We start from the raw sequence: 72,089 nt of genomic DNA, 5'->3' as shown, positions 1-72,089 counted from the left end.
TGAGTTCAGCCACGTCTCTTGAGCGCTCAGATTTCAGTTCTCTGTTTTTCTGATGTTTCCATTGGTTTCCAGGAGATGGTGTTGGTACATGACAAATTTATTCAATCCTTTTCCTATTGGCGTTTTTTTATGTTTGATTCCTTTCAAGGATTTCATTTCATTATTAGCCCATACTATCAATTGGGATTTCCCGTTAAGCAATTTCTCTTAGTATTCCAAGAGGAGGGGAGGGATAGCATAGTGGTCTGAGCATTGGCTGCTAAACCCAGGGTTGTGAATTCAATCCTTGAGGGGGCCACCTGGGGAAAAATCAGTACTTGGGCCTGCTAGTGAAGGCAGGGGGCTGGACTCAACTCAATGACCTTTCAGGATCCCTTCCAGTTCTATGAGATAGGTATATCTCCATTTATTATTTATCCTGGTTTATATCTTTCAACATTCATTCTTCTTTGTGACGGACAATTCCTATTAGCCCTGGAGTGCAACAAATGTTTATAATGAAAATTAACAAAATCTCTTCTTTTCTAAATTTGGAGGACTTACTCAATACATTCTTTGATTGTACATAAGCATTTCACATTATTTAGGATTTACATAGAACAAGAGACAGTTTCCCCATAGATAAGGCTATAGATCTGACTCATATGGCAAAGAAATGGGCAGCTTCTAATTTGGGGTGAAAGAAGATTATCTATGCTATATTTAATTTACAAGGAAAACATTGTTTAGTTTGAGGTGAAAACTTGTGGCTTGGATTTCTTGGAATACCAGGTAGCTTGCTGAATTTGCCCTTCAATCTTACAGCCAGTTATTTATATTTTGCTTAGCCTTCTCTACCAGTATCTTGATCTACCCACAATGTGCAGTGGGTCCCTTTGCATAGGAGACCAGGGGGTGACTTTTGCTTGGTAACTTCGTGTTCTTTTTAGCTAGGTTGGGAGAGAGAAGGAGATTTAATCCATAAACAAATTATAAGAGGTTCTTGCTTAGGTGATTAACAACACTCTAATTTAGCCGTTTTAGTTTCTGTTCTTGGGGAGAGAAACACCTGACTTTGGCTGATCTGTGGGTCCTTAGACAAAGTGCATTGTGTGATGTGAACCATTTTCTTATTGTCTTTACTTCTTAAAGTAAATACATGGGTCCTATTTTGGGATAAACAGAGGTGGAAACTTTTTTTATTTTTGAGGGCCAGAAGGAATCAGTAGTTATTAATCATTCAAGGTATATCTGTTCTATATATCCCTTACACAATATACTGACCAGACTTTTGAAAATTCTAGGCATGCAGTTGGATAGTTGCCATGACTTCACACACAAATGACCAGAACTAGCCACTTATTCACACAATTGCCCAATTTTGTTTGTATAGTAACTGCACATCAACGTTAGACTTCATTTATTTGTCTGAACTCTTAGTGATACTGATCATATATTTAGTATAAAACAGGAGTCCATGCATGAGATCCTTAGCTGCTCTGAATCACCTTGCTGCTTTACACCAGCTGAAGCTGTAAATCAGTGTCTCTGGCAGCAGAGGAGCCCCTTTCACATTATACTGCCCGCTAGGAAGCTAGAAAGATGTGCTGAAGAGAAAGTGACCCAAATCCCTACTTCTAACAGTTGAAGGATCTGTACAAGTCTTTGAATGTATCATCACTGCACCAGTTTTGGATTTGACTAGGAAACTCCCTTTCACGCAAGAAATTATAATCACTTAATATAGGCTGCCAGATGGAGACATCACAGAGCACTTGCTAGAAAGCCACAAGGGGAAAGATCCATACAGACAGCAGCTGGTGAGAAGCAGCTGTAAAATCACCTCTCCAGAAGGGCAAAGAAAACTCAGCTCTCTGCCTGCATCACCAATCCTTGATTAGTATCAGTGTATCAAGACTCCACATTGATCAGTAGTATTTATTATATTTTATTAATTGGCTGCTGATAATATACAAGATGTTCCATTTGGAACTTGGAGACATTCTCAGTCCTAAGCTGGAGGCTAGCAACAAAGTCCTTCAATCTTTTCTTTACTTTACGTTGTTTTTTTTTTAGGTTGTGTGGACATATTCTGTGTTTGGAAAGGAACTAGGATATTTTGGATGTCACCATCCTCTAAATAATATATAAGATAATATATCAGAGACAGTCATGAGATGATTTCTGCCATCCCATAGTTTTTTAAAATTAGGTTAAGATGGGTTATTCATTTTATAGAAGGCCATACAAAAAACCAATTCATGGCATATAGAGGGAAATGTAGGAATGTCTGTTGACTTCTGTGGTGCCAGGATTTCATTCACAGTCTTTGCCCCAGTGACTCTGAAACTAGCAGACAAAAATATTATAGGCAGAGAGCACTGTGGAGTGTGTATACTGAAGGTTGCCTAATCAAAAAGAACCTGTTGCCAGTTGGTTATAACTTTATCAAACTTTCACTGTTTAGGTTGAAATTTACCTGATTTGGTTTCTGCAAATCATGAATGGCGGCATCCGCTTCATCTAGTAGTTAGAACAGGAGACTTCTTGTCAGGAATTTGGGGTTCTTTCTCCAAGTCAGTGTATGTCTTTTCCCCTTTCTGTGCTTCTTCCCTGTTTGTAAAATACTTTTGTAAATTAGAGGTTGTGGGGAGACAGGGAATCCTTTCTTTAATTCAAAAATTTCCAGTTATTTTTTTTTTACCAACTCTACAATCAGTTGAAAAATGGGGGTGAGGAGTCACTAAATTTTTCAAACTTTCTTAATTCTTTTAATATTGAAATTTCAAATTTCTTCAAAGTTCAATTTTTTTTGTCCAGCTCTACTTGAAATATTTTGAAGATATACAGTATATACAGTAAAACTTTGTTACTCAGAAGCCATTTATGGTGAAGTTGGTTAGAGTGAAACTCCATTTCTAGCAATTTAAGTAGAATGAATGTCCTGAACTGTGAGAAAATACCAATTCCAGTTCCAGTGAAACTTTCACTTAGAGTAAAGCTGCTTTGTGAAAATAGTGACTTTGCCTAAGGAAGGATTCCACTATATATATATGTATATAGTAGATTAATTCCTGCCCAAGATCTGTGTTGATACATTGCCAGCAGTGTTGAACAAAGGATATCAGTCACTATGATCCAAGAATAGCAGCTGGGTGAATGCCGAGAAGCCTGACTTCTCTAGGCGAGGCAGATATGGTTCAAATGCAGGAAAAATTAGCTAACTAGTCTCTACCCGTCCTGGACCTGGGAGTCCAAGGCCTGATACCTGAGAATGGGAAGCATTAGTTTACCAATACAGAACAGCAAACTGGAAATGGATAGACAGACAGATAAGTAGACATAGGATATACCAGTCTGGACAACTTCTGCAGATCATAGGTGTCTGAGAGATCATAATTTGTGAATTGTTCTACTGAAACATAAGGAAAACTATAGCTTTTTCTCAAGAATAATTTTGCACCACTGTATTTTTGTCAAAACAAACTCTTACAAGCCCCTTTTATTATGCATGATGCAGTCAAAAAGCTGACATAAAATCAAATTCTTTCCATGCCTTAAACTAATTACTGTGCCCTTTTCATTCTCAGTATTGCCCTGTCATGAAATTCTTTAGCTAAATATTCTGAAAGGCATAAAATGCCACAGCTGACCCAAACAAGCTGTGAAATGACTAATGGCTTCAGCTTTAATCATCTACCTCTGAAGTAATAGTACTGTATGCATTTCTGTGAAACGTTTGGCCCATCATGCATATCCAGAACAGGCAATTAAAAAAGTTTCACTACCACCATTTGATTGGAAATGTCTTTGAATGACTTCTTGTTTGGGAGGTTCCCATTGTGAAGTATTTGGTATATCTTTTACTAGCTCAAGTTCCAATATTTATTTTAACCAGGTTAAAAACAATGGCAGACGCAAATGAAATGCAATTAAATGGAAGCATTTAAATGAGTAAACCCAGCACCCTGACAAAAGTATGAGTTGCTCAGAAGGTGCCTTTTATTGTCTGGGAAAGGAAACGTCTGTTATGTGCTGAAGCTGGACTAGCAAAATCTCACCTTCCAGTTTTTCCTTACACTAATTAGAAAGAAGCGGGATGCTGGTCGGGCTTCTGCTGCTCACAGAAACTCATTTACAAACCTTTGTAATGTGGTAAGCTTTTTTTTTAAGGCAAGTTCAAGCAGCAGCTTCCTTTAAAGGCCTGTCTGAGTAGCAGTAAGCTGGCAAACAACAAACTTGATGTCTGCTTATCTGAACCGAAGGGGTTCTCCTCGTTAGCTCCTGTGCTTTCTGCTTGTCTTGTTGCCTGTCTGATTCTAGACATTTGACTGTCTCATTGCCTGCCTGTCTCTAGACATACAGAACACATCCTGCTGTCTCATTACCTGCATGCTGGGATCACAGTTTGAAGACTTAGGGCCTGATTGGAAGGCCACTGAAGTCCGTGACTTTCTATTGATTCCAGAGAGCTATAGTTCAGGTTGAAATTAACATAGGATGCTCTTCATAAAAACATGCATTTGGATAATCTAGGATTTTTTTCCTTTCAATGCATGAAGCTGGGTGTGGTTTCTATCTGTGGCTCATGAAAGAAAATGACAGATTTAGGTGCACTAGCTTAGGGGTGGGGTGGAGGGGAAGGATAGATTTATGTTAGAATTGCGGCATAATGGTTTTGATGAACTTTAGATGCTTTGCTGCGACGCCTATGGCTAGGGAGTGTACTTTGCTGAACTACGAACCATCAGCAAATTTAGTGTCTCCATTCTCAGAATTAACAGAAGGCTCCACCTCCCTCCAAGAAAGCAGTGCTCGTGGGAATGAAAGAATTAGGCCAAACCCTTCCAAAATGGAGGGTCTTCAAGGAATATCGGAGCCCAAGTCAATGGAAAATTTCCCTTGAGTTATGACTGAAGGGCTAGGCCCTTCGATTGTACAATCTGTTTTGAGAATCCTGCATTAAAAATTAATCACTTGTGGAAGCACTGCCTTTTAGAAGTAGCTCTTCAGGGACTTTTGATCCTAGCATATCTCTAAATCATTTCAAGTGAGTACTATAAAACCTTCTGATATTAGTTTGGCTCCTCTTCAGACATGCATCTATAACTTAGTGGTAGCAAAATTAAATTCTTAGGGATGGAAAATAAATAAAACAATTAATCGCATTTTGCTCTGTAAGAGAGATCTATTCCTATCTACTGCTACTGTCCAAGTTTTTGCTAGAATATAGCAAAAATTAAGTTCATTGTCAGGCCTTACATAAACCAAAAATGAATAGCAAGTGCTGGTAAAAGTGAGTGGAGAAATCTGCTTTGTAGCCTTTTATTCTCACTTTGCACTGATGTAAATGTCTTCACAATGTGCCAGAGAGAAGAAAATCTGGCCCAATAAACTTTCCACTTCTACAGAAACTCCCACCTGGGGAATCTCAAAGTACTTTAAACAAGTGTTCATGGATTAGCCTCTCAACACTCGTGTGAGGAAGTTGAAGGCTAAAGACACAAAGGTGTTGCAGTGCTTCTGGGTGCCCTGCCACCTTGTGGAATTCGCAACCTTGAATTAGGCCCCCTGAGAATGAGATTCACAAACACCGGCACACTTAGTGAGAAGGTGACTAAACTAACCAATAGAAAATGCCAAGGAGAGATATGGCCTAAACCTTGCCCCTCAAAGGGACTTAAGCACCTAATTACAGGCTGGAGATAGGTGCCCATCTCCACTTGGGATTCACAGCCATGAACCCTCTTCTAGAGTTAGGTGCCTAAGCCAGTTTTTTAAGAACAACTGAGGAGATGGTAGAGGTGCCAGTTCCCCCTCTGATAACTTTCAGCGCACTGACCCAGGCTTCAGGAGACCTGATGTGGAACAGAGATTTGAACTTGAACTCCCTGGTGAGCTCCCCAACCACTGGGCTTTAAAGTCATTCTCACTCTCTGTGGCCAAATGATTGTTTAAGCAGTTATACACAATGGGACAGCTTCAACAGTAGAGGTGGAGACAGCTGCTCCAGAATAGCCCAGTGGTGAGGGCAATATGGTGGAGCCAAGTTCTAATCCGTCACCTGCTCTGTCATCTTTTGTACTAGTTTAGGCATGCTCTGAGCATGCCTACTAGATCAGACCTGCAGGCAAGATAGGCAAGGACACTGTGAGAATCCTGCTGGGGCATAGGTATGAATTAGATGCTGGGTGGTGTCAGGACTGAAGCAGTTGTGTGCATGCCCAGGAGCCAAAATTTAGGCACCTCAGGGACTTTAATGGTGGAAACTTAGGCATACAGAGTCTTCAGGCACCTACAGAGTTAGGTGGCAGCTGGCTGAGGGATAGGGATGGGGATTTGAATGCTAGTGGTGCATAAATGTTGGACTTACACATCTAAAGTGCAGTTAGGCACTAATGTCCCCTTGTGAATCTTGTCCTCAGTGTGTATAATCACCCTCGATTTATAGACTGGGAAATGGAGGCACAGAGAGGGGGAAGTGGTTTGTTCGAGGTCACACAGTCAGAGTGACGGAGCAGGGACGAGAACTCAGATGTATTGACTCCTAGTCCAGTACTTTTAACTGCTAGTAAATGCTCATTCTTTGACCTGTGCAGTTTAATTACTGGTAAGCATGATACATTAGTGATAGTGCTCCAGAAAACTGTCTCTCTTACTGTTTGGGAAATACCACTTCCCCATTGATGGTTGCTTTAGCACAACATGATGTAGCTGTGCTGGGATGCAGGACATCCATCTAGTCCAGTCAACACAGGTTAGTGTAAATTCTGGACATTCTGAACAAAGGCCTCTTTCACCTCAGCATGTGCAATGGGGTGGGACAGAAAGTCTAGTGCATGCTTCATATGGCTCAAGCAAAGCCAAATCCTAAGCACTCCTTGCTGTAGCAGTGTCTTGAGATGTGAGGCAGACTACTCAGTGGAAGAGTCTGCTCAGTGGAAAAGACATTGTCATTGTTCATATTGCAGCATAACTGACAGGCTAACTTCACTCATCATTTGCAAATATTTTTATACAAATCATTGTGCAAGTACATTTCTGCTTGGACTTCTTTCTTTGTATGTGTTTACTTTAATTCTTGCTAATCGTCTTGTCATTATTTTGCCAGAAAGGCAAAATCCCTCCCCCCAGATGCACCTCTGATTAGTGTATTGGTGATTTATATTTGTGCATGGTATGGAAAGGGGCTAACATGCTCGTATCACCGTTCTTCATTAATTACCAGCACTTTGAAATATTGAGATTGAAACTGATCCTTTTTCTGCAAGCTTCTCTTCTCTCAGATGTATTTAAATCCATTAAGATGACGTTGTGGTAATAAACCTTAGTGTATTTGTGTGGAGCTGGCTATATAACAAATTGAATGAAGCATATAACAAAATTAGACGGAAATGGAGTGGGATATAAATCAGAATATATCATTTAATAAAAACTGTCACTAAGGGGAGATAAAATATTTTGAACTGAATATAGTGGGGCAGATGGAACAGTGAGCAAAGAAGATGGAGTAAAGTTTAACTGTAGAGTTTACCTCCATTGTTGCTAGGTGTTTTAACTAAAGAAAATTAAAACACAAAACCATCAGTCTAAATATTGGTTCTATACATGGGAATGCTACTACTTTAAGGCCTGCACCCATTCAAGTTATTGGAAAGACTTCCTTTGACTTTAGTGGACTTTGGATCAGGCCCCAAGTACAGTAATTCCTCACTTAACATTGTAGTTATGTTCCTGAAAAATGTGACTTTGTGCCAAATGATGTTAAGTGAATTCAATTTTCCCATAAGAATTAATGTAAATTTGGGGGGGGGTTAGGTTCCAGGGAATTTTTTTGCCAGATAAAAGACATATATACATATACAGTGTAAGTTTTAAACAAACAGTTTAATATTGTACACAGCAATGAATGATTGTGAAGCTTGGTTGAGGTGGTAGAGTCAGAGGGTGGGATATTTCCAGGGAATGCTTTGCTGCTAAATGATGAACTAGCACTCGGCTGAGCCCTCAAGGGTTAATACGCTGTTGTTAATGTAGCCTCACACTCTACAAGGCAGCATGGACTGAGGCAGGAGGGAGGAAACACAATAGATGCAGGACAGTAGCTGCAAACACTTCCTGGAAAAACTGAACATGATGATGAGCTCACACTATCCAGCTGGAGCACACCACTCCCTCCTCCTGACAGCACATACATGGCTGCACAGGTGCTGACTTTCCATAGCGCTGGGGGGTGAGTGCATGAGTGAGAGAGAGATGTGCATTGCCCCTTTAAGTACACTTACCCGACTTCAAGTACATTGCCCTTTTAAGCAGATCAGCTAGTTTAGACAGGAATGGACAGCTTCCAGTAAGCTCCCTCCATTCTGTCCTGGAGCCCTGTCCCCCTCCTCTGCTTTGTGAAGAGGGGGTACGGAGAAGGGGGCAGGAACAGGGGGACATCATGATATCAGCACCCTCTCCCCAGCTCCACCAGCAAGCAGGAAGCTCCTGGGAGCAGCTCCAAGACAGAGGGCAGGGCAGGAGCAGCACAGCAGTGGGGGGAGGGCCGCCTGAACTGCTACTGGACAGCTGCCAAGCCACATACCTTACAGGGAATTTAAGGGAGCTGATTGAGGAGGCCCCCTCTGGTTCTAATCCCCACAAGGAGGGGCTGCTCTTGCAGAGAATCCTGCAAACAGTGGACAAAGCAGCAGCTGCCAAACAACGTTATAAAGGAGCACTGCACAACTTTAAACGAGCTTGTTCCCTAATAGATCAGCAACGAAACAACGTTAACAGGGACAATGTTAAGTGAGGAGTTACTGTATATCAGTGTTTACTACTTAGTGTTCAAGGTGATACCGTTAACAAGGGCTTGCACTAACAGGGCCAGGTTTCAAACAGGTGTGTAAAACAGTATGGGTCTATTGAAATCAACAGAATGGAACTATTCCTATTTATACCATTTGCCCCATAAAGTGCAGGTATAGATTTTATGAGATTCTGACCCATTCAAGTGGAAGCTGATCAGAGGCCAAGCTAAAACTCCACCCTGCAGTGTTCCAATATAGTTTCCCTAGATGAAGCTCCTTCATTGATTTTAGCTTCCTTGACAAGGTATAGCATGAGACCACCTCTTAAACTGGTGCAAAGTATATAGAAATGCTCCTGAGGGAAGCCAGGATATCCTTTTTCTTATAAAGCTGTAGGGTCACAGCTCTCTATAGAAGCTGTTAAAGTACACTTTATTACTGCCTAGAGTATCTATTATTGCTGTCTAGAGTCACTGCTTCACTATTGGTTATCACTCTCTTGGCTATGTTAGATGACAAGTTTTATTATGTTAATTATATGATACAAACAAGAAAAAAGTTGGGGGCGGGGGATGAGAGCAGAACAGAGGAAATATTCTTCAGATCTGAGTGATTTAGTTCCCTTAGCCTGTCAAACTTTGCAGCTTGTCTGACTTGTAAAGCAAAGAGATTTACAAGATTTCTGTCCCTTTAGAGCTACAAAAGCAATTGTGCAAAATCTTATCTTCAGTCATCATTTTATGGGCTTCTTGAGTAAGGAAGAAAATAGCAGGCAACTGAAATGGTAAACATTAAGAAATACTTACTCTTTAACAATCTCATTAATTCAGAGGATCTTGCAGACTATTGCATGATATTGTCTCCATTTTCTATGAGTATTAGAAGTATTCAGTTACAGAAAGTTTAATGTAGTAATTTTATGTTTAGCTGTGATAGTGCCTGCCATTCAAAAGACCTCAAAGCACCTTACAAATGAGAAACTGATCAACAGGAGTTACACACATGCACATACACTCCTGCTTCCACCCTCTAGAATGGAACACAACAGCCATGCAGCAGTACAAAGTGGCATCCACAATTGTTTTGGAAAGGGTATAAAGGAAGACCATATTCAATGGAAGTTTTGGGGGAAACTCAAAGGAAAAGGAATGTAATTACCAGGCCCTGAAATTTGGCATAATATTGTGCCCTTTCCTCTCTAACTTAGACCAGTAATAATACATTGCATATCTCATAGAACTTTCAAGTGCACTTAACATAAGGTGCTAACTACATAAACTTGTCTGGACTAATTGCATGTGACTAACTGGGAAGGAAATGCATAAGAAAAAAGTGAACTGTTGCTTCTTTTACAGATTATGTTTAAAACTTCCCCTATGATACAGCTGAATTGAAATTATTAAGAAGCCTTCCGATGCATTCATCTGAAAATGTCACACAAAGGGGCAACTGTGCCTGGCAATTACGGGAGAATTTTATACTTGTAATAATATTTCAGAGTGGTGGAAGGGCATGGTACACCTGATAGCCTTTAATTTTCCACAGTTGAGTCTCTCTTTCTTCCCTCTTGACATCAGCTGAATATCTAATATTCTTTACCAAACATTAAATCAAATAAGATCCTTTAATCAGATAAATCTTAAATGGTGACTTTGGGCTTGTGAGTCTTTTCTTCTGGTGACACTGATCACTGACAGGAGCTAAACTGAACCAAGTCCGCTCATGGTGCAGAAGAATTCTCTTCGTTTCTGATTTCTGCCCCTGAAATGTTCCAGGATGAAATAACGTTTTCATTCCCTGTGATTATGAATTCCATGTAGGATGCTTTCATCACAATGCAAAAGAAAACAGATGTGTTTACATTGTCTCCATGGAGACACAAAGGCCTAGACTACATTCACACTAGCATCATGGAGAAGATTTCCCCTCCTTTGTCTTCCAGAAATGGGGACCTGCATGAAGACTATTGAAAGCAAACTAGACAGAATTCTCTAGGGACTGCAGGGGTTTTGCCTGTGTCTTTTCAGCAAAGGATGCTTTGTATGAACCTTGAGTGGAGATGCTTGAATGCTGTGACAGATGTTTGTTGATCCACTGGGAAAGCTTGAAGAATTTAAGATACTAACTTTTATTACACTTGATAAGAAATGGTGAGTAGGTAATTCATCACAAATCCTTTATTCAACAAATTTATCAGAATGCTGTTTCCACAAATGTAGTGCTTATTTGAATTTATTCAGTGTATATTTTCTGAAATTTTCACTCAGTGATTAATGGGGAAGATTCTGCATTCAAACTATGTCTCTCAGTTATTTTCAGATAAGTTAGAATGTATTGGTCTGTTCCCTGATTGGAGGAGTACACTTACACTTCCAGTGCAGTACAAATAATTCCAATTGCAAATTAAAATATGATTTCAATGAATATTCATGCATGTGACTTTGAAAATATTTTTCTAGTAATAGTTTTTAGTCTGCCTTCAGTAAAGGATCACATTGAATCTTGCCAGGTTACCATGATAATTCTCTAAGCAACTGTTAAAGTGTGTACTGATATTATGACTTATCTGGCGGAACTCAGAAATGAAATATTTTGGGGCTGATTGTAACTAACCCAGAAAGAACCTTTCTCCCCTTTTGTGCCCTATATATAGAAACCAGTCAGATATGCATTCCTTTTATTCACTTGAGTGGTAAGAAGATGTAGGCTGCTCTGTATTTCCAGTGGGCCAGTGCCATAAAGTCACAAGTGAGCCCCTGATTTGATCAAATATCACTCTAAACTAGAGCAGGCCTGAAAACAAGATTTTGTGAAAAATGTCAGAGTTTCTATGTTTTTTTGTTCTGAATTGGGGAAAAAGCAAGACTTTTCAAAACTTTTAACAGAGAGAGAACCCCACCTGGAGCAGGCCCTGCTCTGAATCAGGCAGCTGGGACTTGAATATTGGATTCCCACATCCCAGGTGACTTCTGAGGTGGGTTTCAGTGTCTGGTTGACCAGAAATTCCATCCTGGACTTGAGAAAACTTCCTGATGAAAGTTTCATTGAAGTGATATATTTTCGCAAAAAGTTTCGGTTTTGATTGATTGGCGTTTTGCAACAAAAGAAATTCATCAAATTCTCAACCAGCTCTTCTTAAAATTTAACACGTGCACATACATAGGTGTGCGCACTAGTCCAGTGATTTAACTTGTAAAATGTTTCCACTTAAATACAAGAACCAAATATAAACAGGCACAGATGCTAACATTAATCTTATTTAGATACCACATACATATTATCAGCCTGTACTTGGATTCACATTAAGGACAATGTTCCCTATTTAAATAAATAACTGAATAAATTAAAATGGAATGTTAAAGTTTTATCAACATGAAAGAGACATTTACTTTGACTGTAGTCATTACCTTTTCAAATTAGCTTTCTGTGAAACTTTGTACACTGTTTCTGTACCTTTTTGTTTTCGATGTTCATGGAAAGTAAGTCTTGTGAATACATGTGCTACTGTGGGGGTGGCCAAACCATGGCTCGCAAACCACATGTGTCTCTCTTACCCTTAACTGCAGCTTGTGGAGCCTCCCACAACCCCCCAATTCTCCACCTACCAGAGTGGTGGGGGGGGTTGGGACCTCTGCCTTACAGTGGGGCGGTGGGGATGGGGCTTTTGTCCAGCAGGGTAGGGGGGTCTCAGGGCTCCAGCACCACCAGGCGCACCTTCCAGGGCTTGAGACTTAAGCAGGAGTGGGGCCCAGCGGACGTCTCCCACAGGGCTGAAGTCTCACGCTCCAGCGGGTGTGCCCCAGCTCTTGAACTTCTGAAGATTGTCATGTGTGGTTCGGAAGGTCAATAAGTTTGGCCACTCTTGGGCTACTATGTTCAGATTGGAAGCAGTCACGCAGCAATCATAAAACATCAGTTTCTCTTCTCCTGTTGATGAAAAATTCAGTTGTCCAACTAGGAAGCAGAAATCAAACTGTCTGACTTAGGTGACCAGTCACACACTGTGAATAGGGAACAGCAAATGGCTGAAGACCTAGGTTGAACAAACAGTTTGCAAGGAACCCATAGATGGAAACATGTTCAACATAAAGTGTGTTAGAACAATTTCAAATAACAAACATTGTACAAAAATCACTCTATTCATGGCTAATTTGATGACAGGAAAAAGGTTAAATTTATAAAATTATTGTTACCCCTTTTGACCCAAGTGTTTAGCCAATATTTGGGGTCTTGCAGATTGTTTTCATTGGGAGGAGAAATGGGTAATAGTCATTTTTTTGAGGTAATCCTGCTTGTTTACAAGGAATGTACACAAAGTCATCCTGTTTCCTTGAACACAGGAGGAGTCAAACTACAGGGGACAGTTTATTTGCTCAGTATTCCAAGCCTGTCTCCCTCAGCTTTCTCTCAGAGTCACAGCACAAGTGCTTCTCTGGCTGACCTTGGATTTCTACTTCCTTTTTTGTCTGCTTCTGTGGCATTTGTGACACTCTCTCTCCCCCTCTCTCTGCCTGGCATGTGGCCTGTGATTTAGGTGATTAATCTTATTCCATATTATTATTATGGCCCAGTTCTGCCACCTTACTGAAATTGCGCTTACTGACGATGAGTAAGTTTTGTGGAATTGAGCCTTAAGCTTTTTTGTGCTGTATAATGTTGCCAGACAAACTGTATTTCCAATGGCATTTTCTCTGTGTCTCACACTAGTAGAAGGCTTAAACAGAAGCTTTAAAAACCCTTCCTTACTGTCTTAAAAAATGAGCCTGCATTGAGCTGCTGGGGAATCTTCAGAAAACTGTTCCAATACTATTTCATCCCTTTGGAGTTACAGTTTCAAATGTTATACGTAAAACAGTGGGAGACTTATTGAAAAACCTGCTAGAAAATGACCTTGAGATGATAGAAAGGCTTCAGAATCATGGCCTTCCTTTTCTGAGGGCCCTTCATTTCAGTTCTGATTACTGGTAGTTCCAAACCAGACAAGGCAAACTTCAGAATAAAACTAACCCTTCTGCTTTTCTGGAACGTGAGTGGGAAGATTAACTATTGTTACTACATAACAGAAACTGCTGACCAGCTGATTTGTATTGGCCATGGGCATTGGTTTCCAAGGAAAACAGGAAAGAAAGACATAAGAAGGGACTACATTCCATTCAATGGTTTGAGTGAAATCTTCAAATACAACTTATGCATGCCAAGGGAAGGGAAAGGGACTGTATAAAACTTGGAAAATACGCACACCATGATTCATCAGTTGTGCACGGGGAAAAGCAGAATTTAAATGAAGTACCCAGAGCTGATTAGCCAAGACAAAACAAACTGAGATCAATCATGAAAACTGCCGGGTATTAGACATTAGTGAACATCTCTCCTAGATGTGAGAGTGAGGCCACTGTGTTTATGCTATCAACAAGAGGACAATGGGAGCCCAGGAGACTCCTCTGCCTCCTTGCAATGGATCTTGCTGACAAGGTCACCGAAGGCCCTTCAGGCAACACATCAAAGCCCTTCTGTACATCCTAACTGCCTATGGCACAGAGGGCCCAATTTATTTTTTGTTTTTCAAACACCCAGAAAGTTGCTGGGTGCCTCACAAAACAGATAAAGGCACTGAGTCTACATCTGATCTCACTTACACCTTTGTAAATCAAGACTAGCTCCAGTGAAGTCAGTGGCGTTAGAAGGGTGTAAATATTCATGTAAGAGCAAAGTGGATCAGGCCCATGGTCCCTGCCCTAATGAGCATACAGTCCAAATTCAACATGACTCAAGTGAGAGTCACAAATAGGAGGAGGAGGAAAAGGGGAAGAGGAGGAAGGTGACAATAAGGAGGAGGAAGGTGACTCAGTAAGGCATGGATAGTCTATAACTGTGTCTTGTTGCCTTCCCTCCCTGCCGCAACTCACAGCCTTAATAACGACATTATTAATCCGACATCACTGCTGTGAGGCTGGTAAGTAGCAGTCTCATTTAAAAGAAGAGGGAATGGAGGCAGATAGGTTACATGTCTTGACTAAGGCTACCAAGGCAGACAGTGTCAGAACCAGTTCTTCTCATTCCGATGGTTTAATTCCGGCTTCTGCTTCCTGGCTGACTTAGCTGAGAGCAAATGGGAGACCAGTCCTGATTCGGTGTTGAGAGAAGAAGCCAAGAGCTGAGGTTTAACAAGAGAACCAACTGTTTGCTTTAGTGCAGTGATTTGTGGATTGAGGACACTAACAGGGGTTCTCAAACTTGCATAATGCAGAGTACTTCATAGTAGTGAGTGTCTCACATGCATGATCATGTAAACAGCCCTGTGGTTATTATGGCGGGTGTGGACATGGAGAAGTCATGGTGTGTTGTCTTTAATGTGACAACTGCTTTATCCTTGGGAAAATAAGTCAATCACATGATCTTCTTTTACTCTTCATGTATTGTGAGCTCCTACTCCTATCTGGTCTCTCCCCTGCATATACTTCCTGACTGGCTGCCTCGATTCATTCTCCCTTAGAAGATTCTTCCCTCCTACTGCAGGTTGGCAGCTCCAGCTGGTGTCTAATAGTACCAGTTCTACAACTGGCTTCAGTCTCTGAGGGCAGCTTTTGGTGGTTTCTTTTCCTCTGACTTTTATGTAGCAGTAGCAACTAGACTGGCACCTCTTCCTTCTTTCCAGCTGATTTCACAGGCCTCTAGGAGCTCCTATAGAAATATGAAGGAGGAGTCAGCACCATGTGACAGGTTAGCTCCCTGTAGACCACAGTTTGGGGACTGCTGTTACAGAAGTTTCTTGGGGCTGTATAGAATAAGTAAATAATGGAAGTGAGGGAATCCTGAGCCAGCATCATCCTGACAAGCCACAGGCTACATCCTTAGGCATCAGTGAACAGTGCACCCCTGAAGATGATGACAGGGCCAGGAAAGGCAACGATACAGCCCTTGCTGACACTTTAAAATCACTGTGAGCCTAGTTGCTGTGCAGATCACACATACTCTCTCTTTGCACTGGAAAATCAATAGAGATTCCAGATAATCAAAATGCTATTGGCATCCAGAGAGCTGCTCTAAATTATCTGACACTTACTCCATATGGAGAACTCTATTTACAGTAGAGAGCAAAGCTAGGGAAAGAAATGAAAAGAGAACATCAGAATGCACAGTCAAGTCCTGTCTCTCACATGATGCATCCTAGATATTAAACCCATTGCTGGGGGAATTTGTTTTGTTTTGTTTTTGTTTTCTCCTATGCATATCACTGACATATATATGAAGACAGACCCAGTAAGCTTGGATTCAAATGCCATTGAAATTGCTTTGTGAAATAAATGACAGAGTTCACCTTTTGTGATCTCATCTGTTATATGAATGGGCAGGCATATGCAATGGGACTTGCTGCAGCTTTAGAGGGATAAACTATAGGTATCAAGCAGTGAAGTGACCACTTCCAGAAAGAAGGACTGTGATAGAATAATAATGGAGCTGTTTATTAAAGCAGTGCAGAGGTGACTGGAATTCTTTGGTGTGCCAGCACTGCCATGTCATTGGAATATGTCAGCTTGTGTGTGCGGTTGTATGTCTCTGCTGGATGAAGTGTGTCAGGCCTGTGCATGTGTTTATACATCCCCTGTTATGTCTGAGCTAATTGAGATGTTTTTAATCTCACTGGGTTTTTACTGAGCCAAGAGGTCACATGTTCTATTCATCATGGCCCCTTGTGTGTCACATTCTGTGCTCCACCATGCAGTTAACTGCCAGCTCTGATTCTGCACGTATGCTGTGGCAGATAGTTACCACATGGTAGGAAAGTGATTCTAGCAGAGTGGCAAGGTTAGAAGAGATGAAGCCCTGAGTGAGGATTTGAAATGGACATTTCCAGGCACTCATTCTTGAGCTTTTGTTTAGACCAGCAATAGTTTTTGAACCAGTTGAGAATATTCAAGTGTGCACAGTGTTCAAAGTGTGCAATGCTCAAGTGCTCTTGCTCTTGAGTGGGTGTGCAAATGCTCATTTTGCATATATAACTCAAGCACATCATTTTGAAAGCTTAGTCCAAATTATTTTCCAACAAATAAGGCTGGGCTCAGAGGTCACAGTATAGTGGGACTTCAAGACTGAAATGGGACAAGAACTTTCTTTATTAAGTGACTCCAGTACAATGAGCATGGCTGGATTAAGGCTAAATGGGACCAAAATCCATCACAATTTTGGGACTCCTCAGTCATCCCCAGCAGATCCCCAGGTCAGAAGGAACATTGCTACATATTGTCTCTTAACCCAGAGAGGCTCTTTGACTTTCTTCTGACCCTATGAAGTTTAACTCATATTGGATAGGAGTGGTGCTTGGTCTACATTCTCTCCATGGGGGTGGCTTGCTCTCTGGCCAGCTGCCGTCAAACTGCGGATGACTTGCAATTGGGAGTCTTTCCTCTCTGATCCTCGGGTGTCACTGGTGTGTTTGTCCTCCTCAGTGCTGTCCACTCAGCTTTCAGCCAGCTCACACTTCCTCAGCTTCTTTAAGGTAGTAGGCCCAATTCTGATCCCACATGAATATAATTAATTGGCTTTGAAGTAGTTACACCTGGCCTACACCCTTGTAGGTGAGATCAGAGTGAGGCTGGGTGTGGTCACCATGCTGACTCAGTCACATGCTAGTTACCCAGCTACCACAACCTGTTCCTGTCATCCTTTTGCAAAAATGGCATGGGATGACATTGTCAGGTCAAAGGAAAGACCTGCATCTGGGGTGCTATGCTTGTTCCCAGTACCCTTGCTCCTCTGCTCTCGTAGCAATTAGCAGTGAAGATGCTCTGTCTTGCCTTTCCCTCAGGTAAAAAGTGGTGTAGATTAGGATTGGTGTAGTTCTTTTCTTTCCATAACCCGTCGGGTTCTAATTATGGTTTCCTAGCAACAGGCATCCAGCCAATTAGCAGCTATCAACTGTGGCATGCCAACTCTGGTTTCTCTTCTTTTCTGCTCTGACTCATTACCAAACGTTGTGCCTGGCTTGGGCGTTAGACCCTCTGAACTCTGAGCCAGGATTCCAAAGATCTGTTAATCCTCCCCTGAAGTGGAACAGAATCCTTAAATTAGTCAGAGATGATGGAAAATCTGAGTATCCTGGAGAAAGAATGGGACTTTGTCTGGATTATGCTTGGGTGCTCCTGCCGCTTGATCATAGCAGTTTCAGAGGGGCCCTGACATAGGGAAAGAAAACTCAGTTTTGACTCTAGCAAGTATTTGCAGATTTACTTTTTGAAGTTCTTTGTTGGCTCAGAAACTCACTTCACATTTTAAAAAGATTTTTAAAATAATTTGTAAATACACTTCTACCCCAGTATAAGCTGTTCTCAGAAGCCAAAAAAATCTTACCGCATTATAGGTGAAACCACGTTATATCGAACTTGCTTTGATCTGCCAGAGTGCATACAGCCCCTCGTCCCCCCCCGGAACACTGCTTTACCGCATTATATCTGAATTCGTGTTATATCGGGTCGCGTTATATCAGGGTAGAGGTGTATTGTTTATTTTCCATAAAAATGACAGGGCCAATGCTCACCTCCTTCCTGCCAAAAGAGGGCAGCAAAATCAAGGGTAACTAGAGTGGAAAAAATGCAGAAGCAAAGGGGGAGAAGACACACTGCTGTATGGTGCCATTTGCTTCCAGGCTTGCAATGACCATGCTGTCCTATCTCTGTGAGTCACAAGAAGAGGTTTAAAGCAGTGGAAAGTAGAGAACTGAATTGATTAGGACCTTAGGCTGGGGCTCTGGAGACCTAGGTTCCATTCATTGCTCTGCCACAGGCCTCCTCTGTGACTTGGGGCAAGCCATTTAATCTCTCAGTTCCTCCTCTGTAAAATGTTGATAATAACACTTCCTACCTCAGAGGGGTGCTGTGAGGATCAATATGTTAAGGAATGAGGCACTCCTATAGTAATAGGGGTTATGTTCATAGATTATAAAGCCAGAAGGGGCAATTGTGATTTTTCTGGTTTGACCTCCTTCAATATATAAGTATAAATATATATATACAGGTGGGAAGAGAGAAGAGAGCAACCGCTCTACATAGCATGTGGCTCTGTATCCTGGCAATTTTCCCAACAGAAATTGGCTCAGGTGTCAATATGGTTTTAGTCAGTGTTAACTGCCCTTCAATGTCATTTACTGTACCCAAAAGAGAGTGGAGAAGAGGGGTGAAGTGCAAAGGGGCAGCCATGCTACTAAGTGGAAGGTGCATCATGGAGAGACCCAAGATGGAGTCTGTTTTTTCCATGCTGCCTAGTGCTTTGCAATGGTTCCTGGCCTTTGCTCTCTGTAAAGTTTGTCACAGCCCCTTTCCATGAGGTGGGAAGATACAGTGGAAACTTTAATGAGCACATCACTGAGGTTTCAAGCAGACATTTCTCTTACTTTTCAGCTGGAGGGTGGGTGAGGGGTATTCAGACTGAGTCTATCTGTACATTCCTAAGTTTCTTTTGCTGCAGTTCTAGCCCTCGGTTTGTGGCCTGTGTCAGGGATAGGTGGTAAAAGGCTGGACAGCATGAGGTAAGTGTTTGGAAAGCTAGTTGACATCTTGAAAATTACCAGAGACCCTGTCCTGAAACCACGTACACCCTTGTGCAAGGCCAGCTTTCATGTCAGTTGCCCAAAAAATGCTCATCGAGCCAAGGAACATGACTCTCCTGCGCAAACTGAATGAGCTCTGTCAACTCCATTGTGGGTTATATACACAAGGCCTGTGTTCTTTGCTTCTGAGCTCATAATTTGCAGCCACAAGGGACAGAGCAGGTGGGACGGGGAGAGAGGTAGAGAGAGGAAATGAATCAGTACAGAGAGAGAAGGAAGACGTGGGAAAGACCAGGTCTTGCACAATAAGAACTTAGCTGAGACCCTTATGGGAAAGTCTGATAGAATTGAATAGAAAATTATAGGCTTTCTGTGGCTTTTTTGAGGCATTCTATAGTATTTAATAGATAACTCTATTCTTGATAGAGGATTCTATAGGATTGTGTTAATACAGAATAAGATCATTCTGTGAGATTTAAAAAATATATAGATTTTTAGAATAATTTCTATAGAACCCTGTTTAAATTATACAGGAATTTTCAGGAGGGAATCCTTGACTGAAATCCACATTTTACAGGATGGGAAGTTTACACGCGCTTGAAAGTTAGATAAGTTAAGGCTGGAAAAAAATATATAGGAGATACCTGGGATTGTAGCCTGTTATATCTTCCAAATGTCTTATTTACTGCACTTGCATTAGGAAAATACATTAATTATTGGTGAAATTCACCATTATGAAGAGAGTGCACAAGACTACTATGCACCTCTATTTTGAGGTCTTAAGTGGGACTTCTGCTTATACTGGCCCCCATGTGTAGGGGTGAATTTCACCCTAATTTGAGCCTTTAGTAATGATTGTTCTCACTACATTGCTGTACACACTGTGAAATATGACCAAATGAAAACCCAAAGGGTCAAGACAGTATCAGGATTGCTCACACTTCTGGTTTGTTTATTTTATAGGATAACCTCATGAATAGATATGCAAAGCCAGTTGGCCTACTTAGCTATAGCAGCATAGCTCTGGCTGGAATAAATAACAAATACCTTTTTTTAACTTGCTGCAAAACTGTTTCAATTGAATGTTGGTAGTTTAAAACATCTCCTCCCCCTGCAACATGTGCCTGTAATTGATAGCCACAGCAGAGAGGCCAAGGGCTGAATGGGCTACCAAGGCTGATCTCTCCTTTCACCTTTTCCAGTTAAATGTTGAAGCCCACGAGTAGCAGGGCACAGAGTGGGTTAAGTTTACATGCTACTGCCTACATTGTGTTTGTTCTGTGGATAAACAGAACTCAAGTCAGAGTTTTCAGTCTGGCCTCTTTCACAAACACTAGGGGCCCAGTGAATTCACGGGACTCTTTCTGTTAACTCGACTGCTCCAGCTGGTTGGCAATTTTTCAAATGACTTTTTTTGTCAAAAAATGCTTATTAGTTGAAACCTGAACTTTTTGTGGGAAAGGGTCTTTTAACTAATTTCTTGACTCAAAAATTTGTTGATAGATAAGTTTAAAATTGTCTAATGTTTCATTGTTGAGGTTTTCTAAACAAAAAATATTCTTGTTTCATGAGTCTGAATGACTTTTTGTTTAGAAATGTAAGTTAACTATAGCAAAAATTAAAAAAATTAAAAAGTCAAAATCAAAATAAACCACTTGGAAATATTGGAAACAAAACTTTTTAATTGACCTGAATTGATTTTTTGGGGGTGTATGAGGGGTTTAACTTTTCAGCACTATTCAAGATGAGGAAAATTTTGGAGCTCTGGAAAATATTTTAGCTCCGTTCAATGGGGCTTTGGATCAGACTCTACATCCACATCTTATATTTTAGGCACCTTGAGCAGAAATATGATTGATTGTCTGGTTTGATTGTGTTAGGGTTTTTTAGCCCTTGTGTTCATAAATGTATATCTACCTAAGACCTCATCCTTCAGGGTGCTGAAATTTCTAAGGTTGGCAGGATTTCAGTTAGAGTTAAGGCTGCTCAGCATATCCCAGAAGGCACTAGCACCTCACAGAATTGAATCCTTATAGAATAAAATGAATAAGCAAGATTGTGTGCCTCCTCTAGAATAAGATATCTTGCATTTGGATATCAGCCTATTTTATTTCTGGATAGATACTAATTTTAATTCCTGCAGTCTGAATTATGCCTCCTTCAGTCTTGTCATTGTGTGTGTGTTTAATTAATTGTAAACTGTCTGTGATACAGGATTTTGTAGATAGACGGTAGGTAAATCAAAATGATTATTATAACTTCTTATGGTAAAGTTTTCTATGTTCCTATTCTGGAGACTCATAATTTTCTCCCTCCACCCTCCTCTGCTGAGCAACTCACAATAACTCGAGCTTTGGAAATGTGAAGCCAATGAGAACCATGTGGTGTTCACTTCAAAAATGATTCCCCATCTACAGAGTTTAAAACTTCTGTGGGCTAAAAAACCTTGGCTCTTTCCCTAAAAACCAAACCACACAACCCACATAAAAGCATGTGTCTTTAAGTAGAGTCATGTCGGGGGAAAGTTTACAAGAGGCAAATCCTTACCATGCCCAATTTGCCAATCTGGCCGTGACACTGATTTCATGTCTAAACAGTTATTTTAACTGAGATGTGTCAAAGATTTCCTTTGGAAGGCATCAGTTTACTTGGTTTTGGTCATCTGGAAGTCATGGAAATAAGCTGTCTAAATATTTTACCAAAGGAAGGGATTTTTGTAGCCAAAGCACTGTGGTTCCAAAAGGCTATTCATTTTGCCCACAACTTCCAAATAGCCATGGTAGCTGGTAATCTCCCTGATTTTTTTTATCCCCCTCATTAATGTTCACTGCCGTAAAGAGCAGTCATTAGGGCTGGGTGAACTAATCTAAACATAAAGTTCAACTTAAGGCTCAACTGTTTCGGAGAGACTGTTAGGGAAGGAAAGGAGCAAAGCAGGCAGCGGGGAGAAGGAATATACCTAGTAGAAAGTGGCACAGAGTACAACAGAGTGCTAATGGAGAGAATGAAGGAATGGAGGAGGGGCCAGGGAAGGCTTGTCAAAGGCCCAGATTTTTAAAGGTATTTAGGTGTTGGTGCGCTCAGCATCCCAACCTCACTGATTTAGGAGCCTGAATCTCATTTTCAAAAGGCACTTAGGAGCCTAATCCCATCAACTGTCAATATTAGGCAGGTCAATATTAGCCTCTTCATACATATGGGCACAAGAGAGGCTAAATGACTTACTCAAGATCAAACACTATTCTTGCAGCTGGGAACAGAACCCAAGAGTACTGACTCCCAGGCCCTTGCTCTAAATAAGGCGTGTTCTACACTGCACAGTTAGGTTGATGTAAACTGCCTTATGTCAACCTAGCCGTGGAAGTGCTTCACTTAAATTTGGCAACTGCCAATGTAAGTACTGCTCTATGCTGGTTTAGTAACATCACCTCCCTGAGGAGCGTAGAGTCACGATTGATGTAATTAGATTGTCGTAGCATCCGTGTAGACACTGCATTGTTTCCATCAACTTCAGGAGCCATTCCACAATTCCTATGGTGTCAATACAAGTGCTCCTGGTGAGGATGTGTACCTCTGACAAAAGTAGCCAAAAGTGTACATATACAAGTGATTTAATAACTTCAGTGGCTGTATGCCAACATAAATAGGTTAACATAATTTGGTAGTGTAGACATGGCCTTAGACAAAATAAATCAATGAGCCAGACCCCATCTCTTTTGTGCCACTGCAAGAACTTGTTATTGGCCAATCTCCCCAGCTGAGGATTCCCCCATTGTAGAGCCATTGTAGTCAGCTCCTTTGTTACCCACCCCCTGCGAACCCTGGAGTACAGAATACATGAAGGGTGAGGAGGTACTGTTCTCTGGCTATCCTTGGCTGGTAGATAGGCCCTTGTGTGGCCGTAATCAACATAAATTAGAGAAGCTCCTAGGCTGCTCTAGTCTATGTTAGGGCTGAGGTCTGTTTAGTGATAACCCCCAGATCAGGGAGCTGTAACAGTCTCCTTTTCAGCTGCTTTAATTTGCTGCTCTCAGTTGAAGTTGGGTGTTACAGACAATGTGGACCTATGTCTCCAAAGTGCCAAAAGGTGGCCCTGCTTCAACACATTGCATATCTGAACAGGCAGCTGTTGATATTATTTAATCCATCACTATACCCAAGTTGTGTTAGTAAAGGTAGAAGGTCATTACGGATGTCATGCTGACAGGGATAGCTCTCCAGGGACTAAGACACATAGCCTTAGTCCTGCCATGGAAAATCAGTTGTTCAAGCTGAATCTAGCAGTCGCCTAGTGTATGTCATTGGTGTTGCCAGCCATAATAAATTAACTTAAATTGATGGGGGTAATTTATTTTGCTATATTTTCATAGCTAAATTATGCTGTTGTGCCTCTGTTTACTGTAGTGCTCTTTGCTGATAGATGAGGGGAAACGTGCTGAATTGATATAGAGTGAAGGAAGCTGCTGACAATGATATTTTTGTTGGTGCTAAGTTTAAACGATAACAATATGTATATGTATGTTAATATGTAACTCCCAAAGAAGCCAGATGGAAAACTAGTCAGAAATGACTTTGTAAGTTGCTCTTAGTACATTAATTCTTAAAAAAATTACGTATACTAGATGATGTTTTAAACCTTTATTTGAAACTATCTCCTTTATAACCAGTTAGTGTGTTATTGCAGATACGTTTCCAGACATCTAATACTAGACTTTTTTGCCATAATGGGAATCAGTATCTGCAACCTACAGGACTAGACTTCTTGCCAACTGTGAAAATTTGAGCCTAGAAGAATTGCTTGTGAAATTTCTATTAGAATCCTTCGCATCTCTGAGAGGACTTTGAAAATGCCACCCTTACTGTTCAACACAGTGCAGTCCTTCTGGCTCTGTTCCTGGTGATTTTTACTCTAGTGCATCAGATGATCAGGTAACTATTCAGATCCATTAGAAACTGTTCAGGTAACAGGAGAAAATGGAAAGAATTACTAACAATCACACTTTAACCACTGGAAGAATTGCATTTCATTTCAGTTTCACTCATGGTCAGGTGTTTAGGTTTTATAATTTGCTTTCCCACTTATAGCTTGTGACTGTGAGAGTGTATTCGCTTTAACTGCAGAAATATGGTAAATGAGAATTTTAACCCAGCTGTGTATGAATTATTAATACCAGAACTAAATCTTCTCTTGCCTTGAGAGAGAAAAATAGGTTGTTACCTGTATGATGTTGACTGAGATTTTTTGTAGCTCAGTATTCCAGCCTCCAGACAGTGCTTAGCTTTCTAATGTATTATTAGTATTGTAAAATCACTGAATGTGGTTTATTACTGCTATAATCCTCACAGAATTGGGCATTATCACAGTTAATGACAGGCTTCTTAGTGCATTAGCTGTTCCCTTTGGTATTGCTTCTGACTGTCAACTAACAAGTTTGTCAGTGGCTGCTGTCTAAAGATGATTTTGGGGGTGGGCTTGTACATTGCTTAGCAGGCTAGCAAGGTTTTTATTATTTCGTACATGCAGAGGAAATTGTCTGGTGATACTGGGATTCAGGCAGTCGAACTTTTAAGAAACGTAACTCTTCTAGTCAGTTGAGGCGTGCAAACAATGGCTTTTGGAACTGACCAAGAACGATGCGGTTCGGTTTGTTTTCTGTCCTGATGCTTTCACCCTGGCTAGGAAGCAAATGGCATGCATGTTTTTCGAACAACCGACCTACAGGGAGACCGTGACTTTTGCAGATGCTCTCAACTTGTCTTATTTTCATGGCCTACAAAGACCCTTAGAAAACACAGATTGTACATTATTGGTTCCAACCATCTACAGCATGTCAGTTCCAAGACAACCGTGGGACCAGGTCTCTGAGGTTAGACAAAAACAAACAAAACCTACATACATTATTCCTGCTGATCTGGGGAGAGTAGCTATTTTAAAATGAATCAATCAATCACTCCAAGCTGACTTATAGTCAAATTTGGCTTGTTGCCATTATCTTCTCTTGCCACCTACTACTCTCTTGAACTTGGCTTTTCCCCCTCACCGCTACCCCATGCACTTAGATCTATTTGTCATAACACAGTGGTCTTTGAGTCTTTTCAAGTTTTAGCCAATTGTTTAACACTGTTAACATTTTGGAATTCACACTTCACTTCTCTCCATCAAAACAGTTAAATCAAGTTTAAATAGATTTTTAAATGCCTAAGTGATTCGCTCATTACACTCAAAGGATGGGGCTGGATGCAGCTGGTACTCCAATTAACAGTTTGTTCTCATGGATATAGTTTGTTAAATTTACTATCTCAATATCCTCTGTTCTTATGTTTCCACTGTAAAAAGATAATTCAGTGTCACTCCTTAAAAAATAAAAATCTCATCAGCATCTCAGAATAATCTAATTTAACTGTAATGAGGAAGCTTTTAGCCAAGAAAATAATTCATGGAGCTTCAAGGAGACCTTATTTAGATAGCAAGTTTCTGTGGCATTTATGAAGATGACTGGATGGAGGTTCTGTCCAAAGCATTTAAGCATGAAGGGCTTTTATCTCACTCTAGGAATTATTTATTCCATGGTGAGTTGAAATTTAAACCTCCATTTTTGTCTGAAAAGATTAAAATGAATACAGGTTTAGGGGGCAGGAAGCTTTTTGTTTTTGTCTAATCCAAAACTGCCCTCGTTTTCATAATTCTCTACAGACTTGCCCCAACTCACGTCATGGACCCTGCATCTGTCTCTAGCTCCTTTCCACTTCTCTACAGTATCCCTGACCTCCAGTGTGTTCTTTCACACACTCCAGCTCTTGCTCATACAAGCAATTTCTCCCTTGCAGCATCTACTGCCTTGAACAGCTTTCTTGTATCACTCATTGAGCCTCCAAATCTTCTCAAATTTAATTTTAAAACACATCTTTTTGCCCTTGACCACACCCGTTCATTTCTCTCTCCTGTTATTATTAAGGGGCCAGATTCTGATATTGTTATTCATGTCAAGCAGCACCTTACTCTACTTGTAACCCCTATGACTTCAGTAAGACTACTTGTGGAGTAAGTGTATCAAGACCAGGCCTAGGGTGTACAATTATATTTTTAAAATCCATTTGAGATTCACTATATAAAATTCACTAAATATTCACTGAAATATTCACTATATAAAATGTGTTGCATTGTATATTATTTTTATATCGTGGCTGATAATCTTTGGTAAATTAACCAGATCTCTGTGTGTGAGAAAGAGAGACTCTAAAATGACCTAGTTGAGAATTTTCTGTGTATAATTAATCCATTTCCTCTACGGGTATCCCTCTGAAGAATTTTCCTGCAGTCTGAAAGATTAGTCAGTACCATTCTGAATCAGATTGATTCAAAATTCTACTTCAGTATGAATTTGAAAGTATGTCTTACTGTCTGCAGACAACACCCTGTTAAGTATGAAATCTGAGATTTTCTTCCCTAGCCGAGGGAACATGTGCTTCTGATTAATATCTACTAATGTGAAGAGATGCTTCTTCACATTAAAAAAAAATCAACATTAATTTAGGGTCCAAACTGCCTTAGATTAGGGTCCATTAACTTTCTTTTTTCCTGAACTTCACGGCTTTGCTTTAAACTATTGTCCTTTTCTGAGTGTCTCGGAGTCTTTTCTTTCGGCACAAATTCTGTGTTAATGTTTATGGAAAAAACAACCTGGCAGGTACTGCACAAATACTTTGGCCTTTGGATAATATTTATTTCTTATCAGTTTGGGGAGCATTCTGTTTTTTCAGGCTTTAGAAATGCTATAGTCAAACTTGAATGCACCTTTTAAAGTCCAAACAAGTAGCTTTTTCTGTTTTTACAGTGTAATTCAAACTTGGGCTGCAATTTACCTTGTTTTGTTTTTTCCTCCCCACCCCCAACCCCTCACAAACCCACTTAAATCAAAATCAGTGGTCATTGCTTGTCAATGGCGAGCATGACCCAAGACAGACAGAGATTCTCCTGAGGGCTCTGTTTTCATCATGTTGCTTAAAATAGAAACATCCAGAATGTATTAAATTGGCCATTTTCCGGGGGCTCATGGCCACCCTTGATCTAGGCATGCATATATTAGATAGGCCTGGACTTGGATCATCACTGAGCTTTGCAGGTGTTTGAAACCCAAATGTGGATCCAGATCTCAATTTTGCAACTGGTCATTATCTTTATAATAAGCCAAGGAAGACCCCTCATCCAAAGCCACTGAACTTCGGAGTCTATGAACATTCAATCTGGGTTTAAATTTTGTAGCTGGAATTTATCTCTAATATATTTACATATAGTTTGTTTGCATTGAGCTGAATCAACCCCCTCCATGAATATAGATTCTTTTTGTTTGTTTCATTACCAGTAAAGTCAACCAGCAAACAATTATTATTTATCCATCAAATGGAGACCCACACAAGGACCTTTGTGTTGCTTAAACCCCTGGTCAAGGGCTTAAGTGGAGCTTAAATGGAGCATAAAGCATAAAGCATTTTTCATTTCCTCTGCACTGGGATACATTTCACCTGGTATCATTAGTTAGAAATGGAAGGACTCTGGCCTGGTAGCTTCATATTGAAGATGTATTGAATTCCTGTGAATTCACAAACAACTAAAGGTGGATTTTGAAAACAAACTATTATTTGTATTGCCCTTTAAGTGTCATTTACAAAATTCTCACTCTAGAGAATGTGACAAAGAGTGCTATGGCACCTTATAGACTAACAGATGTAGTGGAGCATAAGCTTTCGTGGGTGAATACCCACTTCATCAGATGTATGTAGTGGAAATTTCCAGAGGCAGGTATAAATATGCAGTTAAGAATCAGTCTAGAGATAACGAGGTTAGTTCAGTCAGGAAGGATGGGGCCCTCTTCTAGCAGCTGAGGTGTGAAAACCAAGGGAGGAGAAACTGCTTTTGTAGTTGGCTAGCCATTCACAATCTTTGTTTAATCCTGAGCTGATGGTGATTCTATGATGATAGAGTTTGCTGCAGCAGTTGTTGGCAGACAGCTTCTTTTTCTGCTAATCCCCACCCCCTCAAAGTATTTTCTTTTCAAGAACCCCAAAGAAAATGCTGGGGTGGGCTAGTCCATCCCCTCATTATTTTGTCTACCAATTAGACCTAATTTCTGACACATCAATTTTGGTTTATTGATTTCCAGTCCCTCACTGTTCTTGTTCATCAGTCATGATCTGAACACAATCCTTGGATGTTATCAGTAAGCCTTTTTGTTTAGATTAATTCAGTCCTTGTGTCCTTTTTTGCATCTTTTCCCATCAACATTTATTGTTACAGGTTATTGTGCTACTTTATAAAGTTTCTCACAGTTTTTACAGTTGCGCTCACAATTAGGGTGAGCCCTAATTAGGCCCATTCATCACAGTATATCTCAGTGATGACAACTTGTATTTCAATGTCCTGCACAGGAATTGCTAGGCACATTAATGCCCATGGATCCAATCTTCCATTGACTTAGTTGGAAGTTACTTATACCCCGAATAGAGAATCAGGCTCCTAGGTCCGTCAGACCTTGAAATATTTGCAAACATAGAATTTACAAACAGCTGAAGAGTCCTATACTCAGTCTGGGATTCAGGTGTATTTAGCTCTCTACTGGAATTGCTTTGATAAGTGTATGGGCTCCAGTTAGTAGATGGCCAGGGCCAGCTTTAGGCCAATTCCACCAATTCCCCCGAATCGGACCTCGCGCCTAAGAGGGCTCCGCACCCAGTGAGAATCCCTTCCCTGGCTAGAGGTGCCTTTTTAATTTTTACTCACCTGGCGGCATTCCAGGTCTTTGGCAGCACTTCCACGGTGGGTCCTTTTACTCACCTGGCGGCAGTGGGTACTTCGCTTGTTCTGGGTCTTCGGCGGCAATTCGGCCGCATACCCTTCAGTGCCGCTGAAGATCTGGAGCAAGTGAAGGACCCACTGCCAAAGTGCCACCGAAGAGTCAAAGCACTGCCCGGTGAGTACAAGCCCCACATGTTTTTTTTACATGTTTTGTCTTCCCTGCCAGGGCCCCCATGAAACTATTCGAATTGGGCCCCGCACTTCCTAAAGCCGGCCCTGTAGATGGCGGATGGTAGTGCTATGATTTGCTTTGTTTTATGGGTCTTGGACCTATCCGTGGTTCTGCGTGTCTCCCTAGCTGCTGCCTCTGCCTATGGACCTCTGAGTCATGTTCATTATCCAACAGGAAATGCTAGCAGATTAAGCTACATTAGGAGGGGGCCTATCAAAGTCTATGTGAAATGAAAGTTTAGTATTGTTAATATTGACTGGGTCTTAGCTGCAGAAGTTGAATGTGGGTTTTCAACAGTCCAAAGTTGGGGATGGGGGTTAGGGATTGTATGGGTGCTTGATTTAGCTGAGTGTACAGAGAGATCTCAGCTGCACCATGGGAATCTGGATCTGTGTTTGGATTTACATTCTCTGTTGCTGGGGTTTTGAAGGGATTGGTGCTGTTTCATCTCTAGCTGCGATTTTATCCCCTGGAAACATCACCTCTGAAAATCACATGATCTATGCCACACACACTGATGTGTAAGCTGGAGGAACATGGATTCAAACCCATCTGTCATGAGAGTATGCCAGCATCTGAGACAGAGCAAGAGAGAGAAGTGGCCATAGTAGAATGGTAAAGAACTCTGAAAAAACTTGAAAACATGAACCCTGAAGACTCATAAACCAGAAGGTAAATAAAAAAACCCAAAACGTATTATTATTTTAAAATTTCATTATTTTTAAGCCATACTAATGATTTTAGGGTGCCTGACTCATGATTGTCGAATGCTTTGGGTTGGCAATACTGTATGTATAGGGACTCATATGGGACCTTACCCTGCTGTGATCCTTACTCAGACAACTGCTTCACCACTGATCTGGTCTCCAGCCCTTCAATTCTTCTTCTGTTTGCTATGACGGTCACAATATGGGTGCTAATTAGTGCCAGTTGTGTGCAGGTACTGATCTACCGAGATGGAATAAGTCAAGTAATAGCCATCAGCTGTTAACAACTTTCATTCATTAATGACCTAGGCTGTATTTGAATCTGCAGCCAAGAGGTGAAAATTTCCAAATCCCATTCCTAAGCAGGCTAGCTGAGCAGTCTATCCCTTCATTGGTCTCTTCTGTATCCACAAATAGTAATGCAAATATACCTATATTTGTGCAAAAATATCAAATATACATAAGTATATTTTAGCGTATTAGTAATATTGTATATTTCCCATAGAGCCTCTTAGAGATGCATTGCAGTGTCACATGATAGGTAGTGTAGGATGTGATGAATAACTGACTCTGGGTTACTGTCACAAGGTTTGGAGTGCAATCCAGACCAGTAAGGGGTTGTGTCACCAATTGCTCTATAACTCTGAGTGTCTTACAATGCTTTGCACTCCGCCTGGGATGCTTGCAATCAGTATACAGGTCACACCCTGAAGTGTCTGTGTACTAGATAGCCTGGTTCAGCAGCTCTGACACCTGCAGCCTGGCTACAGCTCCACTCTGGCATCCACCAGCCTTGGTTACTACTTGCAGGGTGACTCCAATATACCCCCAGTCCCTAATTTTCTCAAACCATCTGCTCTGTAATGTCCAGTCCTGTCCTGGACTGCTCAGAAAAAGAATAAGTTTTCTTTGTTCCTTTAAAGAGATAGAATTGTATCAAAGCTTATTAGCTTAACTTGAGTGAATGCACCCTTCCATTTAAACACAGCACCAAGATGGTTTATAGTAAAATAAAACAAATTTATTAGCAATAGGACATAGGGTAAGTGATGTCAAATAAAAGGAATAAAGTTGCAAAGGGTTAGAAGCAACTAAAAGAAAACACACATCTAAAAGTCTAAAATTTAATCTAGCAAGCTACAGACGTTGTTCAAGATGGTTTCTCTCTCCAGTTATTCTTCGTTCCCATCCTGGCTGACTTTCCCTCGGTCAGGACCTTCTCAGAAGTACAAGATGCTGGCTTCACTTGTTTTCCTGATGAAAGATCTTTGTCTAAACTGGTTTCTCACTTATATTTAGTTTCCAGAGACTTTAGCTCCCCCCTTGGTTGAAGGACCCATCTCTCTCAGCTTGTAAAAGCTCTGTTCCCTTGTGTCTGCCTAGTGATGGATGTCAAAGATGGCTTCTGCCCTTGCTTATATCTTCCAAAATTCAGTGAAATTGTTTCAAGTGGCAGGATGGCTTCATGCTGTTCTTCCCTTCCTATGGTCTTTCCATCCCCCTGGTGATTTCTATGTAGGTGTTGCTTCCACTGTTTCTGACAGTTGGTCAGAGAAGCAAACACATTTCTTTGTCTAGGGCAGACCTGCTTACCAAATCCCCCTGACGTGCCTGGTTTAAAAATACTTTAGCAATTATTCCAGCATATGTCCATAGCTAGCACCGTGTACATACATTATACAAGTATATTAGTGATCAGCAAATTACTAATTTTCAAATGATACCTCAACAAGGCATATTTTGAACAAAGATTACTAAAATTGCATGTAGGGTGTGAACACAGGGGTGCTTAGGGTCACACCTCCCTCCTTGCAAAGCTGCTGGAGGATTAGCCACTGGCTGACCCAGAGATAGCAGATCAGAGCCATCTTTCCTGGACAGGGCATCTGCCACCATATTTTCTTTCTCCTTTATATAGAAGAAACCTGTTTTGTCACTTTGTCTGTTTACAGTCTCCAGGACATAATATCAGAGAGTATCCATGATTTCATCTACAGCATTGCTACAAGCATTCCACAGAGACATTATTGACCACTGTGTTATTAGGGTTCAAATGATATATTACATGCCACGTTATAAATAAATATCATTACATTAGTGTGATGCATATGTCAGACTTGTCTATAGAGTTGTTGGCATAGAGCAATAAACCATAAACGGGCCTCTGTGTCATGGTTACTAAACAGTAAACTATAGGTAGTTGATCTGTATTTAATGTAAGAGCAACCTCTGTTCCACGTCATGCTCCCGCTTTTCTAAGAGCTGTAGCCATTTTTAATGTCCGCTGCAGACAATGTTGTGGATACATTTGAATATCTACTGCACAGGTTATTTTCAGGTCACTGATTGCCTAAAAGGGTCAGGAAATGAATTATCCTTGGGTTTCAATTCATCTGTGGAAAACTAACCGCTTTACATCTAGTGACTTGTGTAAACAAGCAGGTTGGAAAGTTGAAATTTAACAATAAAAAGTACCCCTGTGCTTTCCTTATAGTGAATCCATTATAAGAAGCACAAGTTATGGATCAGGACTCTATTACACCAGGCACTGTACAAACACAAAACAAAGAGACAATCCCTTAAATGTGTCAGCGCTCCTGAATACACGTCTCTATTTCTGCCCATTCCTTGTCTTGCAATTCAGTGAACTTCATTCAGTGCTCTGCCTCTTTTTTCCATAACTCTTCCGGTTTCTTCTTCTTGAGGGATGATTCTGTCCTTTTCAGTATTGCCCTTCTTGCAATTAAATGAAAAACAACTTTTCCTATCAGCAGGATGGAGATTCAGTGTTTTGAGATGTCTCTTCTGCAATCCTTTATTTTCCTTGTGAACCCAAATCATGTTACTTTAGGGTCACATATTCAGAGTAGCTTGAACAAAAATGTCATTTTTGCACTTGCATTTTAGGATGCAAATTATTGCTGACCAGTTTACTACCCTCAGTTATTTTTGGTGCCATAAAGATAATTTGTATGCTGAAAGACCTGATAAAACAGATAATTATACATGAAAGTAATTGTAACTGGCCTCACCAATAATGGTGGGTGCAAGATGGCATCTGTAATTATTTGTGCTCGCAAATTGTTAGTGTAAAAATGGAGTCCAGTACAGAATCTGTGAGCTCTGAATCCACCAATTTTCTTGAGATTTGCACTTGGACATCAGAAATTCATTTTTGTTTCATTTACAATGGTTCAGACTTTTGTGGTATTAGCAAACTATTTTATATGGTGTTGCTGAAAGCCGAGGAGGGACATAACCATCTTCAAATATGTAAAAGGTTGCTATAAAGAGTCCAGTGATCAATTATTCTTCAGGTCCACCGAGGATAGGACAAGAAGTAATGAATGAGCTTAGCTTGTAGCAAGGGAGATTTAGGTTAGATATTAGGGAAAATGTTCTAACTATAAGGATAGGTTAGAACCGGTTCCCTAGGGAGGTTGTCGAATCCCCTTCATTGTGAGTCTTTAAGAACTGGTTAAACAAACACCTGTTAGGGATGATCTAGGTATGCTTAATCCTGCCCCAACACAGGGATGGTGGACTAGACGACCTCATGAGGCCCTTTCTGCCCTACATTTCTATGATTCTATAGTGTGTTGGTACAGTAGGAGGTGGTGATGTGCCTGAGGTCTGGCAAAGAAAACTGTTGGATAGTAGTGTCATTCCAAATAACTTCATAACTAATCAGCTCTTTTGGCTGTTGGGTAATTGGTTTGATTAGTTGAACTGGAGTCTTTTGATAAGGTTTCAATAAGTGTATAACATAGGGCTTGTCTACACTGGCAATTTACAGCTTGGCAACTTTCTCGCTTGGGGGTGGTAAAAAAAACCCCGCTGAGCACAGCAAGTTTCAGCGCTGTAAAGCGCCAGTATAGACAGTGCTCCCAACGCTGATAGCTACGCTCCTTGTGAAGGTGCTTTAGCATTGCTAGTGTAGACTAGTCCTTAAATATCTACACTGATAATACTTTGCATATTCTATTCAACACTTTCAAAGTACTTTGCAAACATTAGTTAAGTCATCCAGTACCACTGGGAGTTGGGTTAAGTAGTATTATCGACATTTTACAGAGCTGAGTATAGAACCCATGCAGGTCTCCTGCCAGCTGCTGTCATGCCTAGACCATAAGCAGGGCCGGTGCTACCATTAAGGCGAACTAGGCGGTTGCCTAGGGCGCCAAGATTTGGGGACGCCAAAAAGCAGTGCCCCCAATTTTTTTTTTTACAGCGGTTCCTCCCTGAGCATGTGGTCGCTGCTCCATTTCTCCCATCTCCCAGGCTTGCAGCACCAATCAGCTGTTTGGCGCCGCAAACCTGGGAGGAGAATTAGAGCGGGGGCAGCGTGCTCGGAAAGGACACGGAGCAGAGGTGAGCTGGGGTGGGGTGGTGCTGCACGGCTCCCTGGCGGGGGGTAGCTGCCGTGGGGGGGAGGAGCCTCAGGGCAGAGGGGGAAGCTGCCATGGGGGGGCACCTCAGGGGAGAGGGGGGGCACAAGATGGAAGTTTTGCCTAGGACGGGAAACTTCCTTGCACTGTCCCTGACCATAAGACCATCTATCCTCTCATCTGAACTGAGCAACCTTTAGCTGTAACCTGACAGAGAGCTCTATTTGGGTAGGGATTCAAGAACTCCTTACTCTGAGACAGGATTAATTTTTAAACGATTGCTTTTGATATCAATCAGAAATTTTACAATACCAATGTAAGCCTATGGAAATGATGCTCAGCTGATGACAAAATCATGTCAGCCTGATAGTTTTCTTTCTTAATTGACATATTGAGCTGGAGATTATTTGGTCAAACAGCATTTTGTTTGCAGATTACCTGCTAACGAGGGCAACTGAAAGGCTGTATTACTATGTAGGGAGGTAGGGTTGTTGGGAAAGACGTTTGGCATAGAGTACACCAAAGGAATTCGCCAGGTGACATGGACATATTGGAATAATTGCCAAAAGTTTCAGTACAACAGTAAAATTGATGTAATGCAGCATTGCAGCACTTGTGTTAACTGCGTTATTTACTCATGTCACCTGCAGCCAGTGTCAGGAGAAGCTTCTCCAAGTGCAATGAAATATATAGGGACAATATACTTCTCTGTATTTCTCTAAGTACACTAGAATATGCTACTGCTTCATAAAGGGGTATCTGTTATCCCATCTATCCATCTTAATCACCTCCCAGTCATGCAACAGCGTGAGCAGATAGGCCTAAAGGGAAATAACTTTTAATCTCTTTCAGAAACAGAAGATTCTTCACTTCATAAAATATTTGAGGTATGAAATGAATCACTTCAGACCTTGTCTCTGGCAAATTTCCACATACACAAACAAACAGGCTCTGATTTTTTTTAGCATGTGATTAAGGGGCACTTTGGGTATCTCTGGCAAGCTGGGTAATATCTAGAAAATAAATTCTGTTAGCATATTACCAGGAGATCTTCTACTATTTAAAACTGCTGAAACCTACATCCTGCTTGACTGGTTTAGTACACAAAGCTCTATTATGTGATGGGTGCTGGTGGGATGTTTTCCACTGTGAATGCTGTGTTAATGTAGGAGCAGGAAAGGAGGGGAGAAGGTGGAGGAAAGCCATCAACTTTGTTTTAAAGAAAAATATCAATAGATTCTCTTCACATTTCTGCCCTGAAACCTAGAGCTATTCTTAGGATAATTAAACATCCATCATTTACAGTCTCTGGACAAGATACTCTATAGGGGTGTTTGCTTCTCTGTTGTTTTAAAATCATTTAAAATACACTGCTCTAGATCTGATGGCTCTGTTCTTATGGACTATAAATGGTTCTAAGTAGCACTGGTCAAAATTTTTCCAAAGAAATCAAGAAATTCGGATTCAATTAAATTAAACGTTCTGCAGGAATGTGTCAGTTTCATACAAAATTTGATGAAAATTTTCAAAGCATTTTGATAAGGTCGAACACTTCACTTTGACTTTATCGTTTTGACTTTTATACTGTAATTTATAATATAATATTTACCTCTTTTTGACCTGAGTGGTTAGCCAATTTTCAGGGTCTAGCAGTAGCAAGCTGTTTCCATTAGGAGAAGAAATTGATGATGGGGTCTGATATTTCTTTGCTGCAATCCTGTTTATTTTGACAGAATGTACAAAGTCCTTTTTCCCTGAACACAGTAGGAAGCTAACAGGAGATATAGTTTCTTTGCTCACAATTCCAAGCCCCTTTCAGACAGTATTGTACCCAACTGATCTCTCTTTTTTAGCTTTTTCCTCAAGGTCACACTACCAGGGCTTCTCTGCCTGTGCCTGGGGCTTCTTTGCTCCTTCTGTGTGTACTTCTGTCTGTTTCTGCTGCTTTTTGCACATGCAGACACACACAGCTTCACCAATCAGTGTTCCAGTCCCCAGCATTTGCTATATCAGTCTCCAAGAAAATCCCTTGGGGGCAGGAGCGGCTCCAGGCACCAGCACGCCAAGTGCGTGCCTGGGGTGGCAAGCCATGGGGGGCACTCTGCCGGTCGCCATGAGGGCAGGAGGCAGGTTGCCTTCGGCGGCATGCCTGTGGAGGATCCGCTGGTCCTATGGCTTTGGCGGACCTCCCGCAGGCATGCCGCCAAATCCGCGGGACTGGGGACCTCCCACAGGCAAGCTGTCGAAGACAGCCTGCCTGCCGTGCTTGGGGTGGCAAAATACCTACAACTGCCCCTGCTTGGGGGCCACATGGATCAGCTTCTACAGAAGTCTTGTGATGTGCCTGTGTTTTGTGTGGTAACTCCTATTGTTTTAGCTTTCTGGTTCCATAAAGGAACTTGATTGTTTACTTACATTTATCCTTAATGACAGGCAGTAGTTATGCCCACTAGCTTCAGTGAGAATAATATAAAAGTATCATGTTATGTTATAAATTATAAATAATATATTATAATATACAAGGGAAAACTAAAGGTTGCTTCAATATTTCCTAAACTAAATTTTTAAGAATTTTCATTTCACAGGACTTTTCTAATTTTAATTTTTCTTTCTGATTTGGGATGAAAAGACATTTCAAGATGTTGGAATTTCAAGTGGAACAGAAATGTTGAGACCTGAGGAATAGACAGAGGGTCCTAACTGGCTTTATGCGGCCCTTATAGGGTGTATTTTGTGAAACGAATCATTAAACGAATTCTGCAGTTTGGAAATGAACCAACCCATTGCACAGTGGCTTGGAGGCTCGGGGAACTCTCTCATAGTTATTGCCCTCCTTCCACATCTCTCTCTCTCTCTCTCTCTCTCTCTCTCTCTCTCTCTCTCTCTCTCTGACTCTTGCCTCATTATCATATCTTTCTTTTATAATTACCTACGTCTCTCCATGACTGAGTCTTCTTTGTCTGCCCCAGCCATGACCTCTTTGCTTTGAACTTCCTAGACCATTTTTGTACTCTAAATACCTCTGTGGTTTCCTCTGGCTTGTTGGCCAGGAGAGATTGGCGGGAGATTGCAGTGGAGGGAGGGGGTATGGAGGACAAAGGGATACCAGCTTGGGTGGGAAGGGGCGTTTGCCAACTTTCCAGAGATGTAAAAATCTTAGCCCATGATCTTGAACCTGGAGTTCTAGTGGGTCTGAGTCCCAATGTGAGTATTTGTAAAAGTAACAAAAACAAACAAACAAGCCTCCTCTCCCATGTGGCAATTAGTATCTAACTTACCAATTAAAATCTATTTTAATCTTTTAATGAACACCCTTTTAAGGGTAAGCAGGTATCAGAGTGACTGAAGCTCATCACTGCCCGTTTGTCTGAAGCAGTAGAGAAAAGGGCAGGTCAGTAGTGAGGAACTGTCACTGCTGCACTAACAGAGACTAGTTAAAATGATTAAATCTGTACAGTACATCAGAAGCAGGTGGGAGAGGTAGGACTAGCTCACAGAGGAAACTGGCAATGGGACACAATCTTTCATCCTTTGGTTACCCACAAAAACCACCAGCTCAACTGCACTGCCACTGATTGACACCTGTGATGACAGTTTCAGCATAAAGGTCAAGGACTTACTGGACCAGGGAGGCTGAAGTACCTTCTGTCCAGGTCAGGCGTAAGGCACACTGGTAGGGGTCAAGGGGTGTGTGTTCTCTGAGTCTTGCACTGCCACTGCCTATGCTATACCTGCTTTGTGGACAAAGGGAGAATCTGATTCTTCAGAGATGTCAATATCAAATTCCTCCTCCCCAAGGCATCACACACACAACAATGCAAATCATTAGTGTTAAACACTGTGGAACAATCACTGAAGCCAACATAACAGAATATTGTTGCAGGATATGCTGCATAAATGCTTGTTTTATTGCAACATCTCAGCAATACAGTACAAACTATAAACACTTTATGCTTGAGACAGAGCAACCAGATCTAAAGTAGTGTATTAAAAAGATTCTGAAACAACAGAGAAGCAAAGATACACCCCTTTAATCAATCTTTTTATTGACCCTTTGACCATAAGCTACTACACAATGACTCAGTGACATAGTTTGTATTCAGGAACCATCAGCGAAATCAGATACTGGAATGTCATAGCAATTGGTGACATAATGGACCAAATTCCTCCCTGGTATGTGATTCCTTCAAGCAGGACAAATATAGCCCAAGATGTTTACTGAGTTTGGCTCAAAAGGTAGTAAGAGTAGACTGTCCTATGTTTTACTTGAAATACCACGTGGGCACTGGTTCAGATTGGACTTGGAGAGAAGATTCCCACCTACAGAACAATTGTCCCTATTTCATACAAAACCCTGGATTCTTCTTCAAGTGGTGTCCCTGTGGGTGCTCCATTTTAGGTGTTGATGCAGCCCTGCTGGAAATTTATGGTAGCAGTGCCCCAGTATTATGCACTCCAGTGACACACAAGTGCCGATGAGCACACCCTAGCACACAATATTCATCCCCACCACTCCATCGGTACTGAAACAAGGCATGTCGCAGCAGTTCCTCTGTCACAAAGACTTATCTGTCTTGTTAGTACTGCAGTCTCCTCTTCTTGGCACCGACGGTACTACAGTGCTTGCGGTACTTAGCTAACCCAGCTCTCCACATCTTTCAGCACAATTCTCTAGTGGAGATGATGATGGCGAGGAGGATGTAGGACGTTCACCACAACATTTCTCTACTATGGCTACTCCCGCCATGCAAGCCCCACCAAGCACAGGCTTCCAGAAGACAAAAAGGATCAATACAAAGCACTCATCACAGAAGGCCACCTTAATTACCAGAACAGCGCTACAAGCTGCCCTTGACTCCGCTGTTTCCACAGCAAGATCCATAGTAACAGCGGTCGCTATGAGGAGAGCCTCCTGGCTTCATCCATGCAGTTTTACAAAGTCAGTACAGTCCACCATAGAAAACTTACTGTCAAAGGCTCCAAACACTTTGTGGACAAAACAGAAGAATCATTGCATACCCTGAAAGACTCAAGGGCCATGTTGAGGTCTTTGTGCATCCACACGCCTAAGAACAAAAGACGGCAGACCAATTACCAAACTCCTCAAAGATTCCAACCCCCTCCGTGTACACAATGCAATAAATACTATGATCAACAGGGGCAGAAACAGAGAACTTAGAGGAGATGGCAATCTGCTTCCTCAACTACTACCTCTCAGACATCAACCTCTAGCCAACAGATTTGAAGCCTTGGTCAAGAGCTTGAGTATCTCATCTTTCTCAATGCTGGCACATCTATAACTGGCAAAATTTTTGGAGATTGCCTACTTCCATTCTTCCCCATCTGGCAGTCCATCACTGGTTACTCCATCCCCTTTATCTGCAAACCCCGTACTCACTCTCTTTCCCTGTCCCTCTTCATGGACCCTTCTCACGAACCTCTGCTGGAAGAAGAGGTAAACCATCTCATATCTCTGAGAGCAGTAAAACCCATACCAACCAAGTACAGGGGGAAGGGGTTCTAGTCCCACTACTTTCTCATGCAGAAAAAAACAGGAGGTTGGAGACCTATTCTCGATCTACAGTGACTCAACAAGTTCGTAAAAACACAAAGATTCAAAATGCTCATGCTAAACAACATAATCCCAGCATTAGAGAGAGGGGAATGGTTCTCAGCCCCCGACCTTCAGGACACATTTTCATATATCTATCCATTCCTCACATCAGAAATTTCTATGGTTTACAATAGCACAGGACCACTTCCGTTATAAAGTTTTACCTTTTGGCCTTTCCATGGCACCACGGGTATTTTCCAAAGTACTAGCTGTAGTAGCGGCCTACCTATGCAGAGAAGGAATAATGATATTCCCATACGTAGATGACTGCCTGCTGAGAGCACCAACACTACAGACAGCCATAGATTCCACCCAACATATGATAAGTCTCTTAACCTACTTAGGACTTCAGATAAACTTAAAAAAGTTCACTCTAACACCTGTTCAATGCCTGGAATTCGTTGGTGCAGACCTCAGCTCCCTTGGAGCAACTGCCTCCCTTCTAACAAAATGCTTTCTGACTCTAACTGACTTGATCTCAACAGTGTGAAACAGTCCGCAGGTGTCTTCCAGACCTTCAGTCCTGGTTACAGACAAATTACATTCCCCACAGGCAGAGTATAAACAAACTCCTCACTATGCCCAATGCAGTCAAGGACTCCCTGTTATGGTGGACCAATCCAGACAACGTCTGCAAAGGCATGCCATTTCTACAGAATCCACCAGCACTCACCATCACCATGGATGCATCCCTTCTAGGCTGGGAGCACAGACACATTCTGTACAGGCCTGCTGGTCTCCAGCAAAGTCCAAGCTTTATATCAACCTGCTGGAACTACAAGCGATTTGAAATGCCTGTTATCCTTTCCTACCACTAGTCCAAAACAAAACGGTACAGATCCTCACCGACAATGTAGCCAGTATGTTCTACATAAACAGGCAAGGGGGAGCGTGGTCACACTCCCTATGTGTGGATCCATGCATCTTTGGCAGTGGTGCATCAAACACAACGTCCATGTTATAGCATCATACCTACCTGGCTGCCAGAACAACACAACAGATGCCCTGAGCAGGACGTTTTATCAAGATCACAAATGGGAGTTGAACACATGAGTCATCTGAGATATTTTTCAGATGTGAGGGTTCCCAACAATTGACCTCTTCACAACCACCACAACTCCAAATGCCTCTAGTTCTGCTCTAGACCAGGAGTTCGTCGCAACTCTCTGGGAGACGCCTTCCTCATCAAGTAGAACTTTCCCCTCTTGTACACCTTCCCTCCTACCCCCCTCCCAGCTTGCGTGCTCCACAGGATAAAACAAGGCGGATCCAGAGTGATCCTAATAGCCTGCACCTGGAGGCGACAAATGTGGTACCCATACCTTCTCCACATGTCAGTCTGTCCCCCATGCACACTCCCTCTTCTGCCTCGGCTTCTATCACAGGGTGCAGGTCACATCATCCATCCAGATCCCCAAAAACTCCATCTCAAAGCCTGGTTACTGCATGGCTCTCAGGATCTGAAATGACCTGTTCCATAGAAGTACAGAACATATTATTAAACAGCCATAGGACAATTACCCGACACATGGACATAAGTGGAAGCGATTTGAATCATGGTGCCAATGCAAACAGAGTACACCTGTGTCCACCTCCTCTTATTTTAGATTATCTACTGGAACTCAAACAAACGGGCCTCTCCATGAGTTCCATCCATGTACACCTGTTAGCCATCCTGACATTTCATCATAAAGTTGATGGATTCTCTATTTTCACACATCCAATTACTAAACGCTTCCTAAAGGGTGTCTCCAACTTCTGTCTGGAAGTGAGAAAATCTACCCCACCATGGAACCTCAGCCTAGTCCTGCATGCCTTTCCCGGGCCCCCTTTCAAGCCCATAGCTACAAGCTTGTTACTACATCTCTCTATGAAGGTTACATTCCCAGTGGCCATTACATCTGCCAGGTGAGTGGGAGAACTAGCTGCTCTCATGACAGACCCACCCTATACAATCCTTTTCAGAGATAAAGTATCTCTCAGATCCCACCCTAAGTTTTTACCTAAGGTTGCTTCATCCTTTCACCTTAACCAAAATTTATACTTACCTACATTTTTTCTGAAACCACATACAGAGAGTTGACAATCCAAATTACACTTCTTGGATGTTCACAGGGCTCTCGCCTTTTATATCGACAGAATAAAATCTTTTTGTAAGTTTCCAGAACTGTTCGTTTCCATCATGAACGATCCAAAGGCAATGCCATTTCCAAACAATGCCTATCCAAATGGATATCAGACTGCATTAAACTCTGTTATCTCCACTATGAATGACAACCCCCTGTGAGAATCTGTATGCACTCTGCTAGGAGTCTCTCAACCTCCATAGCATTTCTCAACAACATCCCTATTGCGGAAATGTGTAGGACTGCAACCTGGACCTCACCACACACTTTTACACAACACTATGCGTTTCAACAACACGCATATTCCAATATCCTGTTTGGTCACATGGTGCTTTCATCTTCTATGACTTCAACTCTGAAGCCCCCTCCTTCCATCGTAGGGCACTACTCTGAAGTCACCTGAAGTAGAGCACCCACAGGGACACCACTTGAAGAAGAAGGGAAAGTTACCTTGTGCAGTAACAGAAGTTCTTTGAGATGTGTGTTCCTGTGGGTGCTCCACTACTCTTCCTCTTCTCCTCTGCTTCAGAGTTCTATCAACCAGACTCTGCAGTAGGGAAGGAATGGGCAGCGGGTTGGTCATACAGCCCCAGTTAACTGCTTGAAGCGGCATGAAACAGGGACTGCGCATGTGCGGCCCAACCGGGAGCTGCTACCATAAATCTCTGGCTACGAGTGCGGGGACACATCGACACCTAAAGTGGAGTACCCACAGGGACACACATCTCGAAGAACCTCCGTTACTGCACAAGGTGAGTAACTTTCTCTTTTCCTTGAAGGTCTCCCATGTGGGTACTGACCACCCCAATATGCTTAGGTTATGAGAGCTGAGCAGGTATATTTACAGGCCACTAATGTCATCTTATTTTGTTCAGAATTCGTACAGGTGAATTGGCCTGATTAACAATTGCTTTGCTTAACAAAAGGTCTTATTTCATGACAAACTGAGCAGCATGAAAACATGCTGGGGAGGGGAAACTGGCAATTCCCAGGAAAATATACAAAACTTCAATGTTCTGAGCATTTGACCTACTATTCAAATGTTGTCCAGTGATGAGGGAGCAGGAGACGTTCCAAGGTGATGGATGGCGGAGATGAGGGAAGCAACAGGAGAGACCCACAGGAGTGATTTGCAGGCTTCACTGATTTGAAAACAATTATGGGCCCCATTCCAAAACACTCAGTATGAAGTGCCAGATGAGTGCTGCGTAGTGATTGCCTGATGTATACTAAAACTATTGAAGGATAGTGTTCTTTTAAATTATGCAACCTGCAGGGAGATCTGAGGGTCCCAGCACACCATAGTCACACCAGCATACTTAGGCCAATCTGGGCCTTCCTGTATGTTGGGAATTAATATATGTTACTCTTTTATAGCATGCTTAGCTTCCCATTTCAAGGACGTTTGTTTATAGTCTGTTGTACTAGTGAATGGCTTGGCCCATAAGGCAGGTGGTTTTGTACTAACTGTTAATCCACCACTGTAGCAGTTGCATTGGCATTGTTATATTAACATTCCATTGGGATCGCTAGACTGTTACATTGCACCCAACACATTCTACAGCACAGCAGATGTGTTCTACTAGGACATACCTAGAACATTGTACATTAGCCCAGCAATTAAAACATCTGTGCCTTGCCACTGGAGGGGGTCTCCAAAATCTGGATGTTAGGTATCCTCCAGTGGTTGCTGATGTGTAGTGAATGCTGTATATAAGATCCAGTGTGAACCATTTTGACCTTGGGTGACCGGATAGCCAGTGTGAAAAATCAGGACAAGAGGAGGGAGGGCGGGTAATAGGTTGCCTATATCAGATAAAGACCCTAATATCAGGACAGTCCTGATAATATCGGGATATCTGGACACCCTACTGGTGGCACATGAGAAAGGCATGTGTTTTCCCAAGTCATGTTTTCCAGTGGGAGGGGCAGTGTAGTTCACTGTACCCACGTCATTTCTAGAGTTGTCACTTGGAGAAAGTGTAACTAATTTATTGATACTGACACATGTTCAGTGACTTCTCAGCCCCTCCCAATGTCACGTAATCATAGTAGTGTAAGAGTGCAGTTTGTCATAACTATAAAGGGAAGGGTAACCGATCTCCTGTGTACAATACTATAAAATCCCTTCTGGCCAGAGACACCAAAATCCTTTTACCTGTAAAGGGTTAAGAAGATCAGGAAACCTGGCTGACACGTCATCCAAAGGACCAATAAGGGAACAAGATACTTTTAAATCTTGGTGTGGGGAAGGCTTTTGTTTGTGTGCTTTTTGTTTTGGGGTTGTTTGCTCTTGGGACTAAGAGGGACTAGACATCAATCCATGCTCTCCAAAACTTTCTGAACAAGTCTCTTATATTTCAAACTTGTAAGTAACAGCCAGGCAAGGTGTGTTAGTTTCATCTTTGCTTCCTGAACTTGTAAATGTTCCTTTTGCTAGAGGGTTTACCCCTGTTTGCTGTAAGTTTGAGTCTAAGGATAGAGGGGTTTCCTCTGGGCTCTTTTAATCTGATTACCCTGTAAAGTTATTTTCCATCCTGATTTTACAGAGATTATTTTTTACCTTTCTTTCTTTAATTAAAAGCCTTCTTTTTAAGAACCTGATTGATCTTTCCTTGTTTTAAGATCCAAGGGAGTTGGATCTGGACTTACCAGGAATTGGTAGGGGGGAAGGAGGGGAAATGATCAATTTCTCCTTGTTTTAAGATCCAAGAGTTTGGATCAGTGTTCACCAGGAGATTGGCGGAGAAGTCTCTCAAGGCTACCCAGGGAAGGGTTATAGTACTTGGAAGGGAGATATTCTGGGTGGGGAGGTAGACATAGTTTCCCAAATGACTCATAAATAATTTGGGTGGTGGCAGCAAAACCAGATCTAAGCTGGTAGTTAATCTTAGAGGTTCTCATGCAGGTCTCCACATCTGTACCCTAGAGTTCAGAGTGGGGAAGGAATCTTGTCACAGTTAGTGGTGCACAATCACACTATTGTCAGGAGATAACATAATACATTCAGACAAGGAAGCGAGCAAACTTGTTGGTGTGTGAAGAGGAGAGGAGCAAAGTGGCAACTCAAACCAAGTGAAACCATGCTTGCTGTGTGTTTGTAGAATCTCCTGTGCTGATTGTGGTCTTGGCCTGCCATATGTAGGTTACTTGGCTATCATGCTATTAATGGTTCTTAGATCAGCTATAGTTTTTGCAATGATAAATGACTTTCTTCCCTGGGAAAATGTGTGTTAAATTTAGCTCTGCATTTACCTTCATGACAGAGTCAATGTGGGCAAAGGAAAACAATTAACCTATTTAAAAGCAAATATTTTGAAGAAGAAATTGCAAGTCGGGAGAGCCAAGTAGCAGTTCCATCATATAAAGAGAGCATGGTTCAGTTATGTCCAAACAGACCAGCCATTAAGGCTGATGAATGGAAAAGATTTATTTAATAATATTGGCTTTTCAAGTTATTTGAATAATTTGTATATAGTCCAGTCAGAAAAGTTAAAGTCAAAGAAATTTCTATAGGAAAAAAAATTGCCTGTATCTATAACATAAACAGGCTAATTCCCTAATTTAAATTGGAGCCAAGTTAGTGATTGTGACAGGAAGTAGGAACTCCACACAGGGCTTGGCTGTGAAGAGGTTAAATCTTTCTGTGGAGCAAGAGGATGGGAACTTGTTGCCTCAGCTTCCAGGAATGGGAAGCAAGTGCCAGTAGGTGAGACTGGCTGAGGGAACTCAGTGATGAGGGAATCTACTGGGATCAGTTAAGATGACCAATACATAAAAGGGCGAGGGTTGGGGAGTGAGTATTTCCTCTCTCTTCTGCTTGGTGGTTTGCTACATTTGGCTCTGGCACAAAGAGCTGAGCTGGGAGAGATGTGGCTTTTATTACGCGCTCAAGAGAACTTGAACTTGTATAATTCCTTTTGATTTATGTTACCGAGTGCTTTTGTTTTATGGCCTGTCAAAGACCCAAAAGACCCTTGTAAGCTGGATTTTAACTTGCAGTCTCTGCCAGCTGAAGGGAAGCTGGCTGGCTTTGACATTGAGCTGAGCAGCCTCTCTCAATACTGAGCACATTTTTCTCTTCATTTGCACACTTCCACCGATTATTAAGAAGTCACTGTTTACCAACATTTCCTGTTGTTATTGTTGGGTATTATTTTATCATATCAAAGAGTATGCCTGGCACTTTGGGGAAGACATGGAAAGGCATGGTCCCTTCACTAGAAGTTTATGGTCTGTGTTTTAGATGTGGTCCAATGAGTGCAGATGAGGAACAGGGTGGAGGGGAGTGAGCTAGGTAGGCTTGTGTCTCAACTCAGTTGTGTGAGCCAGTAGGATGACGTTGCAGCCACCCACTGAGTAGCAGGTGACTTTCTGGTAAATAGGGAGACAGGAGACAATGAGTGGAAAAGAGCAAAAATAATTAAAAAGAGAAAAAGTAAGATGCAAAAAAGAAAAATGAAGTGGAAAGCTGAAATAAAATGGATAGGGAAAATGCAGAGACAGTGTTCCAAAGCTTGGCATAAGGCTTGACTACCCGCATCATTGTCTTCCATGGCTATACATTTGACTAGAGCTCACAGAATTATCCAGCCGTTTTCTCCGGTCCATTTGCAATATTGCATTCAACAACATGCTGGTAGAAGCAAATTCCACTGTATCTTTTACATAGAGGAGGAGGAACAAAGCACTGAGGTGCTAAACAGCTAGGGGAGCGGCTAGTAATTTACTGCTCGGCTATACTGTGCTAGAAGATATGTTTGGGTGGGTAGGGACAAGCTGAGGCTCACATATTTCTTGCCTGTCCCTACCAGCTTATTCCAGTAGGGAGAAAATGGACAGGCCAGATCTTCAAAGATATTTAAGTGCATAACACCCATTGATTCCAATCTGAGCCATAGTACTGATTACTCTGGAATGCTCAGGCTGAGATCTGGGTAGCCAATGCAGAAGAGTCAGAAGAGAGACTTGCACAGTTCTGCAGTCTGTGCAAAATCTAGCACTTTGAAACAACAGTCAAATATGGCTCCTTTGCTCGTGGAATAACAAGTGTAAAATGATACTGGTCTAGATTCCAGATTATGAGCTGGCTCCTTTGTACTGCGTAAGTGGAGCAAAAGGTCTAGATTTTGGCTGTGAGGACCCCCCAGAGAATTCCCCTGGTGGAGGGGAACATGTTGGTGTAAAGCTGAAGAGGTTGGCCCTGGGCCAACTGCCTCCTCCCCATCCCTGGTGTATGGGGGAAGAAAGGAGGCAAGGTAGAGCTGCATTCACTGATTTTCCACTGGCATAATGGCACATACCCCAGTGATGTAAGTTAGAGCAGTCTGTAGGTAGATCTACTAGGAGCTGGGGTTCAAGGGAAAAACTGGGACTGGCTGGGCAAAGAGGGTGAGTTAAGTAACTGGTAGAGGGAGGACACAAGTTGGATGAGGATACTGGGGAGGAAGATTGGGACTGTAAGCAGATGAGAAATGAGGGTAGGAGTGGGATGGGGACTGGAGGCCAGGGTGAGGGAGTGAGACAGATAAGATGAGAAGCTGGGAGGAGGAAACTGGGATGGTGCATCCTGAGGGCTGAGGCTAGGAGTTGCTGTGCAAAGAGACTGGGGCTCAGATGAGAAGCCAGTGGAGTGGAGACTGGGATTGGTTAGGTGAGGCCAATGAGACTGAGATGAGAAACTAGGATGGAAGAATTCTTTCAGACAGGACCCGTCCCCCAGTTCAGTGTTAGTTTCCTTGTTCTTGAGATGTTGTTGATGCCATGCGCAGATAGAAAGGGATGAGTATTTTAGGACATCTGTTCCCCTTATAGTCCTCTTTTTTCCTTTGACTATTATCTCCAGCTGAGTTTCAGGAGACAGAAGGTATGTGGGAATGGGAACCTCCAACTGTTCCATTGCCAAAATGTAAATTTCTTGTTCACACCCTTTTTCCTGACAAAGAATTGCTGCTTAACCAGATGATAGTCCATTTGGTTTTGTTGACACCTGGTTGAGGCGTCAGTTTGACTTTTGTCTCTTAGGAACTGGTTTGTGCCTACTTTTCTAAACTTGGAACAAGTCTCAGCAATGGCTTACAATAGAACTTTATAACCTTATGGTTGCCACACAACCGTAATGGCACAACCTGCCATTCTACCAGGACAATGATGATCAGCAAATTATAAATTTTCAAATGATACCTCACAAGGCACACCTTGTACAAAATTTATCATAGTCTTGTAAAAAGGATGAACATAGAGATACAGATTGTCACACTGATTATGAGTTTGAAAATTAAAAAAACTGTTCTGAAATATACACTTTATACAAAACTAGTGCAATTAATCTTGCTGCTGGTTTCATAAATTTAACAAAGCATGCTCTGGTAGAGAGAAACTTGGAATTAGCCACCATATGTGCAAATCACAAGTGAAGCGTATTCAGAAATAATATTCTTATATAGTAGGAAATTATACAAGGGTTGATCTGTTCAGAGACAGATGTGCTTGCCAACTCCTGTCATGGTTGGGAGGGACCTGTTTTTTGTTACTCCCTACTGGCTTCTTTCTACATTTTGTTGAGACTTCAAGTCTGGCTGGAACCTGTCCTCAGAAGCAGAAGTCTGAGAGATTTCCCTCCCTTCATTTTCATGGAATACCTGAGAACAGACTCCTGTGGCATTTTAGAATGTGATGCTGTGCTGCAGTATCTCTGAGTTTGAATGGCCTAGACAATAGCTGACTTAACTCAACAATTGATTTATGTATTTTAACATAAAAAAATTGGAAGAAAACATTGTACTTGAAATTCAAGGAACCTAAACGTGTGTTAAAAATAAAATGTCACCTTTAGGAACAGTACATATCTGTCACCTACGTCCAAGCTACCTTTTCCTCCCAGTAGGGAAAATTTGCAAGAACTGAACACTCCCGTTGCTCCTCCATGATCTGTGATGTGATTTTCTTGTTTTGGCAACCTTGATTTTGGGGGGTTGTAAATTCACTCTAGAATTATGTTATGATCCAGTCAAAAGAAATCAAAATGAACTTCAGCGGTGCACAATGAATTTATATTACTTTACTGCTTGCCCATCAAAGCCAGAAGACCCTAATAAACAGAAGATAAATTGAGCCCAGCTTGTAGAGGCAATAGGTAAAAATAAATGTGTTGCGCTGAGTGCTGGAATTATTGAACAGAAAGTGGTGGTATGAATAGCACACAATACTGTACTAGAAACAATGTACTCCCACACTGGTGCCAGTGCTACTGGGTTTTACAGTCTAGACCAAAAAGTTAGTTGTGATTTATAGGTACTGCGCCATGGCATGTGCTGAATTCATAGTTTTGATTAATTGCTGCCTTTTTCCTTTCAGAGTTAAAATCAATTAACAATATATATTTTTAAATAAACTTCTGATTTGTGGGTGATGTAATTAACCTCTATGCAGAGGGCCAGAACCAAAGGCCAACATTCCATTGATGCCTTTTTTAATGACTAAGGGCTTAATCCTCAACCATTGAAGCAAGTGGGAGTTTTGCCGACTGACTTCAATGGGAGCAGAAGGAGACCTTTAAGTGGGATCTAAGTGGTTTATAAGCCTTTTACAGGGTGAATTTCACCCTTACCCCCAGGATCCTGCAAATCCTCACACACATACTTACCTTTATGAACTGTGAGTAGTTCCTGTCACTTGACATGTTTTCAGGATTGGGGCATATGGAGAAAGGACAAAATTCTCAAACTTGGATGCCTAACGGTAAGTTAACTCCATGTTTAGGTATCTAAATAAAAGTAAACTCATTTTCATGGGTACTGAGCACTGACTGACAAACTGAGGTTATTCAGTGGGAGTTGGGGGTGGTCAGTACCTCTGAAGGTAAAGTCACTTTTTAAAAAATAATGTTTATGTATCAGATGTTTAAGTATGAATATAAGAGCTTCACTTAAGGCATCCAGACGTGAAAATTTTGGCTTCACCTCATTTAATTCATTAAACTTTAATCTTCCTAATCCCTCAGTGTTATTGTCCTAAGTAAGCACTGTTTTAAGATGTATAAAGATTGTACCACATAGAAGACCCTCTAAATGTATCAGTCTAATCCTGGTGATGTGCTGTAGTAGTCTGAAAACAAACAACAATTATATACTGAAATTATGTGGAAATTTTCCCTGAATATTTCACATAAACAAGTTCATTTGTTCATTCAGTAAAGTGGAGTACTTGAAAGCAAATGTCTATATTAAGGATGAAACACAAAATTTTGGTTGGCAAAATTCCATCTTCATACCTAAAGAGTTGTCAAGCAGTTAGATAAACATTAGAGAGATAATACGTTTGTACTGACAGCTCAAGCCAAAAGTTTAATTTTTGGATGGAACATCCAGATGTGTTAGCCGATGTACTTCATATTAATGGAGACAGAATGACCAGAGTTAGCTGGCAAGTTGGCTTTGGCAGAGCTAGTTTGACGAACATGCACAGATGTTCATGCACAAATATTCATACACAGGCTCCAATGCTAGTTAATGCAGATTGAAGCAGTTCTATTGTTAAAAATAGGATGACAATGAGAAATGAAAAGTCTTGGGCCATAGTGTGACCTGGTTTACACATCATATAACCCCAGTGTAGTTGGGCCTGGGAGGACAAAACAGTTCCTAAGTGAGAGCAGAATTTGGTGTCTCACAGTTCTGTAGTAGGGAAATTGTCCTCATAAATCTAACAGAAGGATAGTGGGTAAATACTGTGAAACAGTGTTTGTGAATGTCCACTCAGATGCTCTCAATTCAGACATATTTGGACCCTTTTTGTTCATTTTTCCATGTGGATTCATGCAAATAGGTTTTTGTTCACCAAACATTTGGGGGGGAAGTCTGTTTTTCATTGGAATGTCTATATTCGTATGAGATTCGCATACTAGCTACTCCTGCTAGAAGTGCTTATCCTCTGCTTTTAAAGCTCGCATTATCCAATCTGGAATAACAAATAATAGACCAGGTGATTTAGGTGACCAACCACACACAAAGACTAATGAATACTCAGAAACATGGGGAGGTGGCCATTTGCCAAACACCGAGACTGTCATATGTTCATCAAATAATTATGCATAATGAACATATGTAAATAACAACATCTAACTGCAGTCAGCTCATAAGCAGAAAACAATCTAAGTGTGTCACATATTGCTCACTATACATAGTTGGGTCATCTTTAATGATGGGACTCAGGATAGGTGACAAATGAGTTTTCTGGCTGAGAACTCCCCCTCCTCCCCAAATTGCCTCCAACGTGTGGACCTTCAGGGACTTTGGCTAACAATATCCTCCTCAGAGGGAGCTGGATTCTTCAGAGAAAACCTGTATGCTACCATTGGGCATTTCTTCTGATTACAGTCAACCCAAGACACGGGCTCATCCTCCCCTCCCTATTTGCAGATCAGCAGGGGAAAGAAGGGACAGTGCTGCCCCTTCTATGTAGGGCATTCCTGTGCAAAATCTAAGGGCAGGTCTACACTATGGGGCTCAGTTGATCCAAGTCACACAACTCCAGCTACAAGAATAACATAGTCGACGTATCTTAGGTCAACATTTTGTGGTGTCTGCTCCACACTGGATCGACGGGAGAAATTCTCCCATCGACTTACCTTATGCTTCATTCCGGTGGAGTATCAGAATCGATGGGAGAGCAATCAGCAGTCGATTTAGCAAGTCTTCACTAAACCCGCTAAATCGATCCCTGGTGGATCGATTGCCACATGGAAACAGGCCTTAAGGGTGTGACTTGGGCCCCTGTTTTTACCCAGTGGAAGTTTGCTCTGATTGACTCCAATGTGAGTTTCTCTGGAATAAGGCCTGCCTGCGAGTTACACCATAGGTTCTTAGCCTGGGAAGTGGTGACTTCCAGGAGTGTCGTGAACACATCCACTCTTCATGGCTTTATGGATAAATGAGAGGGGAGACCCAGAACTGTGTCAGCAGCAGCAAACTTTTTCTGTTCTAACGTGGTTTAATGGTATGGAAAAAGCTGAGAACCACTAGACTACAGGACTCGGCTCTCTCTATGCCAAGTCAAGTAGGCAAAGAGTGAGTTTATTATCTGTGTGGTAACCACAGGATTGTATGTGTTGGGGATACACTGTACTGTTCCTATGCTGCCAGGATGTCTAATAAATCACCTTTAGTTTTAATCTGACAATTAAAGCAGCTTTGAGATGCTGTGGCTCTTTGCCTGAGCAGCCGAAGTAAGAGAATAACAGGCTACACTCTGTGCTTGCTTCCTTTGAGTTAGCTACAGAATGAGGAATGTAATGCTTTCTACAGCAGAATCAGAAATGTGATATTACCTGCCTATTCATGTCCTAGAGCGACAGGGCGGGTGAAGTAATATCTTTTATTGGACCAACTTCTGTTGATGAGACAGACAGGAGCTTCCAAGAGCTCTGTGTGGCTCAAAAGTTTGTCTCTCTCACCAACAGAAGTTGGCCCAATAAAAGATACTATCTCACCCACCTTGTCTCTCTAATATCCTTGGTTTGACACAGCTACAACTACACTGCATATACATGTCCTAAACTGTTTTCAGTTAACTCACCTATCTTTGGACTGTCTCTTCCCTGAAAAATAAAATAAAAATACTGGTAAACATACTTCTTATTCAGTGTATTCATGCCTGAGCATGTTGATAAGGGAATAATTATAAATAGAGGTGTGAGGGAACAGAAAAAGGCTGTCATGATATTTCTACATGGGGACTGGTATTATTGCTGTTGATCGGAGGCATTGTAATGACACTGTCCTCCTTAGCTAGAAGAATGATGCCTGTTATCAGAGTTCTGCACAAACTATGCCTTCCTGAGGTGGGTGAGGAATTTGTCAGTTAACTACAGGACCCTGTTAAGAATGATCTATTTAAGTAAAATTTGGCCCAGATCCTCACCTCCTATTAAATTCTGTTTGATCTGCCAGAGTGGCACAAAGGGATCTTAAATCAGGCCTAAAGGAGCTATTGAGAATTCTCTGAACATGGGGAAATTCTCAGCTGGTGTACAGCCAGCTATGTTGACCTTATACCTCCTGCTTTTCCCTTCTTCTCGGCATAAGGGGTATGCCAGGGACACGAGAGGTGGAGCGAGAGTTCCAGCTGGCATACATTAGAGCTGCCTTTGGGCTTTGTCAAATTATGTTAGGGGCCAAAATAGCCTTTTGTGTGTCCAGGATCAGGGGAGTGAAAAGGTGGTTTAGAGTTCAGCCTAACTGAGATTCTGGCTTCTTGTATTGCTTTAACCTGTCATTTAAGCAGAAGTGGAAACCTAACAAAGTAGGGTTTGTTTCCCTACCCATCCTGGCTAATAGACATTGATGGACCTATCCTCCATGAACTTATCTAGTTCTTTTTTAAACCCTATTATAGTCCTGGCCTTTACAACATCCTCTGGCAAGGAGTTCCACAGGTTGACTATGCATTGTGTAAAAAAATACTTCCTTTTGTTTGTTTTAAACCTGCTGCCTATTAATTTCACTTGGTGACCCCTAGTTCTTGTGTTATGAGAAGAAGTAAATAATACTTCCTTATTTACTTTCTCTTCCACACCAGTCATGATTTTATAGGTCTCTATCATATTCCCCCTTAGTTGTCGTTTTCCAAGCTGAAAAGTCCCAATCTTATTAATCTTTTCTCATATGGAAGCTGTTCCTTACCCCTAATAATTTTTGTTGGCCTTTTCTATACCTTTTCCAATTCCAATATATATTTTTTGAGATGGGGCAACCAGATCTGCATGCAGTATTCAAGATGTGGACATACCATGGGTTTATTTAGAGGCAATATGATATTTTCTGTCTTCTTATCTATTCCTTTCTTAATGATTCCCAATATTCTTTTTGTTTTTTTGACTGCCACTGCACACTGAGAGGATGTTTTCAGAGAACTATCCACAATGACTCCAAGATCTCTTTCTTGAGTGGTAACAGCTAATTTAGACCCCATCATTTTATATGTATAGTTGGGATTATGTTTTCCAGTGTGCATTACTTTGGGTAATTAAAAAGTTGACGGTGAACAACAACAACAAAAGAGCAAGAGAAATAGAAATTCATAGTTCATACAGTTGTTCTGGCTGTCCTCCTTAAGCTGTTATGCCAATGAAAAAAATGCTTGTGCACAGGCTTCAAGTGTAATTTTGTTCACTCGCCTATGATAAATTTCAAGCCAAGAGGTGGAGATAGTAGGACATCAGGGCTGTCAAGAAGGCTGGCATTTCCCTCAGTTTTGTAAGTAGGATCCACCTGCCAGGCAGTGATTGATTGAGCCATCTGCCTCTGCATGTGGAAGAATGCAAAACTTGCATGAAACCAGATAGGTGTCATTTGTGCAAAGGAGTCACTGAATCCAGAGCTGCTACATTAACTGTTTAAAATGGCATGAAAAAAATAGCAGTATGTTATGTCTCCCATCAGTCTAAAGAGATTGTTGTTTCGGTTAAACATCTGTAGAGAGAAAGCTCATGATGGCTGATTAGAAGATTGATCAGTGAATGTCAGTCATAGATATTAGAGATGGAAAAGCTCTGTTCCTTCATCAGTTATTGACTATTAATTTCGTGCATAAAGGACTGATGTGCTGTTGTTGATACATGCGGTTCCTTTCACCTGTGTGCCAGGTTATTAGGAAAAAGGTGTAGCAAAGGGATTTGAGCAGGTACAAGCTGACAGGACCGGCGCCCCCTATTTTCAAATCTGTCACTTGATCCAGTCTGTGACTGTGGACAAATAGCTCTGTACTGAAATTTATGCATTTCACTGCCCCTATCTTGCAGAGGTGTTGTGAGGTATAATTAATGTTAAAGTACTTTCTTCAGATCCTGAGATGAAAGATGCTATGGAAGAGCAAAACAGCTTCTTCCTCTCCTTTGTGTCTCTTGCAAGAAGAATTTAAGAATTATTCAGGCTTTCAGATCACCTAAGCTCCCTAGGCTAACTGGCATCAGCTGCTAAAGCAGCCTTGCAAACAATCCTGCAGGCTTTCCTCTCCACAGCACCGTAAGGTGTAGGCACTCTGCTTTTGCTGTAAAAAAACCCAACATTTTCACAGGTCAGAAGCATAGCAGGAATTTAACAAAAATATTATTGCAGTAAAAATAACCAATTTAACAGTAATTTACTTGTAGGACTCAACTATTGAAATGTAGTTTACAGTATTGTAGCAATGTTGGTCCCGGTTATTAGGGAGACAAGGTGGGTGAAGTAATATCTGTTCTTTTGTTTTATTTCATTTTATTATTAGTACATTTTTTATTGCAGAAGTTGGTCCAATAAAAGAAATTACCTCACCCACCTTGTCTCGTTGAAATGTAGGGCATTGTACAAGAATTTCTCGTTTGGGGGTTACTGAAATTGTCAGATATCAAGGGTGACAAGGTGGGTCAGGTAACATCTTTTATTAGACCAGCTTTTGTTGGTGAGAGAGACAGAGCTCTTCTTCAGGTCTGGGAAACCTAATCAGAGCTAAACACAATCACAGCTAAATACAAGGTGGAACAGGTTGTTTAGCTTAAGTAGCTAACACATATCAAGGGTGGCAGCTAAAGATTTCTGGACTAGCAAACGATAGTTGGAAGTAGTGGTGACTTTGAATAAAATGGAGAATAACCCATTGTACGTGTCTGCTCATCAGAAATAGATCCTGAAGGCTGAATTTCAATGGGAATCTAAACAAGTATGGATGGGGTCTAAATTGTTGCAATTTGCACTTTCTTCTGATCCCATTAATGGGTATGTTATACAAACTAAGACTTCCTTAGACTCCTTTATATTTATTTACTTATTTAGACTTCCTTAGGCTACATCTACACTGCACACTACTTTCAATGGCGTATAGAGTATGTACTCGGGTAGCCCCTTTGGCACTGGTTTAAGTAGCAGTGTAGATGGTGAGGCCCAACTTAGGTGAGTAGAATGCAGACATTCCTGAAGGTTGTGGGCATATATCCGAGTACATACCCTATGCAGCTCTCTACCTACCCAGCCCGTGCCTTCCTGTCCACACTTCTGTTTTTAGCATTGTAGTGTACTGCAGCCTCCCAGCTGCTGAAGCCTTTCTCTGTTGCAGGAAAAGACTCTGGCAGTGGGGAAAGGCTCTGGCAATACACTATAACAGGGGTGGACAAACTTTTTGGCCTGAGGGCCACATCGGGGTTCTGTAACTGTATGGAGGGCCAGTGTAGTGTATTAAATTGCTCCCCAGGGGAATGTGCTACTTACAGCTGCCAGTCCTGGTACTCTGAGTGGTATGGTAAGAGGGCGGGGAGTGGGGGGTTGGATAAGCGTGGGAGTCCTGGGGGGCCTGTCAGGGGTGTGAATAGGGGTTGGGGCAGTCAGGAGATAGGGAGCAGGGGCAGTCAGGGGATATGCCACCCTTGGATAAGATGGGAGGTTGGATAGGACGGTGGGATCCCAGGGGGCAGTTAGAAGAGAGGGGGTCCCAAGATGGGGCAGTCAGGGGACAACGAGCAGGGGGGTTGGATGGGTTGGAGGTTCTGAAGGGGGCAGTCAGGGGGCAGGAAGTGGGAGGGGGTGGATGGGGGTGGGGGCCAGTCTGTTTGGGGAGGCACAGCCTTCCCTACCGGGGAGTAGTGCATTAAATTGCTCCCTGTAGGCACGTGCTACTTATGGTGTACTACTTACAGCTGTCAGTCCTGGTGCTCGGTAAGTAGCACGTTCCTACGGAGAGCAATTTAATACACTATACCTGGCGGATCTCGCAGCTGCGCTGCTTGGCAGGAGCTCGCAGCTCCGCTGCCCAGAGTGCTGGCAGCACGGTGAGCTGAGGCTGTGGGGGCGGGGCTGGGGGCTAGCCTCCCAGTCCGGGAGCTCAAGGGCGGGGCAGGACCGTCACGCAGGCCGGATGTGGCCTGCGGGCTGTAGTTTGCCCACCTCTGCACTATAAACTAGACTCCTTTAGAGCTATGTACATTCACTCTACAGATGTCTAAGAGCAGGGTACACCTAAAAAAACTGTGTTAAAAGAGTGTCATTTAGGTTGCATAGTAAATCACTTAAAAGTTAGGAAATACCAGATTTAAGGTGGTGTGCGCAACCTGAATTCTGCCCAGTTGTGCACTGACTGAGGCGGGGTCCTCTGGAAAAAATAGTATGTTATCATGTAAAATTGTAACACATATGTGCAAGGGTGTAGAATTACAGTTGCACAGGCAATTGTAAAAATCTGGCAAGTACTAATGTGTGAGTGCTTGATTTTGCAACAGAGAGAGCATTATTTTTAAAACAAATTCTATTATGTACAGCTGTAACAACCCCTGCATTCTGATGCATCACCAGCTGCATTTGAAGCCTGGGAACTACTCACTGAGGCAGAGACTGCTGCTTCTTGATCTACAGTTCTAACAACAGCTGGCAGTAGGAGAAAGGTGTTTTTCCAGAGCAGGGAGATGGGTTCTGGGTTGAGGGACCAGTCAAGGGGTATCCCAGCTTAACCTGGTTCTTTCTCTCCACTGCCCCTTGAACTGGGGGATCTCCTGCCTCATGTGTTACCTCAGAGGGGTGATTGGCTGCTGGTGCCATGTACGGGATCTTATAGGTTTTAAGGCCATAAGGGACCATAATGATAATCTAGTCAGACCTTCTGCACACTGCAGGACACAGAACCTCAACCACCCCTTCCTGTAATAGGTCCACAACCCCTGGCTGAGTTACTGAAGTCTTCACATCTTGATTTAAAAGACTTCAAGTTACAGAGACTCCACCATTTTTCTAGTTCAAACCAGCAAGTGACCCATGTCCCACACTGCACCTGGATGGTTGGTGGGAAACCAGCCCAGCCCATATCTCCCTCTCTCTCTCTCCATGCCGAGGAGCTGGGGGAGCTCTGCCCCTAGATGGTGCCCCTGGGATGGAGGTGGGGAAGTAACTGGATCACTGGGGCAATGTGCTAAGTCTGTGAATTTACAAAGGGAAGGGATACAGCTGGGATCTCTTCTCTAAGCCACATCCCCTCAGCTGCTCCGGCAGCTCCTGGTATTCCCAGTGTAGTGTATACTAGTACTGCTTCTGCTTCGGTGGCAGCATGCGCCTGGCCTTAGGATGGTCAGTGATTTTGGCAGCTGGCCAAAATTATCCTGAGTGGAAGAAGGAAAATGGTGATTTTTAACACCTAACATCTCACTGAATCTGAATGGAATTTCATGGAACTGAAGAAAGGCATTTTTCTGTAGCCCAAGGGCATATGCCCTGACACATAGCAAAGTCCTGCTGCAAACAACTGAGGAGGTTCACAAGAATCCTTTATACAAGAAAGTGTCAGGTCATATAAAGATGGTTACCAGGTTACCAGGTCCCCCTTACATGCTGAGGAAATTTAATTTATATCTTCTGGCTCCACAGAGTGTAAATTACACCAAATTACTAGGATTATGAGCATGAGCTATGTGGTGCCCTATATATGCCTATTTTTCTGATCAGCAGGGCAGGCAGTAGGAAGCTGCAATTGCACCTCCTGCCTTCATGGGCTGCCTCTCAAGTCAGAGCTCTCTCCGTGACCTCCTTAGTGGTTCTGAGTGCACAGCACATGGGGGTCTGAGCTGGCTCCAGAGAAGCGATGGGCTCACGTATGAGGAAGATATTGAACCTTGTGGAGAGGAGAATACACTTGAGCCTGTGTGCTATGGGAATACAGCCTCAGGGGTGATCTTGATGGGGGGCAGTAGGGAGGGAGGCCCTGGCTAGGAGAGGAGAAACTGTGTTTTGGGGAGAGGAGAGAGGAGAATGTGGAATGTTTGGTGTAAAGGGAGAAGACACTGGAAATATGGAAGGAGAAGTGAGGGAGGGAATGTTTGTGGAGCGGGAGTTGTTTAGAGTCTTGGTGGTGGCAGGGGGTAGGAAGCAACGAAGAAACATCTCATGATGGGGATTTTGCACCACGATAAGGGTCTGAGCTGTTTGCCCCATTCTCTCCCCCAAAATTACTAGCCAAGTTATTCTACAGACTGAGCACAGAATATGGAGTCTGGTCCCCTGAATTATTCCAGCCAGCAGTCCCCTGATGCTGGCTTATGTTATACTGATGTTTATACCATTTCAGTGTCACAGCTGTGTTCATGTGCAAGACAAAAGGAGCTTAAGAAGATGGATTTTGACTTCTCAAAATATAATTGTTCCAAGTTATTCACTTTAATAACTGCGTAATCCCAGTTGTTTAATTCCACTCAACTCATTACATTGTAAATGTGATTTACTGTCTTTAATGCAAACCTAAGAGTGTACATGGCAATTTTGTCATTTAAGGTGTACCCCTCTGGATAGAAAATAATAGACTCCTGGCAAAATTCTCCTCTTGATCCACATGTCAGATCTTGACTCCTATATTCTTATCTCCTTATATGTGCCTCACCCTCATTGGGAGAATATCAGAGGCAAGATTTACTGTGCAGATCTGAGAGGAGAACCGCACCCTTAATCATTATTATATCTTCTTTATTATGAATTGCTGAGCACTAATGATGTGTTTGGCTCTGCACATACATATAAGGAGATGCTGATCTGAATCTGACAATTGCTCAACTTATTTTCAATCTCTTTCTCTCTCTCACACACACATACACACACACACGATGAGTTGAAAAGGGGGGAATCCCATCCAACTGGTGATATTGTAAGAATACTAGAAATCATCTCTGGGCTTTGGTAATCCATCAGGGTCTCAACCCTGTACCTGAGAATCTGTGAATAAACTCTTGATGCAAAAGAGACTCTAGCTGCAATATTAAATCTTATCTTACTTCTGTTTCATTCACTTTGTAAGTGAAGCACATGCAGAGAGCAGACCCTTTGGCATCTTTCTTCAAATGGAGATCTGGATGATTAATATGAAGGGATACTGAGGGGATGCCTTTTTCTGCACTCTGGCAGATGTATCTGCGCTGAAGCCTCACTTGCCAACAGTCTCCATTACAGATTGTTTCATGCATTACAGAATCTAATCAGACAAGACAGCATGTAGATTTACAGTAAATATTTTATTGGAAACCTGTCTTTTTGCTAGTGATGCAGTTCATGGACATAACATGAGGTCAAGAGGGCATCACACAAGGCTGGATTCATAGGAGAGACAAAGTGGTCCTGAAAAAAACTGAAGAGAAGATATAGCCATTTTTTTTCTGACCCAGTGTCTGTCTCATGTTGGACACATACATTCAGGTACATGGGACTCTTTTGTGTAGATGGGATCTGATGTGCACAGAATGATCATGACTCTGCTTTCATAGAGAAGAAAAATGTTCACTATGTGAGTGTGAAGGGAATGGAGCATGGGCTTCAGGGCTGTCCTTAGGCATACGTGGCTGTATAGGGCACCCAAATATTTGGGATACCATTCTCCTCGCTGGCCGCGGCTGGAATCCTCTCTTCTCTGACCCCTGCCCTCCCCTGTGCTGGGCTGGGGAGCTTTTCCCCGCTCCCAACCCCGCCTCCTCCCTCACTCGCTCCACAGCTGGCCTGCTGAGGGCTCCAGCCTCTGGATCTGCCCCTCCAGCTCTGCAGAGCCCAGAGCAGCGTGGCTGGTCACTGGTGGCGTGGCTGCCTGGCCCACTGCCGCCAGGAGCAGAGTCCCTCCCTTTACCCTGCCTGCCTGCGTAGGTCAGTCTCCGGCAAGGGCCAGGCCAGGGCCACACACACACTTTCTCACACACAGACTGGCTCTCACACCTTTATACACTCTGCCTCTCACGAGTTGTAGTCCCCCAACACAGTTTCTCTCTCTCTCTCTCACACACACACACACACACACACACACACACACACACACACACACACACACACTCTGTCACACAGTCCCCCAACACACAGTCACACACTCACTGGCTCTCTCTGTGTCTTTCACATGCACTGGCTATCTCACACATCGTACACATACACACACACACACACACACACTCTGTCGCATGCATGCACACACACACTTGTATTATTGTTGTTATTACTGCTTGGTACTTCCTATTAAAATGCTCATGGTGAGCGAGGAGTGGTGAGGGGCTGCAGGAGGGCCATGAGCTCAGGCAAGTTGAAGCCCACATGTGACAGCATGAAGCCTGCCTTGAGCCACTGCTGCAGCATCTGCTGCATATGAAGTTCAGTGTGTGTCAGCAATGAGCAGGATTCTGCGGGTCTGCAGGCTGGGGTGGGGGCTGTGCCCCCTTGACACACTGGGGTCAGCGGCACCGGCTGGGGACTCCCTCTGTGGAGCATAGGGGCACTTGTTTAATAATACTGCGTAGGGCCCCATAAATCCTAAGGATGGTCCTGAGGGACTTCTTGAAGGACAGTCTCACTTGAGCAGGTTTGGTGGGAACTCCTGTAGGTTTATGGTCCTATTTATGGGTGGTGAAATGTCCAGTGGACTGATACATCTAAGTGGCCTTCCACCTGCAGTCTCTGCAAGTACCTGTGGACTGGCAGTACTTAAATGATACTCAGCTCACTCCACATATTTCCAATAACTGCACATTTTCACCTTGCTTGAGTTTAATTGTTTCTAAGTGAATATATCCCCGCTTCCCTCCCTGCTGTGCAACTGGTGTCACTGTTTGCCGGAGCCGTGTTTCCTTTCCCGCTCCTCCACAGGGCTAGCATCGCCACCTGATCCCCCGCACATTTCTCTGCGCCCAACTGATCATCAGTTGGCAAGAGTAAATGGGACAAAAAAGACGACCAGGACATGGCTTAAAAAAGCTACTATCCCAGCCAAAACTGGATGTATGGTCACCCTAATCCTAGCACTGTGCTGATATAAAAAGAATCAATAGGAAAAAAAATGAAGCTCCAAAGAAGATTTCATCCAGGAGAGCAAATAAAATAATTTTAAAATCTGTATAAAATACTTGACAATATCTTTCAAAGGACCATCTGAACGCACATTTTTAAACACTCATAACTGTTCAACAAAACTTATGAATTAAATAATAAATATTTTCAGAATGGATATGAGAGCATTCGTATCATTACTCTAATATTCACATCACTTTTGCTTTTCACAAATACTCTTGCAGGTGAAACCTCTCAGATTAATATTTGAAAATAAAAGAAGTTGTGAATGGTAGCAAAGTTCATCAGTGGGTTCTATTCTCAAGAATGTTCACAAATATATTTTTTGTTGTATTCTCTCAGCTCTAGGCTGAAATTTATTTGCATGACATGACGGAATAATTAAAAATTTGTAAAAATCAAGCTTGTATCCCAATTATTTGTAGAGGGGGGAAATGGATGAATTTCACTAGTTAAACGTTCACTTCGCTGTGAAAAGTTCACCCAGCTGTTACTGGGAAGATCAAAATAAATGGACACCATGAAGTTTAAATTAGCTCTTTCCTAAACCTGTCACTGTCCTGTAGTAAAAAAAAAAAAAAAATTCTCTGAGCATCTGATGATCTTGATTACCAAGCCTTTTAGCAGCCACATAGGGTCCATGGTAAAAAGAATGGTAAGGTAATGTAAAGAAGTATACATGAAAAGACACTTAAATCTTTTTGATTTTATTAAACCTAAATATTTTATTTCTGAAAAGAAAATAGTAGGGTCTTTATTAATCATTTTATGATCCATTTAGTTTCATCCAGGGCTGGTTTCGGGTAATGACGAATTAATGTGCCATTCCTGAGAAAATTCCAATACACTGCCAGCTGCTGCTTACCTTGAAACGATGCACAGCATTAGCTCCCCCTTCAACATTCAAATCCTTCTGGCATAACTTCACTCCTGACCTTTCAAGCTTTCTACACTATTTAAACTGTAAGTAGAATCATGAAAAAGGATATTTCACTCATATTTCACTTTGCATAGCTGCAGTCTGTATGGGTAGCCTGCCAGGATCTCAAGGGTAGTGAATCACTAGTTTAAAGCAGAGATGGGAGGCAGTGTCGCTAAGTGGATAGAGCACTGATTGGGACTTAGGAGCCCTGAGTTCTATTCATGGTTTAGACACCAGCTTGCTGAGTGACTTTGTATGAGTCATTTCACCTTTCGGTCTTTCAGTTTACCCTTCTATAAATTGGGGATAATGATGGTTACCTCCTTTGTCAAGTGCTTTGAGATCTACTAATTAAAAGCACTATATCACAGTTAGATATTACTATTGCTTCATTAGTATGAAGGTTATGATCTGATGGACACATTTAATCACAGCATAAAATGCTTCTATCCGTTTCAGACTGACTTCCAAAACTACAGAGTAGGTAGATATGAAAGAAGAAACAGTGATTAACAGCAACATACCACACTTGGGAACTAGTAAATGGCTAGAACTGTATGACAGAAAGTGCGATATAAGGTTTGAGAGGAAAAAAGTTCACCTATTGATCCAAATTTTTCTTTGGTTTAACTCCACTGACCTTATAAATTCTATTTATATCTCTTGGCCTACCAGAGACAACTCTCTCTTTAGTATTTAAGTCTTCTAGTGTTTTGTAATTCCAGCTTCCTTTTCCAAATGTGCCTATGTCTGTCATTTGTAAGTCTTTCCTAAATGTTCCAGGGTGGAGAAAATATTCTGTGGCACAGAAAAATTTCCCTTGAAGATCATAAAGCATTTACATTTTATAGAGATGACATTTTGAAGTCAGTGCAGTATATTTAATGAATTGCTCAAAACTGGCTGTAAATAAGAGGCTACAGTAGACATCCCCAAGTTGATTTAGAAAAAGAAGCACCTCCATTTCATTCACCTTTCGTGTTTCTTTGTCAAAGCAAATGCATATTAAATAGGATTTCAAACCCATAAAACAAATAAACAAAAGCTGTGAAGATAGGATGGAATATATATGTGATATTTGCATTAATTAGCTTATCAGAGGTAAACGGCCCAATATTCATAACATTTCCCCTGGATTCTCTAAAGCAAATGGGCTGAATGATAATTTTTTTGGACAATGGTATTTTCTTTCTTTCTTTAAGTGCCAGGATGATTAAAGTGGTTTATTTTGCTTTGGGACAACTGGACCCATTTCTTTTTTGCAGAGGAACATTTGTTAGTGATTTCAGTCCACTGGGCTTATCCCTCTGAACACCCTCTGAACAGAAATGTTCCATAATTTCATTTGGGTCATTAATGAGGCAGAATCAATGTTGTTTACTCAAAAGAGAGGCTTATTATGGAATAAGCTTTCACAGAGATAAAAATAAATACAAATACTGTATAATAGTACAAAATGCAAACTGCATTGTGTATTTCATTGATGAAATTATTTCCTGTTGAGGGCAAAACTCAACATTGGGGAAAGTGGGCACAATTTCCTTGAGCTACATTAGCTCAACCCATACCTGAATTTGCTAGTAAGTCTTTAAATGCTCCTCAAAACTTGACTACCAATGAGCGATCTTAGGTTCCCTGCCTGTTCTGCATCCTCAAGGATGGCCTTGTGGTTAAGGCAATTGATAGGGAAACAGGAAACCTAGATTCTGTTTGTGGCTTTTCACAGACTTTCTATATGACATCTGACAGTTCTGGTAAGCTCTCTGTGCCTCATTTCTCCAATTCTATAATGAGGATTATAATATTTCCCTACCTCTCAGAGGTTTTGGTTGAATAAATTCATTACCATTTGTGAGTCTCTCAGATACTAGGTCAATGATGAGTGCTGTAAAAAGCAACTTACCTAAAGAAATTAATTCATTACAAGATTTACATTTAAACAAAGGGCCTCCCAATAGTACATAATTAAGGAAAAGATTTCAAAAACTTCTATGAATGCAAGTTAGGATTTGCATCACACATGCAGATATGCACATAAAAATTTCAGTTAGCTTATGCAGTGTATGATTTGTGTGCATGCCAGCAAAGTGGACAGATTTATAAATCCCATTTGATCTATCTACACAGATGACCGACCACTGTCACCTTCTCCAGTGTATCTCCTTATGCCTCTGCTGATATTGTCTGTGCCAGAATCCCCCAAGTACCCATTATCTTTGGCATTCGTAGCATAAATTGAGGTGCCAAGCACATGGTGGCACAGAGTCCATCAGAGAGGAAACAGACCTGCACAAAGGGTATATTTGGCTCACTGTCTGCCACTGTTTCATTTCAAGAATCTAAATAGCTGACACTTTGAAATAAGGTCTGTGAAATAATGATGCACCAACCCTGAGTCATTTCAGTAATCAGGGACCTTTAGAATGAATTAAAAATGAAAGGGAATTTTAGTATGAAAACACTGTCTCTAATGCACTCTCATTTTGTTCTGTTGTAGATACACACTAAGCGTACTTTATGCACTGCCTAAGCTGGCAGAGAAGGAACTGTGAACACCAATTACAGCACAAACCATTACTTAAAAATCCATGGCCATGCTTAGCTACGTAAAATACACTATCGACTTTTCCCAGACTTCAGCATTCAACCTGGGGCTCAGTCCTGGAGTCTTATTCAGAACAGCCACAGGGAAAACACCCATTGACGTCAATGGGAGCTTTGCTTGAATGAGGTCTTGGCCCCTGAATTGTAACTGTTTCTACAACAGCCAGCCTGTCTGGTAGTTGAAACATACTCTATACACTTTTTTATGGTTGATTTTAATTTTTCAGGTTGCAGTGGAGCAATGAAAACCCACTAACCTTATTTATGAACTGTACGGAGTCTTAGAGGTATTTGGGAGAGTTAGGTGGGAGCGCACTCATAGTCCTATGGAATATTATATTATTTCTTTAATATAACTCAAGTGGGAAGAAGAATACTGTCTCTTCATTTTTATAATTATTGTGGGGACATAAATTCAGCAACATATGCTTGGTCAGCTATCCTGCTTTTCTGCTAAGTAGTGAATTTACAGTGCACACATGCGCCGAAGTGATTATTCTCAGATCATTTATGGTATCTTAGCTCTTTTTCCTGATAAATCTAATTTATATGGATTGGCAGTTCTAACAATGTATTTTCTGGTCTCAGGAGGCACCGTATGGTGCATTTTTCATTTAGTAACTTGCAGAGATTAGGTTTTTGCATAATGTAAATCTGAGGTGCAAGATATTTTGTCTATAATGCTATGAATGCAATTAGTGAGATAAATACAGAGCAAAAATCATTTTCCCTGAGAAGAAACAGTCTGATTGGTATGCAAAAAGCACCTTTATTTGCAATACTGGAGCTTCATAATGTGGTTAGCAATGCACTCTGCTAGAATTCTGGGATGAATAAAACATGGAATTAATTGCCAGAGAAGAACCTTTGCCAGACTGCATGAGATCTACTGTGCTGGATAAAATCTGTAACTTATGACAGGCTCCATTCCAGTCCCAAAGGAAATGATGTTAATTCTGGAAAAGGTTAACCAGCATTTCACATAATTTGTGGTAGTCAATATTTCTCCCTTTTCAGATTCAGGCTGAGGGTGGGGTTTGAATGCATCCTACCATGCTGCGTGGAGTTTTATATAGAACTGTGGAAAATACCCATCATCATGCCTTATAATAATAACTTGGTTCAACCTGTAGTGGATTATAAATTGAGAATGTTAGGAAAGCAAAGATACTAGGGCCAAAATTTTCAAACTTAGATGCTTAAAAGTTAGTTTCCTAAATCCATACGGAGGCTCCTATTTAAAAGTGGCTTGACTTTCAAAGGTGTTGAGTGCCCACAAAATCCCTCTGAGGTAGTGGGGCTGAGCACATCTGAAAAAACCATGCCACTTTTATTTTAGAAACTAATATACATTTAGGAGCCTGACTTTAGGCACACATTTTTGAAAAGTTTGTTCCAGTTTGGAAAACTTTGGTTGAGAATTTTGCTAAATAACTATGCTTCATTCTCTTTGTTTGTATTAAATAAATTTGATGCTGTGATTGTGTGCAATAATCAGAGCCCAAAAGGACAAAGAAAATATTAGTTAAAAAGATATTTTCTCGAAACATATCTGTTTTTGGTTTTTGATATGAATGATAAACTCAGCTCAGGTTTGTCAAAAGTTCATGAAACTGAGCCATAGAATCATAGACTATTAGGGTTAGAAGGGACCTCAGGAGGTCATTTAGTCCAACCCCCTGCTCCAAGCAGGACCATCCCCAGATTTTTACCCCAGTTCCCTTAATGGCCCCCTCAGGGATTGAACTCACAACCCTGGGTTTAGTAGGCCAATGCTCAAACCCCTGAGCTATCCCTCCCCCCCATTTGATGGCTTTGCACTGAACTCGTGCAAAACTGGTGGTTTCATGTGGTCTTGATGTGAAACAAGGGAAAGTGTGATGGTTTTGAGTGAATTTTATTTTGAGAGTTTGGGTCCAATTGAACACCACATTAAAAGACAGATCCAGGGATAGAAACTTATAAACAGAAGAAAATATTCACATGAACACCTGCAAAGTGGAACCAGCAAGTTATGGAGAGCAGGAAATATAGAGTCAAAAAGATTTAGGAAGAGATCCTCCCCAGCTTTTCTGGCTCCTTTTTACTGTGTAAAATGGCCAAGGGCTGTAAAGGGGTTCTCAAAGCCTAATAACTATTTGGGAGAGGATTCCCCCAGTGCAGGGCTATGGACAACAGCAGTAAGGTTGTCTCCTGAGGACCACCTCACGTGTTCTGAGATGGAAGGCATATTAGGCATAGGGCTGGGATGGAATTGGTGTGTCGGGAGTTGGTCTGTAGTACACAGTGCTTGTGGAGATTTTCAACAGCCTGGGGATGCTGCCATAACTGAGACACTCAGCGTCTCAATTCTGCTGCAGGCTTCTCCAGCCTCTGGAATAGCCCTGGATCAGGTGGGTTCAAAAGCGTCAGGATCTCAGGCCTAGTAGGTCCTTAGGTGGCATCCTTAGCCACTGTGCCACAGCAATGCACCAGTGGATACACCTCATGCCCCAATTGGATGGACAGACAGGAGTCTCTGTGGGTACCTGGACTGTAAAAGGCCCCAGTGGGAAGAGGAAGCTGTCTGAGAAACAGGCCATTGCCTGCTGGTTGCTCTCTAGACCACTGTGACGGGGCGGATCGGCCTCGCGCTGGTACCAAAGGGTTTAACCCTTCCCTGTTACACAGAGGAAGCCCCTAAGGCTCTGCTGGGCATGCGCCAACTGGAAGTCAGGTATAAAAGCCTACAGATCTGCTCAGTCAGGGCCGGCTGCTGAGAAGGAAGGACGCTCAGCAGAGGCTTCAGCCCAGGAGCCACTACAGCCCTTACCTATGACAGCTGAAGAGCCAGAAACTTGGACCAGAGGCCTGATGCTATCAAAAGCACAGGGAGTGTCAGGTGCTGAGGAACCTGGAGATCCCAGAGCTGAAGAGCCAGAAACTTGGACTAGAGGCTTGCAGCTATCGGAACCCAAGGGCGTGTCTGGTGCTGGGGAACCTGGAGACCCTGATGCCATATGGCCTACTGCTGCCGGAGAACTGGTAGGAAGCAACCCTGGGAAGGTAAGGGGGTGGTGCCTTCCACCATTATGAGGTAATCGTGTTTCAGTTGGATTCCCCACTGACCCCATGGTGGACCACTCTGCCACTGGCAGGGCCCTGGGTTGGGGCCTGGTGGAGTTGGGTGGGCCCAGGCCCCCCTACCAGAGGCCATCACCCCCTTGTGACAGCTCCAGTCACCTGACCCCTGTTTTGGAGCATGGACTCCGACCGCTAGGACGGGCTATCCCACTAGGGGGAGGGTAATTAGGCAGACTCTGGCCATGGGCCATACTGCCCTACGGGCACATTGCACGGACTCCGGCCGCTATGCCACATTACCCACTTGGGGAGAGGCAATGTGTGGATCCTGGCCATTGGGCCACACTGTGCTGAGTACCGGGGGGTAATAAAAACAGACATAGGCATAGAGAGGCGGGGTTACCACTCCCCCCCCCCCAACTCAAGGGGTCGACGAGGTACAAAACCAGCCACAACTGCCTCGTGCTGCTGTTCTGCCCTTACCCTGCCTTTTTGTCCTGCTGCCTCACCCAAACTCATCTCCCCAACCCACTAACCTGGCCATTTGCACTGAATCTTCCAGCTACTGAGCCCAGTGAAAACTCTGACCATTGCCCTGGACTGCCTCTGATACAGATTGACCTGCCAGCTTCCTGATCACCTGTTCACCCTTGACTACGGCTCTGGACTGCCCTTTCTTGGCCACCAGGCATTACAAAAGATGGCTTAAAGCTCCCTGTCCTGGGCTACAGATTTTGCACTGTGCCTCTTAGAAGCAAAGCATAGACTCTCACCTTTAAATATTTCTACCTTCATAGACTCATAGACTCTAGGACTGGAAGGGACCTCGAGAGGTCATCGAGTCCAGTCCCCTGCCCTCATGGCAGGACCAAATACTGTCTAGACCATCCCTGATAGACATTTATCTAACCTACTCTTAAATATCTCCAGCGATGGAGATTCCACAACTTCCCTAGGCAATCTATTCCAGTGTTTAACTACCCTGACAGTTAGGAACATTTTCCTAATGTCCAACCTAAATCTCCCTTGCTGCAGTTTAAGCCCATTGCTTCTTGTTCTATCATTGGAGGCTAAGGTGAACAAGTTTTCTCCCTCCTCCTGATGACACCCTTTTAGATACCTGAAAACTGATATCAGTTCCCCTCTCAGTCTTCTCTTTTCCAAACTAAATAAACCCAATTCCTTCAGCCTTCCTTCATAGGTCATGTTCTCAAGACCTTTAATCATTCTTGTTGCTCTTCTCTGGACCCTCTCCAATTTCTCCATATCTTTCTTGAAATGCGGTGCCCAGAACTGGACACAATACTCCAGTTGAGGCCTAACCAGCGCAGAGTAAAGCGGAAGAATGACTTCTCGTGTCTTGTTTACAACACACCTGTTAATGCATCCCAGAATCATGTTTGCTTTTTTTGCAACAGTATCACACTGTTGACTCATATTAAGCTTGTGGTCCACTATGACCCCTAGATCTCTTTCTGCCATACTCCTTCCTAGACAGTCTCTTCCCATTCTGTATGTGTGAAACTGATTGTTCCTTCCTAAGTGGAGCACTTTGCATTTATCTTTATTGAACTTCATCCTGTTTACCTCAGACCATTTCTCCAATTTGTCCAGATCATTTTGAATTTTGACCCTGTCCTCCAAAGCAGTTGCAATCCCTCCCAGTTTGGTATCATCCGCAAACTTAATAAGCGTACTTTCTATGCCAACATCTAAATCGTTGATGAAGATATTGAACAGAACCGGTCCCAAAACAGACCCCTGCGGAACCCCACTTGTTATACCTTTCCAGCAGGATTGGGAGCCATTAACAACTACTCTCTGAGTACGGTTATCCAGCCAGTTATGCACCCACCTTATAGTAGCCCCATCTAAATTGTACTTTCCTAGCTTATCTATAAGAATATCATGCGAAACTGTATCAAATGCCTTACTAAAGTCTAGGTATATCACATCCACCGCTTCTCCCTTATCCACAAGGCTCGTTATCCTATCAAAGAACGTTATCAGATTAGTTTGACACGATTTGTTCTTTACAAATCCATGCTGGCTATTCCCTATCACCACTTACCACCTTCCAAGTGTTTGCAGATGATTTCTTTGATTACCTGCTCCATTATCTTCCCTGGCACAGAAGTTAAACTAACTGGTCTGTAGTTTCCTGGGTTGTTTTTATTTCCCTTTTTATAGATGGGCACTATATTTGCCCCTTTCCAGTCTTCTGGAATCTCCCCCGTCTCCCATGATTTCCCAAAGATAATAGCTAGAGGCTCAGATACCTCCTCTATTAACTCCTTGAGTATTCTAGGATGCATTTCATCAGGCCCTGGTGACTTGCAGGCATCTAACTTTTCTAAGTGATTTTTTACTTGCTCTTTCCTTATTTTCTCTTCTAAACCTACCCTCTTCCCGTAAGCATTCACTATACTAGACATTCCTTCAGACTTCTCAGTGAAGACCGAAACAAAGAAGTCATTAAGCATCTCTGCCATTTCCAAGTCTCCCGTTACTGTTACCCCCTCCTCATTGAGCAGTCTACCCTGTCCTTAGTCTTCCTCTTGCTTCTAATGTATTGATAAAAAGTCTTCTTGTTTCCCTTTATTCCCATAGCTAGTTTGAGTTCATTTTGTGCCTTTGCTTTTCTAATCTTGCCTCTGCATTCCTGTGTTATTTGCCTATATTCATCCTTCGTGATCTGACCTAGTTTCCATTTTTTATATGATGCCTTTTTATTTTGTAGGTCACGCAAGATCTCAAGGGTAAGCCAAGGTGGTCTTTTGCCACATTTTCTATCTTTCCTAACCATCGGAATAACTTGCTTCTGGGCCCTTAATAGCGTCCCTTTGAAAAACTGCCAACTTTCCTCAGTTGTTTTTCCCCTCAGTCTTAATTCCCATGGGACCTTGCCTATCAGCTCTCTGAGCTTACCAAAATCCGCCTTCCTGAAATCCATTGTCTCTATTCTGCTGTACTCCTTTCTACCCTTCCTTAGAATTGCAAATTCTATGATTTCATGATCACTTTCACCCAAGCTTCCTTCTACTTTTAAATTCTCAACAAGTTCCTCCCTGTTGGTTAAAATCAAGTCTAGAACAGCTTCCCCCCTAGTAGCTTTTTCAACTTTCTGAAATAAAAAGTTGTCTGCAATGCAGTCCAGGAACTTATTGGATAGTCTGTGCCCCGCGGTGTTATTTTCCCAACATATATCTGGATAGTTGAAGTCCCCCATCACCACCAAATCTTGGGCTTTGGATGATTTTGTTAGTTGTTTGAAAAAAGCCTCATCCACCTCTTCCGCCTGATTAGGTGGCCTGTAGTAGACTCCCAGCACGACATCACCTGTGTTTTTTACCCCTTTTAGCCTAACCCAGAGACTCTCCACCCTTCCGTCTCCTATGTCCATCTCCACCTCAGTCCAAGTGTGTACATTTTTAATATATAAGGCAACATCTCCTCCCTTTTTCCCCTGTCTATCCTTCCTGAGCAAACTATAGCCATCCACATGG

This window comes from Gopherus evgoodei, chromosome 14, assembly GCF_007399415.2.
Source record: "Gopherus evgoodei ecotype Sinaloan lineage chromosome 14, rGopEvg1_v1.p, whole genome shotgun sequence".
Classification (NCBI taxonomy): Eukaryota; Metazoa; Chordata; order Testudines; family Testudinidae; genus Gopherus; species Gopherus evgoodei.
This window is presented reverse-complemented; position numbering follows the sequence as displayed.